Source organism: Rutidosis leptorrhynchoides, chromosome 3 (genome assembly GCF_046630445.1).
Source record: "Rutidosis leptorrhynchoides isolate AG116_Rl617_1_P2 chromosome 3, CSIRO_AGI_Rlap_v1, whole genome shotgun sequence".
NCBI classification, from domain to species: domain Eukaryota; kingdom Viridiplantae; phylum Streptophyta; class Magnoliopsida; order Asterales; family Asteraceae; genus Rutidosis; species Rutidosis leptorrhynchoides.
Window position 1 is genome coordinate 177,284,471 of NC_092335.1, and position 72,089 is coordinate 177,356,559.

The 72,089-nt window shown below is 34.0% G+C and overlaps 1 protein-coding gene and 1 pseudogene across 1 annotated transcript; both read right to left on the reverse strand.

Moving 5' to 3' along the window:
* Positions 1–29,274: 29,274 nt before the first annotated feature.
* LOC139900640 (trans-resveratrol di-O-methyltransferase-like) lies at positions 29,275–30,514 on the reverse strand (annotated as a pseudogene).
* Positions 30,515–32,262: 1,748 nt separating this feature from the next.
* LOC139900641 (uncharacterized) lies at positions 32,263–38,518 on the reverse strand. The gene is made up of 3 exons (XM_071883404.1): positions 38,468–38,518; positions 35,576–37,226; positions 32,263–32,288 (listed from the first exon to the last, which is right to left on the reverse strand). Exons 1-3 carry the CDS (start codon positions 38,516–38,518, stop codon positions 32,263–32,265), a joined length of 1,728 nt encoding a protein of 575 aa, XP_071739505.1.
* Between the last annotated feature and the right edge of the window lie 33,571 nt (positions 38,519–72,089).

Sequence of the window (72,089 nt, forward strand, 5' to 3'; positions counted from 1 at the left end):
TTCGAAACGAGACATATATGTAACGATTATCGTTGTAATAGTATTTTAACATATATATATGATGTTAAGATATATTTATACACCATGTTATTATGATAACATAATAATTTAACATCTTATTTAAGTATTATAACAATGGATTAATTACATTTACCAAGATCGTTAACTTAAAGGTTTCAAAACAACACTTACATGTAACGACTAACAGTGACTTAACGACTCAGTTAAAATGTATATACATGTAGTGTATTAATATGTATAAGTACACTTTTGAAAGACTTCAAGACACATATCAAAGTACTTCTACTTAGCAAAAATGCTTACAATTACATCCTCATTCATTTTCATCAACAATTCTACTCGTATGCACCTGTATTTGTACTCGTACAATACACAGCTTCTAAGATGTATATACTATTTGTATAATCACTTAATCATCAACTCCTTAGCAGCCCATGTGAGTCATTAAACATGTGGAAATTATCATTTGGCAACTAGCATGAAATATCTCCCAAAATTACAAAAAATATTATAAATCATTCATGAATTATTTACATGAAAACAAACTTACACATCCTTTATATCTAATCCATATACCAACGACCAAAAACACCTACAAACACTTTCATTCTTCAATTTTCTTCATCTAATTGATCTCTATCAAGTTCTATCTTCATGTTCTAAGTGTTCTTCATAAATTCTATAAGTTCTAGTTTCATAAAATCAAGAATACTATCAAGTTTGCAAGATTACTTCCAAGCTTTCTAATACAATCCAAGTAATCATCTAAGCTCAAGAAATCTTTCTTATTTACAGTAAGATATCTTTCTAATACAAGTTAATACTCATATTCAAACTTTGATTCAATTTCTATAACTATAACTATCTTATTTCGAGTGGAAATCTTACTTGAACTTGTTTTCGTGTCATGATTCTACTTCAAGAACTTTCAAGCCATCCAAGAATCCTTTGAAGCTAGATCAATTTTTGTTACTTCCAGTAGGTTTACCTACTAAAATTGAGGTAGTAATGATGTTCATAACATCATTCGATTCATATATATATATATAACTATCTTATTCGAAGATTTAAACTTGTAATCACTAGAACATAATTTAGTTAATTCTAAACTTGTTCGCAAATAAAGTTAATCCTTTTAACTTGACTTTTAAAATCAACTAAACACATGTTCTATATCTATATTATATGCTAACTTAATGATTTAAAACCTGAAAACACGAAAAACACCGTAAAACCGGATATACGCCGTCGTAGTAACACCGCGGGTTGTTTTGGGTTAGCTAATTAAAAACTATGATAAACTTTGATTTAAAATTTGTTATTCTGGGAAAATAATTTTTCTTATGAACATGAAACTATATCCAAAAATCATGGTTAAACTCAAAGTGGAAGTATGTTTCTAAAATGGTTATCTAGACGTTGTTCTTTCAACTGAAATGACTACCTTTACAAAAATGACTTGTAACATGTATTTCTGACTATAAACTTATACTTTTTCTTTTTAGATTCATAAACTTAAGTTCAATATAAAACCATAGCAACTTGAATCACTCAAAACGGATTTAAAACGAAGAAGTTATGGGTAAAACAAGATTAGATAATTTTGCTTGTTGTAGCTACGTGAAATTTGTAACAAATCTTTACAAATCATATCCTAGCTAACTTATATTGTATTATACATGTATTCTAATATATTATGTAATCTTAGGATACCATAGACACGTATGCAAATGTTTTGACATATCATATCGACCCATGTATATATATTATTTGGAACAACCATAGACACTCTATATGTAGTAATGATTGAGTTAGATATACAGGGTTGAGGTTGATTCCAAAAATATATATACTTTGAGTTGTGATCTAGCATGAGACGTGTATACACTGGGTCGTGGATTGATTCCAGATAATTTATATCAATTTATTTCTGTACATCTAACTGTGGACAACTAGTTGTAGGTTACTAACGAGGACAGCTGACTTAATAAACTTAAAACATTAAAACGTATTAAAAATGTTGTAAATATATTTTGAACATACTTTGATATATATGTACATATTTTTTATAGGTTCGTGAATCGACCAGTGGCCAAGTCTTACTTCCCGACGAAGTAAAAATCTGTGAAAGTGAGTTATAGTCCCACTTTTAAAGTCTATTATTTTTGGGATGAGAATACATGCAGTTTTATAAATGTTTTACAAAATAGACACAAGTGATCAAAATTACATTCTATGTTGAATTATCGAACCGAATATGCCCCTTTTTAGCTTGGTAGCCTAAGAATTGGTGTTTAATATAATTGCCACCAATTGACGCGAATCCTAAAGATAGATCTATTTGGCCCAACAAGCCTCATCCGAGTTACGGATGCTTTAGTACTTCGATTTATCATGTCCGATGAGAGTCCCGGAATGATGGGGATATTCTATATGCATCCTATTAAGGTCGGTTACCAGGTGTTCATCATATGAATGATTTTTATGCAGATTGCATGCTGTTTATGAGAAATGGAAATATGAAATCTTGTGGTCTATTATTACGATTTGATAAATATATAGGTTAAACCTATAACTCACCAACATTTTTGTTGACGTTTAAAGCATATTTATTCTCAGGTGATTATTAAGAGCTTCCGCTGTTGCATGCTAATTTATGGACAAGAGTTGGAGTCAGCATGCTTGTATAATATTGTTTAAAAACTGCATTCGAAGACTTAAATTGATATGTAATATTATTGTACACCATTATGTAATAATCGTGTGAAAACGCTATATTTTAGATTATCATTATTTGATAATCGTCGTAATATTTTTAAACCTTTATTGATAAAATAAAGGTTATGGTTTGTTTTAAAAATCGAATGCAGTCTTTGAAAAACGTCTCATATAGAGGTCAAAACCTCGCAACGAAATCAATTAATATGGAACGTTTATAAATCGATATGAATGGGATATTCAGTTGGTATCCGAGCGTTGGTCTTAGAGAACTAGAAAATTTGCATTAGTGTGTCTTATCGAGTTTGTTAGGATGCATTAGTGAGTCTGGACTTCGACCGTGTCTTCTTTAAAAATGATTGCTTAATATATTTTTTTTGTTTGGAAACTACAAATTGTAACATGTAAATATTATGTGATAAATTAATCTCTTAACATGTTTGATATTGTGTGATAGATGTCTACCTCTAGTACAAATCCCATCGACTCACCTAATAACAATGAAGAGTCGAATATATATTGGGAAGATTCACAAATTCCCGAAGTAGAACCGGAAGAGGAGGAACCGGAAGAAGAGGAACCGAAAGAGGAGGAACCGGAAGAAGAAGAAGAGGTTCCGGAGGAAGAAATATTGATACCTACAGTAAATCGATTAAATAAAAGAAAATCCTCAACCAACGGACCAAAGTTAAAAATGGTCAATGGTGTTTACGCCAAGGAAGCAAAATATTGGGAAGATTACCAATTTTCCGATGAATCGAATCTCGATAAGGATTTCGATGATGTTATAGAAATTACCTCGACCCAATTTAATAAAGCAAAAGAAAATAATAGGGGAAAAGGTATAAAAATATAGAAACCTGATTCCAACCCCGATGAACTTTATATGTATCGGCAACATCCGTATTTCCTAAAATGTAACAATAACCCGGGAACCTCTAAACCACCAGGTTTTTCTAAACCATTGTGGAAAACAACGGCTCGTATTAGAGGAACACCATATATCCCTAGAAAATTAGGAAAATGAACCAAGTCCGAAGAAGAAGAAACCAGTGATTCAGATTAGAGGGTTGTAATTATGTTGTGTATTATATGTATTGTAGTGTGCTTGTACTTTTATGTTCTATGTAAAAATTATTTGTATTGTTTGTTAATTATCTCTTACGAATCTAATCCTTATCTATTTTACAGTATAAAAACAAAATGGACGTTAAGGGTAGACAACCGAATATTTTAGAAGACCTACCAGAGGATATGATTGAGGAAATCTTGTCTAGAGTCGGTCAGAATTCACCAGCACATTTAGTTATGGCGAAATTAACTTGTCAAACATTTGAAAGACTTTCCAGAAATGCCTTAGTTTATAAAAGGCTTTCCTTTGATAGGTGGGGTATATCACATTGGGGAGACCCTAAGTTACGCTGTGTTTTCTTTAAAGCGTTAGATGCAGGGAACCCAAATGCAATTTTACACTATGGGTTAAGAACCTATTTTGACACAACATATCCCAACATAGGGTTTTGTGAGTTAGAAAGAGCTTCTAACATGCAACATAAAAAACCGTGTTATGCTTACGGGTTAGTGATGTTCGCTTCTCACCAAAGTGAGAAAAAGAACATCGGATTTCAACTTTTAAATAAAACCTTCCCACAAGTGAAGAATTCAGTAGTTGGGGTGAGAAACAAGGTTTTTAGATTATTACGTGGTTGTTGGACATTACGAAACCCTCGTCCCTTCGACAATGTTACAACATGCTGTCTTGTCAACGGCCACAACGGTTATGTTCCACAAGGCCAAGGATGGGAAGTAGTCTTAGTAAAACCAGAATGCATGACTTATTTCTGGACGTATGAATTACGTGTTTTTATTGCCTTTTGCTGAACGACTTGCGTATTAACTAGGATTGTTGTCACAACTGCTTTGTATCAAAGTTTTTATGTGTTACATTTCATGCTATATGTAAAATAGCGGTATTGTAAGTTTGCAAAATATTGTATATAAGTTTGAATGTGAAATATTATTGTAATCAGTTTTTCATATAGAATTGTAGTAGTTGAATTGTATATTAGCTACTAAGTATGAACTTAACGGGTAGGTACTACCCGAATTAAAACTATAAAACGCTAATATGAAGAAAAAGCTTTTATAAATAAGTTCATATTATGCTATGAAATACTATTGACTACTCTTAGTATTCTATACGATTAACTTAATTCTTTTGGCTATTTTTGAAGGAAATGGCACCGACTACTCGTCAGAACTTGAACATGAGCGAGGAAGACTTCCGTGTTTTCCTTGCTGCGAACATAGCTGCGGTGCAAGCCGCAATGCAAAATAACAACAATAACTCTGGTTCTAGCAGTGGAACAAATTCCACAAGAACTCGTGTAGGATGCTCCTACAAAGAATTCACTGCCTGCAAACCTTTGGAATTCGATGGAACCGAGGGTCCAATCGGATTGAAACGGTGGAACGAAAAGGTTGAATCGGTGTTTGCCATAAGTAAATGTATTGAAGAAGACAAAGTAAAGTATGCTATGCATACCTTCATAGGTACTGTGTTAACATGGTGGAACACCTATCTCGAGCAGGTGGGATAAGATGCTACTTATGCACTACCATGGTCAGCATTCAAGCACTTGATGAACGAGCAGTATCGTCCCAGAAACGAGGTCAATAAGCTTAAGATAGAGCTTAGAGGATTACGAACGCAAGGTTTCGACATCACCACGTACGAACGACGATTCACAAAGTTGAGTCTATTGTGTCCAAGAGCGTTCGAAGATGAAGAGGAGAAGATTGACGCATTTGTAAAAGGGTTACCAGAAAGGATTCAAGAGGATGTGAGTTCACACGAGCCTGCCTCCATACAAAAGGCAAGTCGAATGGCTCATAAACTCATAAATCAGATTGAGGGAAGGATTAAAGAACAGGCGGTCGAAGAGGCCAACACGAAACAAGTCAAGAGAAAGTGGGAGGAAAACAGTAACAAGAGTTACCAATACAACAACAACAACAACAACAACAACAACAATCACAACCACAATCGCAACAACTATCCCAACAACCATAACATCAATCGCAACAACAACAATCGCAATCCCAACAACAACTACAACAAGCGTCCCAACAACAATAACTTCACCAAACGTCCCAACAACAATAACAACCACATCAATCCCAATAGCAATCTCAATAACAACAATGATAACAACAATCAGAAATTTCCATGCTATAGGTGTGAAGGATATCATCCGGGTAAATTTTGTGAAGTAGTATGTAACAAATATAATAGGAAGGGTCATGCTACAGCGAAGTGTGAAGCATTCGGACCAGTGACTAAAAGAACAAATACTGCCCACATTATTTATTTCGAATGCCGAAAGAAGGGCCACTACAAAACTACGTTCCCAAACCAGGGAAATAATAATGGGCAAAGCCGTGGGAGAGTTTTTAACATTAATGCGGAAGAAGCGCATGAAGACCCGGAGCTTGTTACGGGTACGTTTCTTATCGATGAAAAACCTGCTTATGTTTTATTTGATTCGGGTGCGGATACAAGCTTTATGAGTAAAGATTTTTGTGCCAAATTAAGTCGTCCATTGACATCTATGAATAATAAATTTTTACTCGAATTAGCAAACGGTAAATTAATTTCGGCAGATAAAATGTGTCGGAATCGAGAAATTAAACTGGTTAGCGAAACGTTCAAGATTGATTTGATACCAGTAGAGTTAGGGAGCTTTGATGTGATAATTGGCATGGAATGGTTGAAAAAAGAGAGAGCAGAGATCGTATGTTACAAAAATGAAATTCACATTGTACGAGAAGAAGAAAAACCCTTAATGGTGTACGGAGAAAAGAGCAACGCGAAGCTAAACCTTATTAGTAACTTGAAGGCGCAAAAGCTAATAAGAAAAGGTTACTATGCTGTGCTAGCACATGTCGAGAAGTACAAACCGAAGAAAAGAACATCAATGATGTTCCCGTTGCAAAAGAATTTCCCGATGTATTTCTGAAAGAATTACCGGGACTACCTCCACACCGATCTATTGAATTTCAAATAGATCTTGTACCAGGAGCTGCACCAATAGCTCGTGCTCCATACAGACTCGCACCCAGCGAAATGAAGGAACTCCAAAGCCAACTACAAGAACTTTTAGAACGTGGTATCATACGACCAAGTACATCACCATGGGGAGCTCCTGTTTTGTTTGTCAAGAAGAAAGATGATACATTCAGGTTGTGTATCGACTACCGAGAGTTGAACAAACTTACCATCAAGAACCGTTACCCACTACCGAGAATCGACGACTTATTTGATCAATTACAAGGTTCTTCAGTTTATTCGAAGATTGATTTACATTCCGGATATCATCAAATGCGGGTGAAAGAGGATGATATTCTGAAGACTGCTTTCAGAACACGTTACGGTCATTACGAGTTTATGGTTATGTCGTTTGGGTTGACTAACGCACCAGCTATGTTCATGGACCTCATGAACCGAGTGTGTGGACCATACCTTGACAAGTTTGTCATTGTTTTCATCGATGACATACTTATTTACTCAAAGAATGATCAAGAGCACGAAGAACATTTGAGAAAAGTGCTAGAGTTGTTGAGGAAAGAAAAAATGTACGCTAAATTTTCAAAGTGTGCATTTTGGTTAGAAGAAGTTCAATTCCTTGGTCACATAGTGAACAAAGAAGGTATTCATGTGGATCCGGCGAAGATTGAAACTGTTAAAAAATGGGAAACTCCGAAAACTCCGAAACATATACGCCAATTTTTAGGATTGGCTGGTTACTACAGAAGATTCATCCAAGATTTTTCCAAAATAGCAAAACCCTTGACTGCATTAACGCATAAAGGGAAGAAATTTGAATGGAAGGATGAGCAGGAGAAAGCGTTTCAATTGTTGAAGAAAAAGTTAACTACGGCACCTATATTGTCATTACCTGAAGGGAGTGATGATTTTGTGATATATTGTGACGCCTCAAAGCAAGGTCTCGGTTGTGTATTAATGCAACGAACGAAGGTAATTGCTTATGCGTCTAGACAATTGAAGATTCACGAGCAGAATTATAGGACGCATGATTTGGAATTAGGCGCAGTTGTTTTGCATTAAAGACTTGGAGGCACTACTTATATGGGGTCAAAAGTATTATATATACTGATCATAAAAGTCTCCAACACATATTTAATCAGAAACAACTAAACATGAGGCAGCGTAGGTGGATTGAGTTATTTAATGATTACAATTTCGAGATTCGTTACCACCCGGGGAAGGCAAATGTGGTAGTCGGCGCCTTGAGCAGAAAGGACAGAGAACCCATTCGAGTAAAAGCTATGAATATAATGATTCACAATAACCTTACTACTCAAATAAAGGAGGCGCAACAAGGAGTTTTAAAAGAGGGAAACTTAAAGGATGAAATACCCAAAGGATCAGAGAAGCATCTTAATATTCGAGAAGACGGAACCCGGTATAGGGCTGAAAGAATTTGGGTACCAAAATTTGGAGATATGAGAGAAATGGTACTTAGAGAAGCTCATAAAACCAGATACTCAATACATCCTGGAACGGGGAAGATGTACAAAGATCTCAATAAATATTTTTGGTGGCCGGGTATGAAAGTCGATGTTGCTAAATACGTACGAGAATGTTTGACGTGTTCTAAGGTCAAAGCGGAGCATCAGAAACCATCAGGTCTACTTCAATAACCCGAAATCCCGGAATGGAAATGGGAAAACATTACCATAGATTTCATCACTAAATTGTCAAAGACTGCAAGTGGTTTTGATACTATTTGGGTAATAGTTGATCGTCACACCAAATCAGTACACTTTCTGCCAATAAGAGAAGATGACAAGATGGAGAAGTTAGCACGACTGTATTTGAAGGAAGTCGTCTCCAGACATGGAATACCAATATCTATTATGTCTGATAGGGATGGCAGATTTATTTCAAGATTCTGGTAGACATTACAGCAAGCATTAGGAACTCGTCTAGACATGAGTACTGCCTATCATCCACAAACTGATGGGCAGAGCGAAAGGACGATACATGAAATGTCCCATTCATATTGATTATAAACGTTCCATATTAATTGATTTCGTTGCGAGGTTTTGACCTCTATATGAGACGTTTTTCAAAAACTGCATTCATTTTTAAAACAACCATAACCTTTATTTTATCAATAACGGTTTCAAAAGCATTACGTAGATTATCAAATAATGATAATCTAAAATATACTGTTTACACACGACCATTACATAATGGTTTACAATAGAAATATATTACATCGACATATGTTTCTTAAATGCAGTTTTTACACAATATCATACAAACATGGACTCCAAATCTTGTCCTTATTTTAGTATGCAACAGCGGAAGCTCTTAGTATTCACCTGAGAATAAACATGCTTTAAACGTCAACAAAAATGTTGGTGAGTTATAGGTTTAACCTATATATATATATATATATATCAAATCGTAACAATAGACCACAAGATTTCATATTTCAATACACATCCCATACATAGAGATAAAAATCATTCATATGGTGAACACATGGTAACCGACATTAACAAGATGCATATATAAGAATATCCCCATCATTCCGGGACACCCTTCGGATATGATATAAATTTTGAAGTACTAAAGCATCCGGTACTTTGGATGGGGCTTGTTGGGCCCAATAGATCTATCTTTAGGATTCGCGTCAATTAGGGTGTCTGTTCCCTAATTCTTAGATTACCAGACTTAATAAAAAGGGGCATATTCGATTTCGATAATTCAACCATAGAATGTAGTTTCACGTACTTGTGTCTATTTTGTAAATCATTTAAAAAACCAGCATGTATTCTCATCCCAAAAATATTAGATTTTAAAAGTGGGACTATAACTCACTTTCACAGATTTTTACTTCGTCGGGAAGTAAGACTTGGCCACTGGTCGATTCACGAACCTACAACAAATATGTACATATATATCAAAGTATATTCAAAATATATTTACAACACTTTTAATACATTTTGATGTTTTAAGTTTATTAAATCAGTTGTCCTCGTTAGTAACCTACAACTAGTTGTCCAACGTTAGATGTACAGAAAAAAATTTATATATATTATCTTGAATCAATCCACGACCCAGTGTATACACGTCTCAGGCTAGATCACAACTCAAAGTATATATATATTTGGAATCAACCTCAACCCTGTATAGCTAACTCCCACATTACTGCATATAGAGTGTCTATGGTTGTTCCAAATAATATATACACATGGGTCGATATGATATGTCAAAACATTTGCATACGTGTCTATGGTATCCCAAGATTACATAATATATTAGAATACATGTATAATACAATATAAGTTAGCTAGGATATGATTAATATAGATTTGTTACCAATTTTCACGTTGCTACAATAAGAAAAATTATCCAATCTTGTTTTACCCATAACTTCTTCATTTTAAATCCGTTTTGAGTGAATCAAATTGCTATGGTTTCATATTGAACTCTATTTTATGAATCTAAACAGAAAATGTATAGGTTTATAGTTGGAAATATAAGTTACAAGTCGTTTTTGTAAAGGTAGTCATTTCAGTCGAAAGAACGACGTCTAGATGACCATTTTAGAAAACATACTTTCACTTTGAGTTTAATCATGATTTTTGGATATAGTTTCATGTTCATAAGAAAAATCATTTTCCCAGAAGAACAACTTTTAAATCAAAGTTTATCATAGTTTTTAATTAACTAACCCAAAACAGCCCGCGGTGTTACTACGACGGCGTATGTCCGGTTTTACAGTGTTCTTCGTGTTTCCAGATTTTAAATCATTAAGTTAGCATATCATATAGATATAGAACATGTGTTTAGTTGATTTTAAAAGTCAAGTTAGAAGGATTAACTTTTGTTTGCGAACAAGTTTAGATTTAACTAAACTATGTTCTAGTGATTACAAGTTTAAACCTTCGAATAAGATAGCTTTATATGTATGAATCGAATGATGTTATGAACATCATTACTACCTCAAGTTTTCTGGATAAAGTTACTGGAAATGAGAAAAATGGATCTAGCTTCAAAGGATCCTTGGATGGCTTGAAAGTTCTTGAAGCAGAATCATGACACGGAAACAAGTTCAAGTAAGATTTTCACTCGAAATAAGATTGTTATAGTTATAGAAATTGAATTAAAGTTTGAATATGAGTATTACCTTGTATTAGAAAGATATCTTACTATAAATAAGAAAGATTTCTTGAGGTTGGATGATCACTCTACAAGATTGGAAGTAAGCTAGCAAACTTGGAAGTATTCTTGATTTTATGAAACTAGAACTTGTAGAATTTATGAAGAACACTTAGAACTTGAAGATAGAACTTGAGAGAGATTAATTAGATGAAGAAAATTGAAGAATGAAAGTGTTTGTAGGTGTTTTTGGTCGTTGGTGTATGGATTAGATATAAAGGATATGTAATTTTGTTTTCATGTAAATAAGTCATGAATGATTACTCATATTTTTGTAATTTTATGAGATATTTCATGCTAGTTGCCAAATGATGGTTCCCACATGTGTTAGGTGACTTACATGGGCTGCTAAGAGCTGATCATTGGAGTATATATACCAATAGTACATACATCTAAAAGCTGTGTATTGTACGAGTACGAATACGGGTGCATACGAGTAGAATTGTTGATGAAACTGAACGAGGATGTAATTCTAAGCATTTTTGTTAAGTAGAAGTATTTTGATAAGTGTCTTGAAGTCTTTCAAAAGTGTATGAATACATATTAAAACACTACATGTATATACATTTTAACTGAGTCGTTAAGTCATCGTTAGTCGTTACATGTAAGTGTTGTTTTGAAACCTTTAGGTTAACGATCTTGTTAAATGTTGTTAACCCATTGTTTATTAAATCAAATGAGATGTTAAATTATTACATTATCATGATATCATGATTTATTAATATATCTTAATATGATATATATACATTAAATGTCGTTACAACGATAATCGTTACATATATGTCTCGTTTCAAAATCATTAAGTTAGTAGTCTTGTTTTTACATAGGTAGTTCATTGCTAATATACTTAATGATATGTTTACTTATCATAATATCATGTTAACTATATATATATATATATATATATATATATATATATATATATATATATATATATATATATATATATATATATATATATATATATATATATATATATATATATATATATATCCATATATATGTCATCATATAGTTTTTACAAGTTTTAACGTTCGTGAATCGCCGGTCAACTTGGGTGGTCAATTGTCTATATGAAACTTATTTCAATTAATCAAGTCTTAATGAGTTTGATTTCTTAACATGTTGGAAACACTTAATCATGTAAATAACAATTTTATTTAATATATATATATATATATATAAACATGGAAAAGTTCGGGTCACTACAGTACCTACCCGTTAAATAAATTTCGTCCCGAAATTTTAAGCAGTTGGAGGTGTTGACGTATCTTCTGGAAATAAATGCGGGTATTTCTTCTTCATCTGATCTTCTCGTTCCCAGGTGAACTCGGGTCCTCTACGAGCATTCCATCGAATCTTAACAATTGGTATCTTGTTTTTCTTAAGTCTTTTAACCTCACGATCCATTATTTCGACGGGTTCTTCAATGAATTGAAGTTTTTCGTTGATTTGGATTTCATCTAACGGAATAGTGAGATCTTCTTTAGCAAAACATTTCTTCAAATTCGAGACGTGGAAAGTGTTATGTACAGCCGTGAGCTGTTGAGGTAACTCAAGTCGGTAAGCTACTGGTCCGACACGATCAATAATCTTGAATGGTCCAATATACCTTGGATTTAATTTCCCTCGTTTACCAAATCGAACAACACCTTTCCAAGGTGCAACCTTAAGCATGACCATCTCTCCAATTTCAAATTCTATATCTTTTCTTTTAATATCGGCGTAGCTCTTTTGTCGACTTTGGGCGGTTTTCAACCGTTGTTGAATTTGGATGATCTTCTCGGTAGTTTCTTGTATTATCTCTGGACCCGTAATCTGTCTATCCCCCACTTCACTCCAACAAATCGGAGACCTGCACTTTCTACCATAAAGTGCTTCAAACGGCGCCATCTCAATGCTTGAATGATAGCTGTTGTTGTAGGAAAATTCTGCTAACGGTAGATATCGATCCCAACTGTTTCCTAAATCAATAACACATGCTCGTAGCATGTCTTCAAGCATTTGTATCGTCCTTTCGCTCTGCCCATCAATTTGTGGATGATAGGCAGTACTCATGTCTAGACGAGTTCCTAATGCTTGCTGTAATGTCTGCCAGAATCTTGAAATAAATCTGCCATCCCTATCAGAGATAATAGAGATTGGTATTCCATGTCTGGAGACGACTTCCTTCAAATACAGTCGTGCTAACTTCTCCATCTTGTCATCTTCTCTTATTGACAGGAAGTGTGCTGATTTGGTGAGACGATCAACTATTACCCAAATAGTATCAAAACCACTTGCAGTCTTTGACAATTTAGTGATGAAATCTATGGTAATGTTTTCCCATTTCCATTCCGGGATTTCGGGTTATTGAAGTAGACCTGATGGTTTCTGATGCTCCGCTTTGACCTTAGAACACATCAAACATTCTCCTATGTATTTAGCAACATCGACTTTCATACCCGGCCACCAAAAATATTTCTTGAGATCTTTGTACATCTTCCCCGTTCCAGGATGTATTGAGTATCTGGTTTTATGAGCTTCTCTAAGTACCATTTCTCTCATATCTCCAAATTTTGGTACCCAAATTCTTTTAGCCCTATACCGGGTTCCGTTTTCCCGAATATTAAGATGCTTCTCCGATCCTTTGGGTATTTCATCCTTTAAATTTCCCTCTTTTAAAACTCCTTGTTGCGCCTCCTTTATTTGAGTAGTAAGGTTAGTGTGAATCATTATATTCATAGATTTTACTCGAATGGGTTCTCTGTCCTTTCTGCTCAAGGCGTCGGCTACCACATTTGCCTTCCCCGGGTGGTAACGAATCTCAAAGTCGTAATCATTCAACAATTCAATCCACCTACGCTGCCTCATATTCAGTTGTTTCTGATTAAATATGTGTTGAAGACTTTTGTGGTCGGTATATATAATACTTTTGACCCCATATAAGTAGTGCCTCCAAGTCTTTAATGCAAAAACAACCGCGCCTAATTCCAAATCATGCGTCGTATAATTTTGTTCGTGAATCTTTAATTGTCTAGACGCATAAGCAATCACCTTCGTTCGTTGCATTAATACACAACCGAGACCTTGCTTTGATGCATCACAATAAATCACAAAATCATTATTCCCTTCAGGCAATGACAATATAGGTGCCGTAGTTAGCTTTTTCTTCAATAATTGAAACGCCTTCTCTTGTTCATCCTTCCATTCAAATTTCTTCCCTTTATGCGTTAATGCAGTCAAGGGTTTTGCTATTTTGGAGAAATCTTGGATGAATCTTCTGTAGTAACCAGCCAATCCTAAAAATTGACGTATATGCTTCGGAGTTTTTGGGGTTTCCCACTTTTCAACGGTTTCGATCTTTGCGGGTCCACCTGGATACCTTCTTTGTTCACTATGTGACCGAGGAATTGAACTTCTTCCAACCAAAATGCACACTTTGAAAACTTAGCGTACAGTTTTTTTTTTCCTCAATACTTCTAGCACTTTTCTCAATGTTCTTCCTGCTCTTGATCATTCTTTGAGTAAATAAGTATGTCATCGATGAAAACAATGACAAACTTGTCAAGATATGGCCCACACACTCGGTTCATAAGGTCCATGAACACAGCTGGTGCATTAGTCAATCCAAACGGCATAACCATAAACTCGTAATGACCATAACGCGTCCTAAAAGCAGTTTTTGGAATATCATCCTCCTTTACTCGCATTTGATGATATCCAGAACGTAAATCGATCTTCGAATAAACCGACGAGCCTTGTAGTTGATCAAATAAGTCGTCAATTCTCGGCAGTGGATAACAGTTTTTGATGGTAAGTTTGTTCAACTCTCTGTAGTCAATACACAACCTAAATGTACCATCCTTCTTCTTGACAAACAAAACAGGAGCTCCCCTTGGTGATGTGCTTGGTCGAATGAAACCACGTTCTAATAGTTCTTGCAGTTGGCTCTGCAGTTCTTTCATCTCACTGGGTGCGAGTCTATAAGGAGCACGAGCTATTGGTGTAGCTCCTGGTACAAGATCTATTTGAAATTCAACATATCGATGTGGAGGTAGTCCCGGTAATTCTTTCGGAAATACATCGGGAAATTCTTTTGCGACGGAAACATCATTGATGCTCTTTTCTTCAGTTTGTACTTTCTCGACGTGTGCTAGAACAGCATAGCAACCTCTTCTTATCAGTTTTTGTGCCTTCAAATTACTAATAAGATGTAGCTTCGTGTTGCCCTTTTCTCCGTACACCATTAAGGGTTCTCCTTCTTCTCGTACAATGCGAATTGTATTTTTATAACATACGATCTCTGCTTTCACCTTCTTCAGCCAGTCCATACCAACTATTACATCAAAACTCCCTAACTCTACTGGTATCAAATCAATCTTAAATATTTCGCTACCCAGTTTAATTTCTCGATTCCGGCATATATAATCTGCTGAAATTAATTTACCGTTTGCTAATTCGAGTAAAAATTTACTATCCAACGGCGTCAATGGATAACTTAATTTAGCACAAAAATCTCTACTCATATAGCTTCTATCCGCACCCGAATCAAATAAAACGTAATCAGATTTATTATTAATAAGAAACGTACCCGTAACAAGCTTCGGGTCTTCCTGTGCCTCTGCCGCATTAATATTGAAAACTCTTCCGCGGCCTTATCCATTCGTGTTCTCCTGGTTCGGGCAATTTCTAATAATGTGGCCTGGTTTTCCATATTTATAACAAACTACATTGGCATAACTTGCTCTGACACTACTTGCTCTGCCATTACTCGTTCCGACACCATTTGTTCCTTTCGTTCTATTAACCCCTGGTCCGTAGACCTCACACTTCGCCACGCTATGACCATTTCTTTTACACTTGTTGCAAAATTTGGTGCAGAACCCCGAGTGATACTTTTCACACCTTTGGCATAGCTGCTTCTGATTGTTGTTGTTGTTGCGGTTGTTATTGTTATTGGGATGATTGTTGTAGTTGTTGTTGTTGTTGTTGGGCCATTTGTTGTAGTTGCGATTGATGTTGCGATTGTTGGGATAGTTGTTGCGATTATTGTTGTAATTGCTGTTGCTGTTGTATTGGTGATTCTTATCACCTTTTTCCTCCCACTTTCTTTTGACTTGCTTCACATTGGCCTCTTCAGCCGTCTATTCTTTAATTCTTTCCTCAATCTGGTTCACTAGTTTGTGAGCCATTCTACATGCCTGTTGTATGGAGGCGGGCTCGTGTGAACTTATATCTTCTTGGATTCTTTTCGGTAATCCTTTCACAAACGCGTCGATCTTCTCTTCCTCATCTTCGAACGCTCTCGGACACAATAGGCACAATTCTGTGAATTGTCTTTCGTACGTGGTAATATCAAATCCTTGGGTTCGTAACCCTCTAAGTTCTATCTTGAGCTTATTGACCTCGGTTCTGGGACGGTACTTCTCATTCATCAAGTGCTTGAATGCTGACCACGGTAGTGCGTAAGCATCATCTTGTCCCACTTGCTCTAGATAGGTATTCCACTATATTAACGCAGTACCTGTGAAGGTATGCGTAGCGTACTTCACTTTGTCCTCTTCAGTACACTTACTTATGGCAAACACCGATTTGACCTTCTCGGTCCACCGTTTCAATCCGATCGGTCCTTCGGTTCCATCAAATTCCAAAGGTTTGCAGGTAGTGAATTCTTTGTAGGTGCATCCTACACAATTTCTTGCGCCGTTAGCTGCATTGCTAGATTCGGAGTTATTGTTGGTATGTAGCGCAGCCTGTACTGCGGCTATGTTTGCAGCAAGAAAGGTACGAAATTCCTCTTTGCTCATATTCATGGTTTGTCGAGTAGTCGGTGCCATTTCCTTCAAATAGTTAAATGAAACAAGTTAATCATACAGAATATTAAGAGTAGTCAATAGTATCTCGTAGCATAATATGAACTCATTTATAAAAGCTTTTTCTTCATATTAGCGTTTTATAAGTTTAAATTCGGGTAGTACCTACCCGTTAAGTTCATACTTAGTAGCTAATATACAATTCAACTACTACAATTCTATATGAAAAACTGATTATAATAATAATATTTCGCGTTCAAACTTTTACACAATATTTTACAAACTTACAATACCGCTTATTTTACATATAGCATGAAATATAGCACACAATAAATTTGATACAAGATAGTTGTGAAGATAATTCTAGCTAATACACAAGTCGTTCAGTAAAGGCAATAAAGACACGTAATTCATACGTCCAGAAACAAGTCATGCATTCTGGTTTTACTAGGACTACTTCCCATCCTTGGTCTTGTGGAACATAACTATGGCCGTTGATAACACAGCGTGTTGTAACGTCGTCAAAGGGACGAGGGTTACGTAATGTCCAATAATCCTGTAACAATCTAAAAACCTCATTTCTTACCCCAATTACTGACTCCGTCACTTGTGGGAATGTTTTGTTTAATAGTTGTAGCCCGATGTTCTTGTTCTCACTTTGGTGAGAAGCGAACATTACTAACCCGTAAGCATAACATGCTTCTTTATGTTGCATATTAGCCGCTTTTTCTAAATCACGAAGTCCTATATTCGGATATATTGAGTCAAAATAATTTCTTAACCCGTTGCGTAAAATAGCATTTGGGTTCCCCGCAATATATGCGTCAAAGTAAACACATCGTAACTTATGGATTTCCCAATGTGATATCCCCTATCTTTCGAACGAAAGCCTTTTATAAACCAAGGCATTCTTGGAACGTTCTTCGAATGTCTTACAAACTGATCTCGCCTTAAATAGTTGTGCCGATGAATTCTGACCGACTCTAGACAAGATTTCATCAATCATGTCTCCGGGTAGGTCTCTTAAAATATTGGGTTGTCTATCCATTTTGTGTTTTTAAACTGTAAAATAGACAAGAGTTAGATTCATAAAAAAATACTTATTAATACAAGCAATTTTTACATATATCATAAAGCATAAGCACACTATATTTCATATATTACACCACACGAATACAACTATCTTATTCCGACTCGCTCATTTCTTCTTCTTCGGTTTTGGTTCGTTTTGCCAAGTTTCTAGGGATATATGATGTTCTCCTAATACGAGCCGTCGTTTTCCACATTGGTTTAGAAAAATCTGGTGGTTTAGAGGTTCCCGGGTTATTGTCACAACTTAAGAAATACGGGTGTTGACGATACATATAAAGTTCATCGGGTTTGGAATCAAATTTCTCTATTTTTATGCCCTTTCCCTTATTGTTCTCTTTTTATTTATTAAATTGTGTTGGGGTAATTCCTATAACATCATCCGAATCCTTGTCGGGATCCGATTCATCGAAGAATTGGTAATCCTCCCAATACTTTGCTTCCTTGGCGGAAACACCATTGACCATAATTAACTTTGGTCGGTTGGTTGAGGATTTTCTTCTACTTAACCGTTTTATTATTTCCCCCACTGGTTCTATTTCTTCTTCCGGTTCCGATTCTTCTTCCGGTTCCGATTCTTCTTTCCGTTCCGACTCTTCTTCCGGTTCCTCTTCGGGAACTTGTGAATCAGTCCACGAATTATTCCAATTGACATTTGACTCTTCATTATTATTAGGTGAGTCAATAGGACTTGTTTTAGAGGTAGACATCTATCATATAATATGAAACACGTTAAGAGAAAAATATATCACATAATATTCACATGTTAAAAATATATAGTTTCCAACAAAATTTGTTAAGCAATCATTTTTCAAGTAAACACGGTCGAAGTCCAGACTCACTAATGCATCCTAACAAACTCGATAAGACACACTAATGCAAAATTCTGGTTCTCTAAGACCAACGCTCGGATACCAACTGAAATATCCCGTTCATATTGATTATAAACGTTCCATATTAATTGATTTCGTTGCGAGGTTTTGACCTCTATATGAGACGTTTTTCAAAGACTGCATTCATTTTTAAAACAACCATAACCTTTATTTTATCAATAAAGGTTTCAAAAGCATTACTAAGATTATCAAATAATGATAATCTAAAATATACTGTTTACACACGACCATTACATAATGGTTTACAATAGAAATATATTACATCGACATATGTTTCTTAAATGCAGTTTTTACACAATATCATACAAACATGGACTCCAAATCTTGTCCTTATTTTAGTATGCAACAGCGGATGCTCTTAGTATTCACCTGAGAATAAACATGCTTTAAACGTCAACAAAAATGTTGGTGAGTTATAGGTTTAACCTATATATATATATATCTATATATATATATATATATATATATATATATCAAATCGTAACAATAGACCACAAGATTTCATATTTCAATACACATCCCATACATAGAGATAAAAATCATTCATATGGTGAACACCTGGTAACCGACATTAACAAGATGCATATATAAGAATATCCCCATCATTCCGGGACACCCTTCGGATATGATATAAATTTTGAAGTACTAAAGCATCCGGTACTTTGGATGGGGCTTGTTGGGCCCAATAGATCTATCTTTAGGATTCGCGTCAATTAGGGTGTCTGTTCCCTAATTCTTAGATTACCAGACTTAATAAAAAGGGACATATTCGATTTCGATAATTCAACCATAGAATGTAGTTTCACGTACTTGTGTCTATTTTGTAAATCATTTATAAAACCTGCATGTATTCTCATCCCAAAAATATTAGATTTTAAAAGTGGGACTATAACTCACTTTCACAGATTTTTACTTCGTCGGGAAGTAAGACTTGGCCACTGGTCAATTCACGAACCTATAACAAATATGTACATATATATCAAAGTATATTCAAAATATATTTACAACACTTTTAATACATTTTGATATTTTAAGTTTATTAAGTCAGCTGTCCTCATTAGTAACCAACAACTAGTTGTCCAACGTTAGATGTACAGAAAAAAATTGATATATATTATCTTGAATCAATCCACGACCCAGTGTATACACGTCTCAGGCTATATCACAACTCAAAGTATATATATTTTTGGAATCAACCTCAACCCTGTATAGCTAACTCCCACATTACTGCATATAGAGTGTCTATGGTTGTTCCAAATAATATATACACATGGGTCGATATGATATGTCAAAACATTTGTATACGTGTCTATGGTATCCCAAGATTACATAATATATTAGAATACATGTATAATACAATATAAGTTAGCTAGGATATGATTAATATAGATTTGTTACCAATTTTCACGTTGCTACAACAAGAAAAATTATCCAATCTTGTTTTACCCATAACTTCTTCATTTTAAATCCGTTTTGAGTGAATCAAATTGCTATGGTTTCATATTGAACTCTATTTTATGAATCTAAACAGAAAAAGTATAGGTTTATAGTCGGAAATATAAGTTACAAGTCGTTTTTGTAAAGGTAGTAATTTCAGTCAAAAGAACGACGTCTAGATGACCATTTTAGAAAACATACTTCCACTTTGAGTTTAATCATGATTTTTGGATATAGTTTCATGTTCATAAGAAAAATCATTTTTCCAAAAGAACAACTTTTAAATCAAAGTTTATCATAGTTTTTAATTAACTAACCCAAAACAGCCCGCGGTGTTACTACGACGGCGTATGTCCGGTTTTATAGTGTTCTTCGTGTTTCCAGGTTTTAAATCATTAAGTTAGCATATCATATAGATATAGAACATGTGTTTAGTTGATTTTAAAAGTCAAGTTAGAAGGATTAACTTTTGTTTGCGAACAAGTTTAGAATTAACTAAACTATGTTCTAGTGATTACAAGTTTAAACCTTCGAATAAGATAGCTTTATATGTATGAATCGAATGATGTTATGAACATCATTACTACCTCAAGTTTTCTGGATAAAGCTACTGGAAATGAGAAAAATGGATCTAGCTTCAAAGGATCCTTGGATGGCTTGAAAGTTCTTGAAGCAGAATCATGACACGAAAACAAGTTCAAGTAAGATTTCCACTCGAAATAAGATTGTTATAGTTATAGAAATTGAATCAAAGTTTGAATATGAGTATTACCTTGTATTAGAAAGACATCTTACTGTAAATAATAAAGATTTCTTGAGGTTGGATGATCACTCTACAAGATTGGAAGTAAGCTAGCAAACTTGGAAGTATTCTTGATTTTATGAAACTAGAACTTGTAGAATTTATGAAGAACACTTAGAACTTGAAGATAGAACTTGAGAGAGATCAATTAGATGAAGAAAATTGAAGAATTAAAGTATTTGTAGGTGTTTTTGGTCGTTGGTGTATGGATTAGATATAAAGGATATGTAATTTTGTTTTCATGTTAATAAGTCATGAATGATTACTCATATTTTTGTAATTTTATGAGATATTTCATGCTAGTTGCCAAATGATGGTTCCCACATGTGTTAGGTGACTCACATAGGCTGCTAAGAGCTGATCATTGGAGTGTATATACCAATAGTACATACATCTAAAAGCTGTGTATTGTACGAGTACGAATACGGGTGCATACGAGTAGAATTGTTGATGAAACTGAACGAGGATGTAATTGTAAGCATTTTTGTTAAGTAGAAGTATTTTGATAAGTGTCTTGAAGTCTTTCAAAAGTGTATGAATACATATTAAAACACTACATGTATATACATTTTAACTGAGTCGTTAAGTCATCGTTAGTCGTTACATGTAAGTGTTGTTTTGAAACCTTTAGGTTAACGATCTTGTTAAATGTTGTTAACTCATTGTTTATTAAATCAAATGAGATGTTAAATTATTACATTATCATGATATCATGATTTATTAATATATCTTAATATGATATATATACATTAAATGTCGTTACAACGATAATCGTTACATATATGTCTCGTTTCAAAATCATTAAGTTAGTAGTCTTGTTTTTACATATGTAGTTCATTGTTAATATACTTAATGATATGTTTACTTATCATAATATCATATTAACTATATATATATCCATATATATGTCATCATATAGTTTTTACAAGTTTTAACGTTCGTGAATCGCCGGTCAACTTGGGTGGTCAATTGTCTATATGAAACCTATTTCAATTAATCAAGTCTTAACAAGTTTGATTGCTTAACATGTGGGAAACACTTAATCATGTAAATAACAATTTCATTTAATATATATATAAACATGGAAAAGTTCGGGTCACTACAATACAAACGCTTGAAGACATGCTACGAGCATGTGTTATTGATTTCGGAAACACTTGGGATCGACATCTATCGTTAGCAGAATTTTCCTACAACAACAGTTACCATTCAGGCATTGAGATGGCGCCATTTGAAGTGCTTTATGGTAGAAAGTGTAGGTTTCCGATTTATTGGAGTGAAGTGGGGGATAGACAAATTACGGGCCCGAAGATAATACAAGAAACTACCGAGAAGATCATTCAAATTCAACAACGGTTGAAAACCGCCCAAAGTCGACAAAAGAGCTACGCTGACATTAAAAGAAAAGATATAGAATTTGAAATTGGAGAGATGGTCATGCTTAAAGTTGCACCTTGGAAAGGCGTTGTTCGATTTGGTAAACGAGGGAAATTAAATCCAAGGTATATTGGACCATTCAAGATTATTGATCGTGTCGGACCAGTAGCTTACCGACTTGAGTTACCTCAACAACTCGCGGCTGTACATAACACCTTCCATGTCTCAAATTTTAAGAAACGTTTTGCTAAAGAAGATCTCACTATTCCGTTAGACGAAATCCAAATCAACGAAAAACTTCAATTCATCGAAGAACCCGTCGAAATAATAGATCGTGAGGTTAAAAGACTTAAGCAAAACAAGATACCAATTATTAAGGTTTGATGGAATGCCCGTAGAGGACCCGAGTTCACCTGGGAGCGTGAAGATCAGATGAAGAAGAAATACCCGCACCTATTTCCAGAAGATTCGTCAACACCTTCAACAGCTTAAAATTTCGGGACGAAATTTATTTAACGGGTAGGTACTGTAGTGACCCGAACTTTTCCATGTTTATATATTAAATGATATTGATATTTACATGATTAAATGTTTCCAACATGATGAGCAATCAAACTTGTTGAGACTTGATTATTTGAAATGAGTTTCATATAGACAATTGACCACCCAAGTTGACTGGCGATTCACGAACGTTAAAAACTTGTAAAAACTACATGGTGTTATATAAATGGATATATATATATATATGGTTAATATGAGATTATGATAAGTAAGTATCTCCGTAAATATGTTAACAATGAGTTATATACAAACAAATGAGATTATTGATTTAAGAAACTCGAAAATGATATATATAACGATTATCGTTATAACAACGTCTTACTAAATACATATGTATCATATTAAGATATTGTTACACTATATTTAACATGGTAAAATTATAATTAAGTAAATCATTAAGTTTGTTAACAATGAACTACATATGTAAAAACAAGACTACTAACTTAAGGATTTTGAAACGAAACATATATGTAACGATTATCGTTGTAATAGTATTTTAACATATATATATGATGTTAAGATATATTTATACACCATGTTATTATGATAACATAACAATTTAACATCTTATTTAAGTATTATAACAATGGATTAATTACATTTACCAAGATCGTTAACTTAAAGGTTTCAAAACAACACTTACATGTAACGACTAACGGTGACTTAACGACTCAGTTAAAATGTATATACATGTAGTGTATTAATATGTATTAGTACACTTTTGAAAGACTTCAAGACACATATCAAAGTACTTCTACTTAGCAAAAATTCTTACAATTACATCCTCATTCATTTTCATCAACAATTCTACTAATATGCACATGTATTCGTACTCGTACAATACACAGCTTCTAAGATGTATATACTATTGGTATATATACTCAATCATCAGCTCCTTAGCAGCCCATGTGAGTCATTAAACATGTGGGAACCATCATTTGGCAACTAGCATGAAATATCTCCCAAAATTACAAAAAATATTATAAATCATTCATGAATTATTTACATGAAAACAAACTTACACATCCTTTATATCTAATCCATATACCAACGACCAAAAACACCTACAAACACTTTCATTCTTCAATTTTCTTCATCTAATTGATCTCTCTCAAGTTCTATCTTCATGTTCTAAGTGTTCTTCATAAATTCTATAAGTTCTAGTTTCATAAAATCAAGAATACTATCAAGTTTGCAAGATTACTTCCAAGCTTTCTAATACAATCCAAGTAATCATCTAAGCTCAAGAAATCTTTCTTATTTATAGTAAGATATCTTTCTAATACAAGGTAATACTCATATTCAAACTTTAATTCAATTTCTATAACTATAACTATCTTATTTCGAGTGGAAATCTTACTTGAACTTGTTTTCGTGTCATGATTCTACTTCAAGAACTTTCAAGCCATCCAAGAATCCTTTGAAGCTAGATCAATTTTTTGTACTTTTAGTAAGTTTACCTACTAAACTTGAGGGAGTAATGATGTTCATAACATCATTCGATTCATATATATATATATATATATATATATATATATATATATATATATATATATATATATATATATATATATATATATATATATATATATATATATATATATATATATATATAACTATCTTATAAGATTTAAACTTGTAATCACTAGAACATAGTTTAGTTAATTCTAAACTTGTTCGCAAATAAAGTTAATCCTTCTAACTTGACTTTTAAAATCAACTAAACACATGTTCTATATCTATATGATATGCTAACTTAATGATTTAAAACCTGAAAACACGAAAAACACCGTAAAACCAGATATACGCCGTCGTAGTAACACCGCGGGCTGTTTTGGGTTAGCTAATTAAAAACTATGATAAACTTTGATTTAAAAGTTGTTCTTCTGTGAAAATGATTTTTCTTATGAACATGAAACTATATCCAAAAATCATGGTTAAACTCAAAGTGGAAGTATGTTTTCCAAAATGATCATCTAGACGTCGTTCTTTCGATTGAAATGACTACCTTTACAAAAATGACTTGTAACCTGTATTTCTGACTATAAACTTATACTTTTTCTGTTTAGATTCATAAACTTAAGTTCAATATAAAACCATAGCAACTTGAATCACTCAAAACGGATTTAAAAAGAAGAAGTTATGGGTAAAACAAGATTGGATAATTTTGCTTGTTGTAGCTACGTGAAATTTGTAACAAATCTATACAAATCATATCCTAGCTAACTTATATTGTATTATACATGTATTCTAATATATTATGTAATCTTGGGATACCATAGACACGTATGCAAATGTTTTGACATATCATATCGACCCATGTATATATATTATTTGGAACAATCATAGACACTCTATATGCAGTAATGATTGAGCTAGCTATACAGGGTTGAGGTTAATTCCAAAAATATATATACTTCGAGTTGTGATCTAGCCTGAGACGTGTATACACTGGGTCGTGGATTGATTCAAGATAATTTATATCAATTTATTTTTGTACATCTAACTGTGGACAACTAGTTGTAGGTTACTAACGAGGACAACTGACTTAATAAACTTAAAACATTAAAATGTATTAAAAATGTTGTAAATATATTTTGAACATACTTTGATATATATGTACATATTTGTTATAGGTTCGTGAATCGACCAGTGGCCAAGTCTTACTTCCCGACGAAGTAAAAAATCTGTGAAAGTGAGTTATAGTCCCACTTTTAAAATCTATTATTTTTGGGATGAGAATACATGCAGTTTTATAAATGTTTTACAAAATAGACACAAGTGATCAAAATTACATTCTATGTTGAATTATCGAACCGAATATGCCCCTTTTAGCTTGGTAGCCTAAGAATTGGTGTTTATTATAATTGCCACCAATTGACGCGAATCCTAAAGATAGATCTATTTGGTCCAACAAGCCTCATCCGAGTTACGGATGCTTTAGTACTTCGATTTATCATGTCCGATGAGATTCCCGGAATGATGGGGATATTCTATATGCATCCTGTTAAGGTCGGTTACCAGGTGTTCATTATATGAATGATTTTTATGCAGATTGCATGCTGTTTATGAGAAATGGAAATATGAAATCTTGTGGTCTATTATTACGATTTGATAAATATATAGGTTAAACCTATAACTCACCAACATTTTTGTTGACGTTTAAAGCATGTTTATTCTCAGGTGATTATTAAGAGCTTCCGCTGTTACATGCTAATTTATGGACAAGAGTTGGAGTCAGCATGCTTGTATAATATTGTTTAAAAACTGCATTCGAAGACTTAAATTGATGTGTAATATTATTATACACTATTATGTAATAATCGTGTGAAAACGCTATATTTTAGATTATCATTATTTGATAATCGTCGTAATATTTTTAAACCTTTATCGATAAAATAAAGGTTATGGTTTGTTTTAAAAATCGAATACAGTCTTTGAAAAACGTCTCATATAGAGGTCAAAATCTCGCAACGAAATCAATTAATATGGAACGTTTATAAATCGATATGAACGGGACATTTCATGTTGTTTGTGTACTGATTCAACAGGAAGGACTATCAGTAGATACTAGCCTGATCAGCTAAGGTCGTGTGCCTGTACAAGCCGTCGATCCTCATATTGTCTTTACTTGTATGCTAATTGGTTGTTAGCATGTTTGTGGTGTTGTTTGCATGTATGATGCTTAAGCCTTGTCTGTTAGATGGGTTCTATTTACTTAGCGTTATGCTAATCCACCACATTTTCACCCTTGCAGGTTTCAGTACTGCAATTTGGTTGGGTGTTGGAGATTGAAGACATGTTTGACTAGTGAATTCTGATGTAGACTTTTGTAACTAATGTTTGTGATAAAGTAACACCGTTTTGTAAACCTAAACTTAATTACGTGGATTTATGTAATAATGTAATTAATGTGGTGTTTAATATATTAAAGTCTTCCGTTGTGTCTTTAAAAAAGGCTGGTGTTACAGTAATGATCCTGGTTGACATGCTTTAGTACTTGTGTCAAGTGGTTGTTTGTAATTTGAGCCAAATTACATCTTTTTTATTTAATGGTCGGCTAATACCTAAGATTGTAAACACTACTTTCTTGTGTGTGAAAGTGTTGGTTGATGTAATTTTTGGAGTCAAAACATGTTGTATTGAATGGTAAGTATTTGGTGGTCATTGGGTAAATTGTAAATGGTCAACATATTAAAAAGCGCTAAAAGTCTGGAGCAATGATTTTGCGCGTCGTGCACTTAGTTTTGGCGCTGTGCAAAAAAGCTTGAAACGCGGATAGTTCTGAACCTGTTGTAGTGCAAGCCGCACATGTGTATTCAGTTTATATATATACATATAATTAAAAATTGTCTTCTTTCTGAAAATGTGTTTAGGTTCGTTTCAATATAGTTTGTTGTTATTGATTTTTATGCTTATACTCCGTATATACATTATTAAGTTTTTAAATTAAATTTTTTATCTAACTAAATTGTAAGGTTCATATTACTGTATAATCTATTTATTACTTGTATCTTTTTAACTTTTTTGCTCCGTTAGTCCACCTCAATTTGCTAACAACGTCCCTCGGTTTCTAATTTGGCTTTGCGCGTCCTTTATTTATCAAAAATTTGCAATCAGCGTCACTCCGTCTAAATTCCGTTAAAAAAAGTCCGTTAACCCTTGATATGTGCATTGCATGTGAGGGTAAATTCGTCTTTTTACTCTTCTTCGTAAAAAACGAGGGACCACCGGTACAAAAAATCTTATAATTTATATATTATTAATTTATAAATCTATAAAAATAAAAATAAATATCTATTTTCATATCAGATTCCACTATAAAGACAATTTTGAACAAAAATTCGTAGCTATTTGTACTTCACAAATCCTTTCGGATCCCATTATAAAGATGATGAACCTTGACATGTGTATCTTATTACTATTTCATTCAAGATGTACCTTTGAAATATTTGTTAACTATGATCGATAAAACAACCATTTTATCTATAGATTTGTGTTTGCTTCAGCTTAGTTATCATCATATTTTTGCAAAACATCATCTACTGTTGCTGTTGCTAAACACACTCATTGTACACTTTGAATATCACTGTATCGATCTTGAAATCTGATTTAGAACACTAATCGAAGCAAGAAAATTGCACTTACAAATTGCACAAATCGATCCATAGCTTCGTTTTCGTGGTAAAAATCCGAGTTTCAACCCGTTTTATTGGGTTTTGTTTTAAAACTCGAAGTTTGATTTTGGTTGTTTTTGATTGAGTATGTTTTACCAAATTCTGAAAATATTCTGAAAATATAGAAAGTTCACTTATCATCTCTTGATCATTTCTTCAAACTTTTAGATATTAATTCGTTCATTTGATAAGGTAACAAGCTAGATTTTTGTTCGAAAAAACCGTATTCTAAATCGACTTGTTTAACTGATACTTCACCGTGAACCGCAACCAAGACACCGGATCTGATACTTCATCATTTTCAGGACATTCGTGCGAAGTAAAACGTGATTTTTGCGACTGAACAAGAGTACAAACGAACGAGCTTGCTTAATTCGTACCTATAACATACCAATTTTGTGAATTTAAGTGAATGAGATTGATGGGTCATGCGTACAACTTTTGGGAAGAAGAAAACCTTTTGCTTTTAATTTGTTTTTTTTAATTTGCTTTTAATTTGTTGGATTTAATTTTAGTATAGGCGTGGAAAATTCAAGGAGCTCTAAAAGATTTTGGGTTTCTTTAATCATCTCTGTATTGAAAATAGATTTTTATTTTTATAGATTTATAAATTAATAATATATAAATTATAAATTTTTTGCATTGGTGGTCCCTCATTTTTTATGAAGAAGAGTAAAAAGACGAATTTACCTTCATATGCAAAGCAAATTAAAAACCGTTAGCAAATTGGAGTATAACTGAGGGATTAATGGAGCAAAAAAGTTATCTTTTTTATAGACGTATACATTATAAGCCTTGTAACACGCTAAAAAATTAAAATAATTTGATCTTCTTAATACAATTTATCATTTTGACCCACCAAAATAGTTCAAGCTCCTTTCCCTGTACCCACAAGTTCTGGGTGCCAGTATGTCACCATGGTAACTTTTCTTATATGCAATTATATTATGTATCATGTATATATAAAACCAAAAATTATGCTTCAAAACAAATCATATACGTATTCAATTTGTAAAAAATACGCATTGTTAATCATGACTTGAATAACCAATTAACCATACATCAATGAACGACAATGCGATAACAAAGACAACAACATTGAATGGAAGAAAGAAGTTGTTACGATATACTCTAGTAGCTTCTTCGATCGGCTTTTATTTTGAGAGGAAGTAAGTAATAATATTCGTGGTTTAGTTAAGCAGCTAGGGGTAAACTTCAATGAGAGACCTAACTCCTAAAGTGGGAGTAATCTTATTCTCGCTAAAGCCAGAATCATCAAGTAAAAGTCGTGCCCAATCCTTCTCACTTCTCTCCCTTCCTGTTAGAGTTGTCATCATAAGCATATCGAAATAAAGTTAAGTCTTATGTGAATCACTATCCCCTTTATTGTCCTCCACCACCATGTATATGATGATTAGTTTCCCTCCATTTTCTTTGTTCGAAATAGCCTCTTTGCATCGCTTCAATATCTTTATGCATTCTTCGTCACTCCAATCATGTAGTATCCACTAGAAATTAAAACCATCATAGTAGGACAGCATAATAGTAGTTCATTGATGTATTTAACAAAAACTATGTTAGCAAACATATTACCTATATAAAGCGGATAATATAATAGCAACAGTAAAAAATAAAAAAATACCTTAAGCAAAACGGCATCCGCTTTGAGAATGGCTTTGAACATATCACCACCAACATAGCTTAAATTCTTATTTCCGACCAAACCATCAACAACATGAGGAAGATCAAAACATATGCAACTAAGCTCTGAAAACGCTTCGGCTATAGTTGTGGCAACTGTCCCGGTACCACCTCCAACATCAACGATAGATCTTAACCCTTTTAATACCTGTCCACATTCCTTAAGAACTATGCTTGTAACAATCTTTGCGTCACTAGCCATAGCTTCATTGAAGAGATGGTTCAACTTTGGCTCATGGCCTGCGTAATCCCATAACGTCCTTCCATGAGTCGCTTTCAAAAGGAGTGACATCATCATTTTTGAACCATTCAGTCAACTCTTGCCACGGATCCATTATTATTGGATCCAACATGGCTAGCAAAAAGGGTCTTATTCTTAGTGGTTCTTCCTTAAGAAGTACGCGAGAAGCATAAGCTAGTAAATAACCTTCATCTTCTTCCACGAAGAAACCTGAGTGAACTAGGATGCGCATAAGTCGATAGACAAAATGAGATCGCTCTTTTTTTTTGGAAAGGGCTTCGACTAACTCAGAGAGCGCCATTGGTGCACCATGACGATTGATGATATCTGGTATTTGTAGCTGAATAGCACATTTGAGTGACACTGAGTTTATAAAGCTAAAAATGTGGTTCCATATGTGATCTTGAGAATGAAGTAAGTCTCTAGATGATGTTTGGTTTGCCATGTATTTTTACTTGTAATCTATAAGTGATACTCGATCTATTTTGCATGCTTTAAGGTTAAAGACTGCCAATATATAGGAAAAAATAATAATATATACTTATGCTAGCATTTAAAGTGTGATGTATTAAGTAAAAGACCACAAGTGGATAATATATAATATTTAAAACTTGGACTTATCTATTCTCTTTTCTAGATAAATGCCAAACACGTTTCTTATATTTTCTCCTAGATACGCGCTATAAGACTATTCATGACTGTGACGTTAAAAGTAAATAATGTACTTTTTGGTGAAATTATAGGTTTCTGACTATGACAGTATTTGACCGTTATTAACCCAAAAGGTTAAATTATTATATCAAATATTTGTAAGGTGATGCGGTAAAATCTGATTGAAAATTGGATGATAAAATAAATAAATTATTAACCATAATATTATAATTCAGATGTAAGTTAAATTAGAACCTTTGATCATTCAAATTTTGAGTCATTTAGCGTTTATCATCTTGTTTTATCAAAACACTGACAGATGCAAGTACCTCAATCTTGAGTACGATCGATGGGTCTCATGTCCCCTATCCTCGTTGGCGAATGTTTTTTTTTTTTTTTTGAAATGCAAGCCCCCCAAAGTTAGGTCACAAGATTTTCTGGAAAACATCGTAAGAAAAGTATACAGTATCATGAGCACTTGATTATAAAGCTTTAACCTTTGCGTATAGCCGAGCCACACGTCTTCAGTTTACCCTATCTTAGCGATACACCGATCAAGTGTACGACTAACAACAAAATAAGCACCAGTTATGTTGCGGTGAGGTTTGTCAAACCTAACGGTACCGTCCCTACAAGTCGAGCTTACAAAGTAACTAATATAATCAAGCTAAGGGATTTTTTTATCTGAACTCATATGTATATTCTGGTAAGTTACTCGTGCCTAATATGTAAATTTGTAAAAAGCATGCATCTCATCCCTGTAAAAATGTAGTAGGGACTGTAGACTCACCTTAGCAAAAGCACTTGTAAATATCTTAGCAAAACGTACGGTTGTCGAACAATCTCGACTGAACAACGCAACCTAAACAAGTAAATCATCTTAAGTATACACTTATAGGTCAAACTATGTCAACCCATAGTGTACGCAAAGTCCTAGTGCTCAGACTGACTCAACAAACAAGTAAAAGTCAACTAATCCAAGCAAGTCAACCAAAGTCAAACCAAAAGTCAACTCGGTCAAAGTGGTCAACTAAAGTCAAACATCTCAGTAGGTCATGCAACCATGGTCAACATGTCAAACCTAGGTCAAGTATCACTTTACAAGTCATAGTTAATTAAATCACACATTCGCAGTTTAAAGCATGCCTTCAAAAAACGTACATCGTAGAAAGATTAAACTATAGCTCATAGCACACAAATCATTAAATTATGAACAACTCCAAATCATAGCTACACTTAAAATAGATTCAAAAAAGTCTGGCCAAAGCCTCATACGATATATAAAAGTTAGAAGTCAGAAGGGGTCTAGTTACGGTTACTAAATCAGTTTCAGCACGCGCATCAGTTTTGAAATATTTCTCAGAAAATATAGAAAATAGATTTTGACGAACGGCCAATTGGAGTCATCTCAAAACATTCCAAAATATTAGTGGCAAAATAATCAAAGACATCTCTATAGCCAATTCATACAGTTTAATCAATCTTTACAGACCTTCCAGTTTTGTTCATCAAACAGACATATCACTTAGACGAGCATATATCTCATGGCAATTCACGTTTTTGCAAGTCTGTATACAAATGAAATATGTCAAGTAACATATAAAATAACATATTACAGAAGATAAAAGTTTCAATCAACTCCTAGTTCACTCTAGCAATTTTTATGTAACTTTGAAAACTGATTCAGCTCACTTAAAGAACCAAATCTTCGTTTTGACATAACGGGAGCATTACATAACCTTTTAATGCAAATATTAAGTCCAAATTGCATAAATTTTCATAAGGAATACATTAGTACACTTTTTATAAACTAAAACACAAAGCAGACAACTCAGAAAATTCGGATTACGAACAAAACCTAGTCAAATCTTCGCTTAAGCATATCTTAAGCATACGATAACGAAATCACGCAAAATCAGAGTCTAAAATTAATAACTTTTAGATATCTATCCATCTAAACATATTACAAGTTCAGTTATCATGTCAATTTTATCAGATATACAAGAAAAAATTCGTTTTCCATGCAAACAACGTTAATCAAGCAATCAAACGATAAATTACAACTCTAGACACCACTAATTGAGCATTAGACTCGAATACACCATGAAATTGAACAAAATTCAGATTTAGAAAAACTAGGGTTAGTGTTTATACCTCAAACGATTAAATTGCTTATACTATCGTGTAGAGAATGATGCGTAGAACAACGTTCGTGTTTAAGACTTGATCTAATTTTGAGTTTTGGTGATGATGGTGGTGTGGTGGTGATCGACGGCCAAAGGGGGTAGGGGAAGAGAGCAAAAGTCGACTAGAACTTGTGGGGAATGAGGGTTCTTTCTCTAATGTTTCCTTTTATATCCCATTAGGCCCTAAATCTCACACTAATGTCCCAACAAGCCAAGCTTAAGTCCACTAAGGGAATGGGGAGGGGGGCTCGGCCGAATGGCCCTTTAATGGTTGTTCGGGCTCGTTTGTGCTTAATTGCTTGTACGCGCGTGGTTCGTTTCGAGTGCCGTTAACCGTATCGGGTCTCCGGAACGTTAACTAGTCGTTGAATCAAAATCACCGGATTTAATTCATTAAATAAATAATAAATTAAATAAGTTTTTCTTAAAGTCAATAATTACAACAACAACAACAACAACACAACAACAACAACAATACCCAATCCAACGAAAGTGGGGTATAGGGGAGGTGAGTGTAGACAATCATTCCTCGTACCCTAGATTAGAAGGAAGTCACTACTCCACCCGCGGGTATAGAACCCGCGCCTAGATAAGGTCGTCCCTCCCTCTACTCTAGCGCAAAAGAGATTGCTTCCTAAAGGGCCTCCGGCCCGAAGAGCTCATAAGAACAAAATAGAGAGGGCAAATGATACGTACCTGTACGAGTAATGAGCGCCTAGCAAGAAGCAACCATACACAGTAACCATAAAGGGGACACATATAGCAGTAATGCACAACAGTAGGGCAAAGAGCATGAATAAAATAGTGCACATAACCATTTAATTTCAGGTAGACATACAGACAAACAAAATATATATACATATATATATATATATATATATATATATATATATATATATATATATATATATATATATATATATATATATACGCACCCACACAGACACACACATCGATATATATATACCACACGAAAGCATGAAAAAAAAAAAACTCATGCTTAAACATAAATACATATAGATACATTCGTAGATATATATACCTAGGTACAGATACAAGACAGACAAACCTACATACACCAATACATGCACTTAGATACATAGATACATATATATAGATACAAACATATACATCGGTACATATATATATAGCCTAAAAACATATACATAGATACAAAGGCATATAAACTATGTAGAGGGGTATAAATAGTGTGGTTATTGAATATCTGGTTATAGTTATATATGTAGTTGTATAATAAAAGTAACTAACACAATGATGAAAAAAAAAAAAAAAAAAAACCTACTCAATAATTCTAATTCTACTCCTCCACAGGCTCCTATCAGAAGTCATGTCCTCCGTCAGTAGGAGCTCTTTCATGTCAAGCTTCAATCTATCCTCCATCCTACGTCTAGGTCTACCCATTCTCCTTACGCCGCCAACGGCGAGGGTCTCGACTCTCCTAACTGGGGCTAAAAGTGGGCGCCTCCTAACATGCCCAAACCATCTAAGTCGTCCTTCCCTAAGTTTGTTGATGATGTTCCCAACTTCCAATTTCTCCCTAAAAACTCCATTTGGTATCATATCTAGCATGGTCTTACCACATGTCCATCTAAGCATCCTCATTTCTGCCACCTCCATCCTCCTCTCTTGGGCCTTCGTCATTGGCCAACACTCTGATCCATACAACATGGCTGGTCTAATTGCCACCTTAAAGAATTTACCTTTCAGTTTAAGTGGGACCTTCTTGTCGCACAACACCCCTTTCACAGCCCTCCACTTCAACCATCCTACTCGTATACGATGCGTCACATCCTTATCTATCCGTCCCGAAATGTGAAGCATCGAGCCTAAATATCTAAAGGACTCTTGAGGGGGTAGAATCTGATCCCCAATTCTGATATCCACTATATCATCGTGTTCCTCTTCGCCTCCCTTGAAATCGCATCTAAGGTACTCCGATTTAAGTCTGCTAATCCGTAGGCCATTTGATTCTAAGGCGATCCTCCATTGCTCTAGCCTCCTGTTAAGCTCATCCTGAGAATCCGAAACTAATACAATATCGTCGGCGAAAATCAGGCACCATGGGATGTTGTCTTGTATCCTATGAGTCAACTCGTCTAGGATCAAAGCGAAAAGATAAGGGCTAAGGGCAGATCCCTGATGTAAACCAACCTCTACCGGGAAAAACTCTGTGTTTCCTACCGTCGTACGTACACGAGCCTTCGCCCCCTCGTACATATCTCTAATAGATCTTATATATCTACTTGGGACTCCCCTAGCATTAAGAGTCTTCCAAATCAGCTCACGCGGGACACAGTCATAAGCTTTTTCCAAGTCTAAGAACGCCATGTGTAGGTTCTTTTGCTTTTCCCTATACTTCTCCATAAGGCTTCTAACTATGTGAATCGCTTCCATCGACGAGCGTCCTGGCATGAAGCCGAATTGGTTCTCTGAAACCTTTGTCTCGCGTCTGAGCCTCGTCTCGATCACTCTTTCCCAAAGCTTCATAGTATGACTGAGTAACTTTATGCCTCTATATTTACTACATAATTACGCATCTCCCTTGTTCTTGTAAATGGGAATAACCTCACTGAGTCTCCATTCCATAGGCATATTTGCGCTTCTAAACGTCGTGTTGAAAAGGTTTGTCAACCATCTAACCCCGTCACCTCCTAGGCACTTCCACGCCTCAATCGGAATTTGGTCTGGTCCTACTGCTTTGTTTCTCCCCATCTTTTGTAGGGCCAATCTAACTTCCTCCTGATTAATCCTCGTGCAGAAACAGTTGTTTTGAAACTCCTGAACCTCGTGGGGTTCACCGTTCCGCTCTAGTCTTCCCCTACCGAAAAGGGATGCAAAATATTCTTCCCATCTTTTCCTAATAAGGTCTTCTCTCACTATACTTTGCCCTGCTACATCCTTGATATATTTGATGTTACCTAAGTCCCTCCTTCCTCGCTCCCTAGCTTTGGCTATCCTATATATGTCATTAGCTCCTTCTTTAGAGTCTAGCTTTCTATACAAGTCTTCATATGCTTTGTCTTTTGCAATTGCTACGGCCTTCTTAGCTTCTCTTTTAGCTTCTTTATATCTTTCTTCTACCCTAGTTCTCTCTTCAGGTGTCCCTTCTCCAAGAGTAATGAGCTCCTTAAACCTCGTCTGCATTAACGCGACTTTCGATTGGACATCGTCACTAAGCCACCACGACTCTCTTCTACTTTTATGGGCTCTCAATGTCCCTATAGCCACTCCTAAGGTCTCTTTTGCCACATCTCTGATAGTGGACTCCATGCGATTCCATATCTGGTCTGCGTCCGTAGGGGCAACGTAATCCTCTTCTACACTCAATCTATTAACAACAATCGCTCTAAAAGTCTCCGCATTCGCTCCATAGAGGTTCTTCCAAAGGATTCTGGGTTGTACAGCCCTAGCCCTCCTGCCAACTCTTCCCCTAGTGACTAGGTCCATGACCAGCAATCTGTGCTGGGAGGAGCACGTCAAAGCTGGAAGGACCTTACAGTCCTTACATGTCCTAAGTTCCCCTTTACGAAGAAGCAAAAAGTCAATCTGGGTGTTGCGACCCCCGCTATGGAATGTGGCTAACTGAGCATCCCTCTTCTTGAAGAAAGAGTTTGCTACCACCAACTCGTGGGCAATGGCAAACTCAAGAATTGAGCGCCCCTCTTCATTTCTAGGACCAAACCCAAAGCCACCATGGGCTCCCTCATAACCTTCTGCCTCCACTCCTATATGTCCATTCAGATCACCACCTATAATCAGTCGATGGTCGGCTGGGCACCCCCTCACCACCTCATCTAACAATTCCCAAAAACTCTTCTTTTTCGCATCACCTAAACCCGCATGAGGTGCGTATGCACTAATGACCGTGAAAGTCTCCTCCTTAATAATTAAACTAACCGACATAATCCTATCGCTAAACCTGCCCACGTCAGCAACGTTATCTTTATGTAGTTTTCCTAAAAAGATACCTACCCCATTTCGTGCTATCCTAGAACCCGAGTACCACAACTTATAGTCCTGAATCTCTATCGCCTCTTCACCCTTCCATCTAGTCTCTTGAACACACACTATGTCTACCTTACTCTTAAGAAAGGTATCAACGAGCTCAATCCTCTTACCAGTCAAGATTCCTATATTCCAACTACCCACTCTAATCCTACCAACGATGGCTACCCTACAACCTCCTCTAACCCCTCTAGGCCTACCCGCCCCTAAAATAGGAGAACATGACCTCAAGTGACCATAACTATGCGAAGGATCTATATTACTTTGTGCACTAAAAAGATGACCAAGTACAAGCTAAACAATATGAATAAGATAAATTCGTATAAATTGTAAATTATAATATTTAGAACTAAAAAAGGATATATAAATGTAAGTTATACTATAATATAAATTACAACTAGGCGGTATATCAATAAAAGAATAATATATAATCCAATATAGTCAAATAGGAGAGAAAGAAAGGAAAAAAATATATATATGTATATATAAGAAGAATTTATACCCAATGGAAAATACTTAATAAATTTATAAAAAAAATCTATTAGATGGAAACTTAATATACTATAGCTACAAAAATATTACTCTTAATTCGGGGAAAGCACAGGTTGTAAAAAAAAAAAAAAAAAAAAGACAAACAGCATAAAAGTTTAAGTTATGAAAACCAAATAGAAATTGTACAGTAAGGTTGGCTACAGAAAAGTTAGGTTATGGGGAAGAGAAATTTAAAGGTCAGAGAAAACAAACACAGCCTTATGAGGATGAAGGAGTTCCGGCAGCAGCGGCTCCCGACGGCAAAGAGGTAGCAGCAAACAGCGACTTAGCTAGATTTCTGGATCGCGAGGACTTTTGTTACAGGCTCCGTTATATTACCTGCGAGAAAAAAAAAGACCGGGAACTATTCCGGCGACCTGAGAGGCGGTGCGTGGTGGCGCGTTGCGAGAGGTTTGCCGGCGAAAGTTATACTCTCAGGTTCGGAAAATTGCTGCGATTTTGATGGTGCCGGTGACGGCTTCTAATTTGATCCAAGCTAAGAGCAATTTAAGTTTAAATGTAATAGGTGGTTGTTTGCTTTTTGGGGTGGAGCTAGGCAGAGAGAAAGAGACAGAATAATTTAATTTAAAGTCAATAATTATTGAAAATAATTATTTCGTCATTTTTCTGAATTCCGTAAACTAAAAAACCTTCTAGGCGATTTTTTTTAATCGTAACGTTTCTTAGTTATTTCGCTATCCGTAATAAGTTCATAAATTAATATAACATATTAATTCAAGAATCTCTCTAATAAGCATGTATTTAATTCTATTAAACATACAAGTCTAAGTAAACACCGTTAAATACTTAACGGACAAGTAACGAAAGTAAACGGAAAAAGTTGGGTTGTTACATTACCCACCTGTTATGAAAAATTTCGTCCCGAAATTTTAGTGCTCATCCGCCGTAGTAGTCTCCTCGGGAAATAGATGTGGATACTTAAGTCTCATCTGATCTTCACGTTCCCACGTGAATTCTGGTCCTCTACGGGCATTTCATCTAACCTTAACGATCGGAATTCTGCTTTTCTTTAGTTGCTTAACCTCGTAACCCATAATCTCAACAGGTTCTTCAATGAAATTAAGCTTAGGATCAACTTGCACTTCGTCTAAGGGAATTACCAAGCTTTCGTTTGATAAACATTTCTTCAAATTGGAAACATGAAAGTATCGTGAATCTCACTAAGTTCCTGCGGTAATTTCAGTCTATAAGCTACCGGTCCAATTCTCTCGGTAATCTCAAACGGTCCAATATACCTTGGACTTAACTTTCCTCTTTTGCCAAAATGCACTACACCCTTCCAGGGTGACACCTTGAGCATAACTTTGTCTCCAACCTGAAATTCCAAATCTTTCCTTCTAATATCGGCATAACTCTTTTGATGATCTCGCGTTATTTTCATTCTCTCTCGTATCATCGCGATCTTCTCTGTCGTTTCGTGTACAATCTCAGGACCAGTTAACTGACTATCTCCTAATCAGTCCAACATATAGGTGATCTGCACTTTCTGCTATACAGTGCTTCAAAAGGTGCTGCCTTTATACTTGTGATATTGCTCATAATGAACATATCTCTAGTCCCGATATCTCTCTGAAATAATAGGTTTTTATACGTATTGTATTATATTTCTATTGTAATTGTGTAAATAAATAAAAATGAAGATGGAGTCTAAAAATGGAAAACTAACTAAAAAGACAGTCGAAAATGATCAACGTACAACTTATACTCCAAAAGGTACAAGCAACAGTGCAAGAGGTACAAGAAAAGAAGTGAAGTGTACAAGGGATTTGTGACGATCCTTCCAAATCCCTTTGGACGAATACATCATTCATTGATTTCATAGTGAGATTTTGACCTCTATATGATACGTTTTGTAAACATTGCATTCTTTTAAAAAGGCACACCATAAATGAATATATAAATCCAAGGTTTTCAACGTCTGATAATTTCCACGTATAGACAATTACCGTATATAATAGTTTACAATACTACATCTGTTGACAAAGCAGTCAAAATAAGATACACGGTGATGATTTTGTGAATGCAAAATTTTCTTGAATAAAGTATGTATGACTCCATGCACATAGCTTGTATAACGTATAAGCAAACAACAGAAGACTTCTAGGAACCTGAGAATAAACATGTTTAAAAGTGTCAACACAAAGGTTGGTGAGTTCATAGTTTTAATGTTGCGCATAATCTGTATATAAAGGTGGATCACAAGATTTCAGTTGTTTCATCCAGAAACGTTTATCAAAAGATTCTACGTAACAGGGTACCCTGGTAACTAAACTTTAACGTCTATATAATAAGTAACCTTTGTATAATAATCTTAATAATACACGCAAACCAACGTATACGCTTCTCAAATAGCATACGTCCATTAAAAGGCTAGTGCTCTAGCTCGGACGGGGATGTCAAGCCCTATGGATCCATATACTACTACTCGCGCCCACCAGTTCTTATAACTGGCAGTTACTAGTTACCAAAGCTAAGGGATTTTCGGTTTAAACTCAGTGTAGAATTTAGTATGTACTTGTATCCATTGCGTTTAAATATATTGCATGTATTCTCAGCCCAAACATATAGATTGCAAAAGTAATTAAAAAGGGAGCAAATGAAACTCACCTTAGCAGCACATAAGGTCATTCACCAAAAAGTGACCGAAACTCGGAATGAAAAATTAACCATAGATCTCAACCTAGAGAACATATGTTGGTCAATACATGTCTAATAAACTAGGTTGGGTTATAGTGTATCACAATCCTAATGCTCGAGATCGACATACAAAAGTTATCAAAAGTCATTTCAAAAAGTCAATTTTGACAATTGTTCAACAAAACAAGACGTGCCTTATATAAGGATTCATTTACTTGGCTAGTAGTATTTTATCAATCTCATAAACAGGTTGTTTAAATATTAATTGCGGATTCAAAAGTAATTCCAATTAACGTCGATTATAATTCAGTTGACCATATCTTTTGATTCGTTCATCGAAATTGAGCGATTTCTAAATGAAAAGTTATTGATTTTTCGCTAGCTTTCCGAAAACATGCATATCATATACCTTTTACCAGTAATATATGTATTTAATTCGTGATTCATTGTAAACTGTTTAACGACGAAATTTAGCATACAAGCATGTATAAATATATACTCGAGCACTAGACATGTATACACTATTAATATATAAAAGATAAGATATGAATGCTCACGTATCAATATTGAGATTCAATATTGCAGGAAAGTACGTAGACGCAACAGAGATGATAAATACTAGGTTTGACTTGTGAACAATACCCTCGAACAATACCCATAACCTCCTTAGTAATAACCCATAGTTTCCTTAGCTCTATCCTGTTTGAAAACCCATTTTGAAAGTGACACGCTCATGACCTCGTCGTAGTATTTTAAGTGATATAATTAATAATAATAATAATAATAATAATACTAATAATAATAAAATAAATAATAATAATCTTAATAATAATAATAATAATAATAATAATAATAATAATAATAATAATAATAATAATAATAATAATAATAATAATAATAATAATAATATAAATAATAATACAGAGAGAGTAGAAGATATTTGTGTAAAACAAATCGAGCAGAAACTGGCCTTTTATAGGCATAATTCCTGATTCTGATGCCCATACGAGTGCATGGGATTTTAGTGCAAATCTCATGCACTTGCATGAGCTCATGCACTCGCATGGGTTTTATGCTTATTTCCCATGCGATCGCATGGCCGTCAGATTCAGCTCACATATTTTTTGTTTTCTTGTTTGTCGACATAATTAAATATAATATATATAATATATATAATTTAAATAATTAATTATATATTATATTAAATTCATTTGCATAGTTGACTTGTAATTTTCGTTCCGATGACTCGTATGTTGTCACTCGACTTATGTCCCGGTTCCGGTTTCTCGAACGCATTTTCGTACGCTTAGAAAACTCGAAATTTACGTTTTGTGACTCGTACCTTTGTCAAAATATAGTCTTAAATTATCAATAAACAATATCATTCAAAGTGTATCTTAAACTTTCGAGTGTTTTGGTCATTTACTTCTATAAATCATTGTCTCGCTATTTGTTGATATATATATATATATATATATATATATATATATATATATATATATATATATATATATATATATATATATATATATATATATATATATATATATATATATATATATATATATATATATATATAATAACAAATCGTTTTATGACCAAGTTAATATATATTTTCAACATTCATAAACACGTTTTAAATATACGTCGCAAGTTATTCATACAATTTCAACTTATCATATATATTCAAATAAATATTTAAACCAATAAGTTTAATGTACGGTATCAAACAATTAATACATTGTTACGTTTTCAAGTTATAGTATATATATATATATATATATATATATATATATATATATATATATATATATATATATATATATATATATATATATATATATATATATATATATATGTATCTATATACATATAATTGTTCACGAAACATCGAGAATAACCGAAAGGTATTTGAATAGTTCAAAAATTTTGAGATTCAGTTTTACAGACTTTGCTTATCGTGTCAGAAATGTTAATCATACAAAGATTAAGTTTAAATTTGGTCAGAAATTTCCGGGTCATCACAGTACCTACCCGTTAAAGAAATTTGGTCCCGAAATTTGAGTGAGGTCGTCATGACTAATAATAAAAATGTTTTCATGCCGTATATGTGTTGATAAATAGAGTTTTATCACCGTTAAATAATATGGATAAAACAATCCGATTATTCGAAGCGTATAAGAGAAGTTATCGTAAAAGAGTGAAATGAAGAATAGAGATTCGTCTTAACTCTTGATGTATTAACGATTGATTTTCGTAATTTAAGGAATAGAAAATTTTCATAATCTAAATAAGATTTGATTCTTCGAAATTTAAGGAAATTAAGATTTCTTTTGATTAAATGCGTAATTTGCCTCGATTGCTATGTTTGATATTTCGCTATAAATTGACCTCTTCCGTTTCATTATTTTCATCACTCTTACATCTTCTTCCTCATTTCCTATTTTCAAAAGATTGTAAAAAAATGCTTCATCCAGTTCTGATTCTTGATATACTCATAACTTTCATATCTGTCATTCTTCTTTTTCATCTACCACCGGAGAAATCTGCTTACTTCTACTTTGCCCTTGGGGTTATAGTGCTTTTAATTCTCCCGTGTCTTTATGTTGCGATAAACATTGATATACACGGGTTGTAATTTATGTGTTGTTATCGGGCTTTATATTCTCCCTTATATTTCAAAGTTCCTGCTTCTGTCTTCTATAATTATTGTCATCCCCAGTTAATGCTTTCTTTTATTTGCTGCGATTTATACCCCCATTTCTATTTCGGAGTTTTGTCCCTTTGTTTCTTCTTCTTGTGACTAAGCATTGCTTGTAATGGTCCAGAATTCGTAGATATGAATTTCAGAATGAACATTGTTAATGTTCTAAGAAGAAAATGGTAATGGCACGATCTTGATTTGTTAAATTACCAGAATACCCTGGAAAAGACAGAATCATCAAGAAATATTTTCTTGATATTTTAGTGATTAACTAGAATACAAGAGTCGTATGACATAGCACATGATGATGTTTTGATCTGTGAATCATCACGTTCCATTTAGAAACTCAGCATGACTTACTGTAATATAATCACGTTGATCAAGTGTCATTATATTATACTAACTCATGCTTCAGCTCCCAACACCACTTCAAAAATATTCATATTTTGAACTCGAAGGTTTCAGAATTTAGAAACTAAAATAGTTTCTTTTATGATGAAACACATATATCATAAGGAAAAAATTGATTTTAGATAAGAATGATTATGGAATTATCTCCAGAAATATGGAGGATATTTATAATGAAATATACGATGATATCTTAGAATTTCTAATATCAGAGGATGATGAAGAATATTGTCCGCAAGGGTTTAGATTCGGAAGCAAGGTATTCGTTAATGGCTTCAGCAAATACTGAATCATTTGGATTCTTTGAAGGCAGGTTTAGTCTTTGTGATTTATCCACAGCCTCCTTCATACTTTGCTCAATCCATTTTTCAGTACCAAAATTTTTCTGAGCTTTGCCAACACACCATTCTTTATCATTAAACTTTTGACTGTTAAAGTCGTTTACAGTTTTTGATGCTTCATCAGCTTTTTCAACATTCAGAGTATTGATTCGTAGACTGGTTGCTTTTCAGAATTTCAGAATGAAAGCTCATAATTCTAAGAGATGAATGTTATATGTATACATATGATGTTCTATTACAGTTTTGAATTCAAAGTATGACATTTGAAAGGTGTAAGAATCTAAGAGTGATGTTTTCTGTTAAATCTTGGCTTGGATTCTGATTTTTCAAAATCAGAATATGTAATCAAATTTGGATGCGGATGGTTGTTTCAATTTTTACAAAAGAATATATATATTGTTATGAAAGTAGTGAGTATAGTTGATGATTTGTTGAATCAGAATTGAAGAATGTAACATATTAATTGTGAATTTATATATATCTCGGGTATTACCTACCCGTTAAAATATTCTCACCATTAACAGTTTGTACAAAAGAATTTTCTTAATTACAATTTTATGAAAATATACCTACATATATATTTTCTTTATATGTAATCATGGATTTAATGAGTTAACATAATATTAATCTCATCTGGTTTTCGACTAGGACTAGAATATAAAATCTCTAAAACTTTTAGAAACTACATATTCTCTGCAGAATATTTCTTCGATGAAGTTATGAATCAATACTTCATCGTTTGTTGTTGTTGGTATTTCTTGGTATCTATGGTGCGTATGATGTTGATGTTCGAGGTACAGATTGTGATGTTGAGGTGTGGGATGCCGATGTTGTTGTTGGTGGTAGTAATGATACTGTTGGTGTTGATGATGGTGGTACTGGTTATGCTGCTGATGCTGCTGGTGGTGTTTGTAATCTTTGCAGCATATTCTCCAAAGCCACTACCCGAGCGCGAAGCTCGTGACTTCTTCTATTATACTGGGATGATCGATGGTTTGGACGATCGGATAAATAAGATTTAGAATATGGGATAGTATATAATCATGACAAGATACTAGGGAAATGAGAGAGAAAATGGTGTTTCGAATAGGTTCGCCGGTAAGTGCTTCAGGTTCTTCGCCAAGAGGTGAATGTGGTGGATGGAAGGGATCACCTTCTTCTTGTCTCTAATGATTGAGGAGGCTACAAACCCATCCCCAATTCATCCAGAATAGGTGATGGCTAATTGGTTGATTCATTCCGGTTACACTGTCTTCGGAGTTCAGATGAATATCCATATCAGAATAGCTGTCGGAGTTTAAGGAATTTGAACAAGATACGGGATCCATCTTGTATAATTAGAGAGATGATTTTTGATATGAAATAGATTATAGAATTTAGATTGGTACTCTTCAATACATAATTTACATATGTATATATAATACCAAAATTCCATAAATCACGGAGAAATTTTCGGAAGATGTCAAGTAAAGTTTACAGTAACAGATACGCTAAGATATGAATTTTGTCGATACACTATCTGTGCAGTAAATGCAGGAAAATGTGTCTAAATAAGCATGTAATTTCTTGACAAGAATTGATAAGCAAAACTCGGTAAAAATAGATACGGTCATAGTCCAGACTCACTAATGCATCCTAACAATTACCAGTTAAACACACTAATGCAAATTCTGGTTCCCTATGACTTCAAGCTGTGATACCAACTGTGACGATCCTTCCAAATCCCTTTGGACGAATACATCATTCATTGATTTCATAGTGAGATTTTGACCTCTATATGATACATTTTGTAAACATTGCATTCTTTTAAAAAGGCACACCATAAATGAATATATAAATCCAAGGTTTTCAACGTCTGATAATTTCCACATATAGACAATTACCGTATATAATAGTTTACAATACTACATCCGTTGACAAAGCAGTCAAAATAAGATACACGGTGATGATTTTGTGAATGCAAAGTTTTCTTGAATAAAGCATGTATGACTCCATGCACATAGCTTGTATAACGTATAAGCAAACAGCGAAATACTTCTAGGAACCTGAGAATAAACATGTTTAAAAGTGTCAACACAAAGGTTGGTAGTTCATAGTTTTAATGTTGCGCATAATCTGTATATAAAGGTGGATCACAAGATTTCAGTTGTTTCATCCAGAAACGTTTATCAAAAGATTCTACGTAACAGAGCACCCTGGTAACTAAACTTTAATGTCTATATAATAAGTACCCTTTGTATAATAATCTTAATAATACACGCAAACCAACGTATACGCTTCTCAAATAGCATACGTCCGTTAAAAGGCTAGTGCTCTAGCTCGGACGGGGATGTCAAGCCCTATGGATCCATATACTACTACTCGCGCCCACCAGTTCTTATAACTGGCAGTTACTAGTTACCAAAGCTAAGGGATTTTCGGTTTAAACTCAGTGTAGAATTTAGTATGTACTTGTATCCATTGTGTTTAAATATATTGCATTTTTTCTCAGCCTAAAAATATAGATTGCAAAAACAATTAAAAAGGGAGCAAATGAAACTCACCTTAGCAGCACATAAGGTCATTCACCAAAAAGTGACCGAAACTCGGAATGCAAAATTAACCGTAGATCTCAATCTAGAGAACATATGTTGGTCAATACATGTCTAATAAACTAGGTTGGGTTATAGTGTATCACAATCCTAATGCTCGAGATCGACATACAAAAGTTATCAAAAGTCATTTCAAAAAGTCAATTTTGACAATTGTTCAACAAAATGAGACGTGCCTTATATAAGGATTCATTTACTTGGCTAGTAGTATTTTATCAATCTCATAAACAGGTTGTTTAAATATTAATTGCGGATTCAAAAGCAATTCCAATTAACGTCAATTATAATTCAGTTGATCATATCTTTTGATTCGTTCATCGAAATTACGCGATTTCTAAATGAAAAGTTATTGATTTTTCGCCAGCTTTCCGAAAACATGTATATCATATACCTTTTACCAGTAATATATGTATTTAATTCGTGATTCATTATAAACTATTTAACGACGAAATTTAGCATACAAGCATGTATAAATATATACTCGAGCACTAGACATGTATACACTATTAATATATAAAAGATAAGATATGAATGCTCACGTATCAATATTGAGATTCAATATTGCAGGAAAGTACGTAGACGCAACAGAGATGATAAATACCAGGTTTGACTTGCGAACAATACCCTCGAACAATACCCATAACCTCCTTAGTAATAACCCATAGTTTCCTTAGCTCTATCCCGTTTGAAAACCCATTTTGAAAGTGACACGCTCATGACCTCATCGTAGTATTTTAAGTGATATAATTAATAATAATAATAATAATAATACTAATAATAATAAAATAAATAATAATAATCTTAATAATAATAATAATAATAATAATAATAATAATAATAATAATAATAATAATAATAATAATATAAATAATAATACAGAGAGAGAAGAAGATATTTGTGTAAAACAAATCGAGCAGAAACTGGCCTTTTATAGGCATAATTCCTGATTCTGATGCTCATGCGAGTGCATGGGATTTTAGTGCAAATCTCATGCACTTGCATGAGTTCATGCACTCGCATGGGTTTTATACTTATTTCTCATGCGATCGCATGGCCGTCAGATCCAGCTCACATATTTTTTGTTTTTTTGTTTGTCGACATAATTAAATATAATATATATAATATATATAATTTAAATAATTAATTATATATTATATTAAATTCATGTGCATAGTTGACTTGTAATTTTTGTTCCGATGACTCGTATGTTGTCACTCGACTTATGTCCCGGTTCCGGTTTCTCGAACGCATTTTCGTACGCTTAGAAAACTCGCAATTTACGTTTTGTGACTCGTACCTTTGTTAAAATATAGTCTTAAATTATCAATAAACTATATCATTCAAAGTGTATCTTAAACTTTCGAGTGTTTTGGTCATTTACTTCTATAAATCATTGTCTTGCTATTTGTTGATATATATATAATAGCAAATCGTTTTATGACCAAGTTAATATATATTTTCAACATTCATAAACACGTTTTAAATATACGTCACAAGTTATTCATACAATTTCAACTTATCATATATATTCAAATAAATATTTAAACCAATAAGCTTAATGTACGGTATCAAACAATTAATACATTATTACGTTTTCAAGTTATAGTATATATATATATATATATATATATATATATATATATATATATATATATATATATATATATATATATATATATATATATATATATATATATATATATATATATATATATATATATATATATATATATATATATATGTATCTATATACATATAATTGTTCGTGAATCGTCGAGAATAACCGAAAGGTATTTGAATAGTTCAAAAATTTTGAGATTCAGTTTTACAGACTTTGCTTATCGTGTCAGAAATGTTAATCATACAAAGATTAAGTTTAAATTTGGTCAGAAATTTCCGGGTCATCACAGGATTTGAGCTGAAATCTAAATCATTTGTCGAAGTACAAGTCAACAAGCACCCAATCCTTGGACACCTTAAGCTCATTTTAAACGAGCCCATTTCCTTTAAATTCTCATTTTAGCGAGGTCAAAAAGAATCCGGACAGAATTATTTCTTGTGATCATTTGTGCACTATGGATTTAAATAATATCATGATATGAAGGTTGGTCGCGGTCTACAAATAGAATATTTTGGATGGCTGCTTTTATGATTTAAACAATGCAAAAGTAAAATAGCATTGCAAGAAATAAGGATGTGGGCAAAATGATCGATGCGCATATGGAGTTTTAATATTAAATTATAGAATGATGAGTTTGGCAATAAATTCAAACTGAGTATTTATATTTGAGAAACAGAACAAGGTGGCTACTTTAACAATTTAATATGCAAAAGAATTCAAGTAGTGATGAAGGTTGGTCATATTTTGGGTCTCTTCATAATCAAATACGGAGTAATATAAACTGACTCTCTGATCAGTTTTTGGGAGACGGGAGAGAGACCGAGTACAAAAGTCAAATTGTAATACTCCATAGTAGTAATATTTAGAAGTTTATTATTTACTCCATAGTACAAAGGGTGAAGGTTTCAAATTATATTCAAGTATTGTACGGGTGTTGAATTTGAAGTTTTCTACCGCGTTGAATTAATGGAAGCTAAGAACTTTTGTGTAAGTTTTATTTATTTTTCTACCATGTTTAGTAGCTAAATTAATATTATGCTTATTTAACTCAAGTAGTTATGATATTTGACTAAAAATAGGAAATGAGTTAATTTAATTTGTACAACGGTTAATATTTAAATAAAGAACGACCTTAAGGGTAATTGGGATTTTGACTATTAATGGGTGTGGTAAATAATTAAGTGACAACTTGTTAAATTACCATTACTTATAACTTTTTATATATATAAATAATCACATACGTTGACCGGACACAGAAGACGGATTATTTATATATAGAGAGAGCGTTATTCATTGAAACGGACACGTGAATGGATTAACGGTTAAAAGACTAGTTAAAATTAAGGTGGATTACATACAGTGACAACTGGTGTAATTATTGACATACGTGACAACCGCATCAAACCATCTAAATAGTAATTAGTTAGAAAATTTACCTGTGGTTACAAGATAGAAAGATGAGGACACTCGCATTTGATTCTTGTAGTTATAGGACTGCGCTGGACAACTCCAGGTGGACATATTAAATATTCTACGGGTACAAAGGAAAATTAACCCAGGGTAAAAAGTAAAAGTCAAACATCGTAACTACGGAAGTTAAATAAGCATAATACCTTTTTATTGTATTTTATCTCGTTTAGTTAAAGTAATATTTATTTACCGCAGTAATTTTTATTTACTTTATTGCTACAATCTAGTTTAAATTTACTGTCTTGTTGTTTGATTAAAAAGAAAAGCCAAAAAGACAAACCGGTCGTTAAACGGTAAATCCCCCAAAGCTACCTATAATTACTATATATTACTAAATCTATTTTAACTACTTAATTAACTAATTTAACCTAGTAGAACACCCGATAATAGTGTCCACGGATCGACCTCCCGGACTTTACCTTAGCTATATTACTATACGATAGGTATACTTACCTATTGTGTTTTAGTTTAATTTAGGTAATTTTCTGTAGTAAATAATATAAATCTGATAACCGTTTCATACACCCTAGAAAACACATCAAGTTTTTGGCGCCGCTGCCGGGGACGCTTTTAGTGTCTTAACGGGTGTATTTTAGTTAATTAATTAGTTTAGTTAATTTGTGTATAATATATTAACTTTAGGTAGTATTGTATGGTAAGTATTCCCGCCCGGGTCTTGTTTTATAGCTTTAAATTAATACAAAAAAAAGCGTTTTGTAAAACATTATTTTAGTTTAATTGAACATCAAAAGTCACATTATTCTCTGTGTCTTGTCATTTTGTAAGTAATTTAAAGTTAAAATAATATACTACAACGACATGCACTAGTGGTAAATATTTTTTTTTATTAGTAATTAGTAATTAATAAGTAAAACATGTTATTTTAGTTTTATTGATAGATTTTGTAAAAAATATAAAGTTTATATAATTATAGTTAGTAATTAGGTAATCAAGTAGTTAAGTTATAGTGTGTAGATAAAACTAAGTCAAGTGTATATTTATACTACTCGATAGCCTAAATGACTCACAATTCAACAGAGAAAGAATAAACGCACATGCACATACTTTTGGTGACCTTAAATAATACTATTAATTTACTACTAGAAATTTGGACGTAAGTCTTGTGTGCATGTGACTAGTCAGAGTCTTTTGACTCTTGATATGTGTGTCTCTATTCCGTATCTAAGAGTTGTAAATGTAAATGTAAATTAAAATTTAAATTATACGAGTAATTTTAATTTTGAAAGTTTATCTTTGACTAACAAAAAGCAACAGAGAGAAGAAGGCAAGAAACCAGAGTAGTTCCCACCATCAAAATAAGGGTGTGTGTAACTTTTGTGTTAAAAAAAAAATTTCATTCTTACTAGAAATTCGATTATTTTCCTAAAAACTCTATCAAACATCATATACGTAGATACCGTTTTTTTTTTGTAGTTATAACTTTAGTTTCATTTTACCTTAGTTTAAGTTTTAGAATTTTACGACGCCACTTTAGAATTTAGTTTTTTTATAGATTTTAGTGCCAATTTAAGTAATTGCCGTTATTCCTTTAGAATTGCATTATAAGTTTTATTACCTTTAGACCTTTAGTCGCAACTTATAGTTTTAAGATTTTTCGACGCTAAGCTTTAGACGTAAAACTTTAGTTTTTTTGTTTTTCTACGCGCTTTTTCTATTTTTCATTCTACACGCTAGTTTTTAGAACATAGAATTTTTTTAAAAAAAAAAAAAAAAACTTTATATTTCGACGAAAAATTATTTTAAGCGGTTAAATTGATAGACATTCAAATTTTCTGGTTCGTAGTAATAGTTGGATTTGTTAGTGGCGAGTTGTGAATTTCCGATTTAAAGGGTCCTAGCTACCTCCCGTATCTATTGGCTATTCGAAACGTGGGCAAAATCAAAAAAGTCTATTAATTTGATAACTTTAATAATTTTTATCTTTATAACTAATAGGATATTCAGTGAATGCACCGAGCAAAACGTTCACCACCTTTCATACGTTCACCTCCTGTAACTCGATCAAGACATCTAGCCAATATTGTCGCCGTTGATTTTTTTTTAGAATCATCATCTAGTCGAAAGAGTACTCCAATTCAAATATCCAATAATCCATTTTTTGAACCCGACCTCACAATTGAGAATCCGGAGGATATTCAAGGACAATTCAGAGATCCTGAACCACTAATTATTCCTCCTGAACCACCAATCATTCAACCAGAGGTTGTCGAGGAAGAAACCATTAAATCAGAATCCTCTAGTGATTCAGATTTAACAAATTCAATATAGAAAATCAGGAACCTCTAAGTATGAAAGATCGAATGAGAGCCACACGCACTGGCCAAGGTCACGCCATTACCCAATCAGACATTAATGTACCAGATTATGAAATCAAAGGATAAATCCTACACATGGTAACTAATCAATGCCAATTTAGTGGTACGCCAAAAGAAGATCCAAACGAACATCTTTGAACCTTTAATAGGATCTGTACTCTATTTAAAATCAGAGAAGTTGAGGATGAACAGATCTATCTCATGTTGTTTCCCTGGACTTTAAAGGGAGAAGCCAAAGATTGGTTAGAATCGTTACCCGAAGGAGCGATTGATACATGGGATGTTTTAGTTGAGAAATTTCTTAAAAGATTCTTTCCGGCATCTAAAGCCGTGAGACTTCAAGGAGAAATTGTTACGTTCGCGCAAAAGCCAAATGAAACATTATATGAGGCGTGGACAAGATTCGGAAAGTTGTTGAGAGGATGTCCTCAACACGGTTTAGACACTTATCAAATAGTACAAATATTCTACCAAGGTGTCGACGTCGCTACACGGAAGGACATCGACACAGCAGCTGGTGGTTCCATCATGAAAAAACCGCTACCGAAGCTCACAAGATTATTGATAACACAGCCTCCCACTCACATGAGTGGCATCAGGAAAAAGAAATTTTTCGTTCATCTAAAGCGGCTAGAGCCGATTCTAGCCATGACCTCGATTCTATTTCCGCAAAGATAGATGCTTTCGGGAGACAAATGGAAAAGGTGACTAAAGATATTCACGCAATACAAATCAGTTGTAAGCAGTGTGGGGGACCACATTTGACGAAATATTGTTTCGGTGTTGAGCAAACAATGGAACAACGTGAGAATGTTTCCTACATGAACCAAAGGTCGGAAAATAATTATCAAAATAATTATCAACCGCCAAGGAATAATTTCAACCGACCTTACAATACCCCTTACAATCCAAATGGGCCCAACAATAACTCGTATAACCAACAAGGTCCTAGCAATCAGCAAAGACCTGGTTTTCTTAATAAGCCACCACAAACCGATGAGAAAAAGCCAAACCTGGAGGAAATGATGACAAAGCTCATGGAATCCCAAGCACAGTTTGTTGCATCTCAAAAACAAACTAATGAACAAAACTCGCAATCATTCAGACACCAACAAGCTTCTATCCAAAACTTGGAACAAGAAGTAAGTAACCTAGAAAGGTTAATTGGTGAAAGAAAGCCAGGGAGTTTACCGAGCGACACGAATACCAACCCTCGTAATGAAGCAGCCAAAGCAATTACCACCCGAAGTGGTTTGATGCTTACGCTACCTGTTATACCAGTCATTTCTGATTATCCTATTCCACCACCACAACCAGAACCAGAGAAGGCTACAGAACCAGTAGTTGAGAAAGCCAATGAGTAACAAGCTGAAATTCCAGAAGGTTCAGTACGACCTAAACCATACGTTAAACCATATCAACCACCGCTTCCTTACCCGAGCAAACAAAGAAAAGAAAGACTCGAAGCCGAACATTCAAAATTTCTTGAAATGTTCAAACAAATAAACGTCAATCTTCCTTTCATCGATGTAATTTCAGGTATGCCAAGATATGCGAAGTTTTTGAAAGACCTGATCACAAACAGAAAGAAAATGGAAGAACTTTCAGCTGTCACAATGAATGATGCATGTTCGGCAGTATTATTGAACAAGATACCCGAAAAACTCTCCGACCCCGAAAGTTTCACAATTCCATGTTTAATGGGTAGTCTTGATTCAATAAGAGCATTAGCAGACTTAGGTGCTAGTATTAACTTAATGCCTTATTCATTATACGTTAAACTCGGCCTTGAAGAGTTAAAACTAACACGAATGAGCATACAACTAGCTGATCGATCAATCAAATATCCTAGAGGGATAATGGAGAATATGCTAGTTAAAGTTGGTACTTTAGGATTCCCAACAGATTTTGTGATTCTGGATATCGAAGAAGATTCCCGAGTTCCACTTATCTTAGGAAGACCATTCTTAAACACGGCTAGAGCAATAATAGACGTGTTTGGTAACAAATTGACCCTAAGTATAGATGACGAGAGTGTGCCCTTTTCTGTTGATAAGGCCATGTAACAACCTCAATCTGCAGATGATGCGTGCTATTATATGCAAACTATAGATGAACATAAAGAATTGTTACAAGAATTTCCAGAATTACAAGGAATAGGTGAATGTTCTTTAGGAGAAGGAACAGAACCAATTGATAAAGCTGAATTATTAGCTACACTCATGGCTAATGAATACGAACCAACAACAGAAGAACTTCAAGTTCTAAAAGAGGAAGACAGATACAGGTACAAATCATCGATTGAAGAACCAACAACATTGGAATTAAAGCCACTTCCAAACCATTTGGAATATGCATATTTGCATGGTGAATCTCAATTACCTGTAATCATCTCATCCTCCCTTTCTGAAAACGAAAAATCTCGATTGATTTCCGTGTTAAAATCCCACAAACCAGCTATTGCATGGAAGATCCAAGATATCAAGGGTATAAGTCCTTCATATTGTACACACAAGATTCTCATGGAAGATTATTTTAAACCTTGTGTGCAACGTCAAGGAAGACTAAACCCTAACATGCAAGATGTGGTGAAGAAAGAGATAATTAAACTACTTGATGCAGGTTTAATTTATCCCATCTCTGATAGTCCATAGGTAAGCCCGGTGCAATGCGTACCTAAGAAAGGTGGCATTACCGTGATCACAAACGAAAAACATGAGCTTATTCCTACTCGGACTATAACTGGATGGCTTGTTTGCATTGATTATATATAGAAAATTAAATGACGTCACCAGAAAAGATCATTTTCCCTTACCTTTCATCGATCAAATGTTAGAAAGGTTAGCAAGAAACAGTTACTATTGTTTCCTTGATGGTTTTTCAGGGTATTTTCAAATCCCAATCACACCCGAAGACCAAGAGAAAACCACCTTCACATGCCCATATGGCACTTTTGCATACAAACGCATGCCATTCGGACTTTGCAATACCCCTGCAACCTTTCAAAGGTGCATGATGGCAATTTTCCATGATATGATAGAAGAATGCATGGAAGTTTTCATGGATGACTTTTCAGTCTTCGGTGACTCTTTTGAGTCGTGTCTTTTAAATCTTGAACGAATGCTTATTAGATGCGAGAAATCAAATCTAGTGCTTAACTGGGAGAAATGCCATTTCATGGTTAAAGAAGGCATCGTTCTAGGTCATAAAATCTCAAGTGAAGGAATTGAAGTGGATAAAGTAAAAGTTGATATAATTGCTAAACTTCCACATCCTACCAATGTCAAAGGATTTAGGAGTTTTCTAGGGCATGCTGGTTTTTTTACCGACGATTCATTAAAGATTTTTCTAAAATTGCCACTCCAATGAACAAACTCCTCGAAAAATATAATCCATTTGTCTTCTTGGATGAATGTATTAAATCATTCAACATTCTCAAAGGAAAGCTCACCAATGCACCAATCATGATAGCTCCAAACTGGGCCCTTCCATTTGAGCTCATGTGCGATGCAAGTGATTTTGCAATAGGAGCCGTTTTAGGTCAAAGGATAGAAAAATGATTTAAACCCATTTACTATGCTAGTAAGACTTTACAAGGAGCACAAACGAACTACACAACCACTGAAAAAGAACTCCTTGCTATAGTCTTTTCTTTTGAAAAATTTTGATCATATCTTGTTCTAGCAAAAACGGTTGTCTATACCGATCATTCTGCTCTTAAGTACTTATTTTCAAAACAAGATGCTAAACCACGCTTAATTCGTTGAATCTTGCTCCTGCAAGAGTTTGACATCGAAATCCGAGATAAAAAGGGAGCAGAAAATCTTGCCGCCGATCATCTTTCATGCCTTGAGAACCCTGAGCTAGGAACTCTCGATGAATCCGCGATACATGATGACTTTCCTGACGAACATCTCATGAAGATCGAGAGTGATGAAATACCATGGTTCGCACCAATTGCGAACTATTTGGTATGTGGATTTCTTGAAAAGGGAATGTCGTATCAAAAATGAAAGAAATTCTTTAGCGACATTAAATACTACTTTTGGGAAGATCCACATCTGTTTAAAAATTGTCTCGATGAAGTAATACGCAGGTACATATTCGGGAATGAAGCTAGACAAATCTTACTCCATTGTCACACAGGACCTACATGAGGGCATTACGGACCTCAACTCACGGGAAGAAAGGTCTACGATGCTGGATTTTATTGGCCTTCTATTTTCAAGGATGCCCATCTTCTCTGTAAATCCTATGGTGCATGTCAAAGGGTCAGGAGAATCAGTCAACGAGATGAGATGCCACAAAATGTCATTCAAGTTTGCAAAGTTTTCGACATTTGGGGCATTTACTTCATGGGCCCTTTTCCAAAATCTCATAATAATCTCTACATACTCGTTGCTATTGATTATGTGTCTAAATGGGCGGAAGCGCTAGCTCTCCCAACAAATGATGCACGAGTTGTAGTCAACTTTTTGAAACGTCTTTTTGCACAGTTCGGAACACCGAAAGCTTTGATAAGTGATCGGGGTACACATTTTTGCGATGCTCAACTTGATAAAGTTCTTAAAAGATATGAGGTAACTCATAAGATATCGACAGCTTATCATCCATAAACAAGTGGACAAGTTGAGAATACTAACCGAGCATTAAAACGTATTCTGGAGAAAACTGTAGGTGCAAATCCGAAGGAGTGGTCAATGAAATTGGAGGATGCTCTTTGGGCCTTTCGAACGGCCTATAAAACTCCAATTGGAACCACACCTTTTCGACTCGTTTACGGAAAAACATGTCATCTTCCAGTTGAGATTGAGCATAAAGCATTTTGGGCTCTTAAGACATGCAATCTTGATTTGCATAAAGCAGGACGATTACGTTTAAGCCAGCTGAACGAATTAGATGAGTTAAGGCATGATACATATGAAAACACACTCATCTACAAAGAAAAAACAAAGAAATGGCACGATAAACGTTTAAACAAAAAAGTGTTTCATTAAGGAGACCGTGTCCTTCTATTCAACTCTAGATTTAAACTATTTCCTGGAAAGTTAAAATCTAGGTGGTCAGGACCGTTCATAGTTACAAGAGTTTTACCTTATGGAACGGTCGAATTTGTGGACTCAAATGATAAACCATTCAAAGTAAATGGACACAGGCTGAAATACTATTTTGTTGGACCACGAGAGATTGATATGATCTTAATCATAAGTTCGACACCACAGCTAACTAAATGTGGGGAGAGTCGAATTTTCCAAGAGAGAGAAAGATCTCATGTTTGATATTCTATTCTTGTTTAGTTTTTCAAGAATGGAATCCGATTGGTCTTTCCCTAGCAGACCCTAAAGAACAAGTCTTCTCCCCCCATTCTAAATGTTTACTTTTCTTTTGTGTATTTTATTTTTGTTTCTATTTGTTTTCAGATGCATAAGTCGTGCACTTCGGTCGATCAAAACCATTCTCTTCTCATATACACACTGATCTACACCTTACCAATTGATATAGTGTTGGAGATCAGGGAGAAAATGACTGCTATTAGAAAAGAGAAAAGGGCAGAACATAACAAAGTTAATTTCGCACAAGGTACATCTAAATCTGCTGCAAAACGAAGGGCAAAACAACTCAAGAAATGTTACAAGTGCGAAAAATGGTCCCACGAAGGGAAATTCCCCAAGAATCAAACTTATTCTAATTTCGAGTTTGTAACTTTATGCCGAGAAGGGCCAGTCAAGTGTTTCCAAGAAAAATTACTAAACCCGAGAGGGTACGCATATGAAGCTATGGAAAATAAACTTAGTCGACTTGCTTTTAAAGCAATTCGCTGAGGTCATTTTCAAGATGATAATTCTGTGAGATTCTAAAATTCTCACAAGTGTGCGAGTGTGCGAGTGTGCAAGTGTGCAAGTGTGCAAGTTTGATGTGTGATTTATTTTAGTATGCTATTGTGTGATAAACAAGTATGTCTGTTTGAAAAGACAAATGTATTTGTAATTTAAGTTTGTTTGTTTCTTTAAATGCATTTAATCTTCGGCTTTCAAGCGATAAATCTTCTAATTTAAGTGTTTAAATTGGTAATCGGTAAAATTAGGTACCTAAAACTGAAATTACTGTTATCAAATAAAAGTTTAAATTTTGAATTAGGGAATATCGTTTATTGAGAAGATATAAATATCTTAAGTCAAATACTTAATATAACGATTTCAAAATATTCATGAGTGAAATTAAGTTCCTGCTGAAATCACGCTAGAACGGAAAATTTTGTTATTATTATTAAAGATAATTTGACGTAAGTGGGATAAAAATTTACTTTTAATTAATAACTTTAAATTGGTCGCGAGTTAAGATTAAGTGTTTACACTGAAATTACTTTACCCAAGGGTAGGGCGAGAATTTTGTTATCGTTATTTTATCCTTATTAATTTAAAGTATACCAAAAATAAATTTAATTCTTTTGTGTGATTTTATTTTCTAGGTATCGACTTGAAATGATAATTATAACAATTTGTCGCGGGTAAGAATAGGTGATAAAACCGAAATTACCCTACCCAAGGACGGGGCACAAATTTTATTATTATTGCAAGTTATTAATTTTAAGTATTGTAAAATAATAAAAAAAAATTAAATGTGTGTCTTTGTGTACATGTTTGTTTGTTTTGTTTGTTGTGTGAAAATTGGTAAAACAAGGCATGTTCATAGACTGATAGTAAGTTTAGCAAAAGTAAACAATTTTTGATGAAACATGTGAACAAGAGACGATAAATTGGTAATAAAGAACAATTCAACAAAAAAAATAGCGCAAGTTAGGGCTTTCTGGCTCTAAGAGGTTTTAACTCCCTTTCTATACTATTTGCCCTCGTGAATTCTAATTTTTATCTGATTTCATTGCAAATGAGGGCATTGCATGATCTCAAGTATGGGGAGGGGTTATAATTCTCTCGGTTTATACACTTGGCTTATTCTTTAAATTTTGTGAAAAATTTAAAAATTTCTAGCTAAATAAATTCAAATCATGTTTATATATATTTATGAACGGTAAAATTAAGTAAAATTTACTGAAACTATCGTCACATAAAATGGACATAAATTGAGAAACAACACAAATGTTGAATTTATTTAATAGAATAGAGGAGAATAAAAAGGCAAAGAAAAAGCCAAGTGTTGGGAGATTTACCAATCTATTTATTTAAAATTGCATATCACATGTTTGTGCAAGTTTTTGCAGGTGCTTTTGTTGTAATCCATAAAGAATGGGGATTAAACAGCATGATTGAAACCGGGACATGGGCCAATTGGAGAACTAAAAGGGCGATCTACACTATAAGGGATAGTGTTGCACCCAACTGACCCTTCGTACAAAATGTTTTTAAAAGATCAAAATGTGTTCATAAAATCTTATTTTCCTTAAGAAAAACGTTAATCTTTTAATACAAGAGGTCTTCAGGATGAATCAATTCCATCATAGAGGAAGTAAAGTCTTCCGAAAAAGAAACGCGCTTCTTGATTTAGGTCAAAAAGTTGTCGTCCAGACCGGCTGTAGAGTCTACGAAAAACCTTGTAAAGTTTTCTCGAAAATCAGCTGGATATCCACGGACCTCAGCATCAAACAGGGTCGCCAAGTGGTCAGACTTATCATATCCATGAGAGGATCTGTCTCATAAAATGGGGAGGACGCCTTGCAAATCAGCTGGATAAGACTGATGAACCAGATCTCCAGAAAGGATAATCTCCTTAAAGATTAAAAATCGACTTTTAAGCCTGATATTACTCAATCCTTAAGATTGACATTAAAGATTGAGAATTATAAACTCATAGAATTCGATAATATCTATACTCGAACTTGATCGAGAAAATGTTTTGAAAAAATATAAAACCGATTTGTTTTCAAAGAACTTATTTTCAGTACGTTCATTACTGTTGAACGTAAAATCCTAGGAATTCACCAGAATTCATTAGGTCACCTGAACCAAATCGGGTGTCAACCGTATGAATGGTGGTCTCATAGCATGGTCGAAGACAGGACCTTATGCCAGACCAAAAAATTCTAGGGTGATCTTTACTATTTCTCCTACAAAGGATAGTAATTGCATCCGACACGATGTTGACCATGATTTTATGCAATGTCTTAAAAGACATCGCCTTAACAGTTTCTTGTTCATCGCTCTCCTTTACAATCGGATGGTAGTTTGCCGTAAGGTAATATACGGAACAAGTAAACTGGATGTGTGCTTTCCAAACACAGGGATAGCAAGTGGGTACACAAAACCAAAAATTGTTAGCTTAAAATCAAAAGAAAATACGAAACCCACAGCCCACAAAAATGTTTATGAAAACTTACACCGGTGATGGGTTAATCCGAAAAACGTGTCTAGTGTAAAAACTAGCATGCATTTTCAAAAAAAACACAAAAAGTTTTCATCAGGTTCCTATTTTCTCTAAGGATCCAAATTTTTCTAAGTCACGTAGGACTTTAACTACGACCCTTAAGTTTCATTAACTTGAAACTTGATCGTTGTTATGAATTGAATTAACGGAAAACGCTTCTAGATTAATATCTAGAGGTAGTATGAAATTTGTACCGTGACCTGGAAAAAAAAATTTATCATCGATGTATATAGTGTGAAAAATAGAGTGCGAAAAATAAAGGAGTAAATTGTGTGATGTGTGATTTCTATTACTTCGGAGTATTTCTAGTTCTGTATTGCTTGAGGACAAGTGATATTGCTCAATTACATCATATATATATCTCGCAATATCGTGTACAATACTCTCGAATCAAGGATAGTTAAGGCGGTTTCTACAAGTAATACACAAAGGTATGAAAAGTGTATCGGAAAGTGGTTTATAAAGAGTTTTGGTGAATTATGACCATTCTATAAGTTGTGATTTCATCATAGTTGATTCCGATACAAGTTATGGTCAAATTAGCGCTCTAAAATGATAAAACAAGGCTTCAGGTAAGTTGGACGCCATCTAAAATGATTGGGACGCCATCCAAATGAAGGGAGATTTGGAAAAAACGAGACAGTGAAATTCAGCACAACTGGAGACCGTCCAGATTTCTGGACGCCGTCCAGCCCTTCACAACTGGACGTCGTCCAGAAATCTATACGCCGTCCAGGCCTTTACAACTGGACGCCGTCCAGAAATCTGGACGCCGTCCAGAAGTAGGTTTCAGCTTACTTTTTGCTTTTGACCAACTTTCACCACTTTAAAAAAGAGAGATATGATCAGATACGAACTGTTACGAAACAAAGGAGTTCCAAGACGATTTTATGAGCAAAATTGGAGAATTCCAAGCTCTTGGAAGAGGCTTAACATCCAAGAATCAAGATTCAACACCTTCTCCATTCAAGATTCATTCTCTATTAGGTTGATTTCTTGTTCTTCACAATGAATTCTACTTATCAATTGATTGTTATTTTGTTTATTAATATGATTGTTGGCTAAACTCTATAATGTTTGTCTAGATTAATAACTAAGGTATTGGATGTAATCTTATCGATTGAATGTATTATGTGTGATAGTTTAAAGCTTGAATTAAAGAACCATGCTTATTGATGTTAAATCATTTGTATCTAGTTAATTGATATGTTGTTGATAAAGAGAACTCTTGTTGATGTATCATATTGATTTACAATCAACTTGTCTTAGATTGATTGTTTACTAAACCGGACCAAGGGGGTAAATTAGATCAAAATGATTAGACGATATAGGAATGAATTGTGTAGAGCGAACACAAAAGACAATTGTTATTCGAGTCTTTGATCTAGCTAATCAACTAGTCACAAATGAAAAAGTCTAGGTGATAGGAAACCCTCCACTTAGTAATTCTAGTTTGAGTATTTGCTAAAGAGAACTCTTGGCAAGTCGATTTGGGTGATTAGCATATATATCATAGTTATTTGGTTACAAACACGAGAACTATAGAGAAAAGGGAAACCTTGATCTTGTAATCGATTTTGCGTGTTTACTAAAGAGAACTCTTGGTAAATCTATTAGGTAACTTACACACATAGTCATTCAATCGGGTCTTAACAATATAACTTACATCCAATACCGAGGGTAAAATATCTAGATGAACATTTCGTATCTTTGATTTTAATCAAACTATCTTATTTGTTTTCTTTGCACTTGTTTTCATTATATAAACTTAAAAGACCAAAAATATTGTTTTTACTTTTAATCTTCTCTGATTTGGCTAAATCGTTAAATAGCCACAAAAACATAATATCTTGTACCTTTAAGTTTCATTTACTTAGTTAATCATAATATAGTTCCTAATTCTAGTTTGACTAATACAACTATCCTTAGAACGATACACGAAACTAAACCATTACTTATACTACTACACGATCGGGTACACTGCCCGTTAGTGTGTAACAATCTTTAATTGGTATTTTTCCATATTATTTCATACATTAATTCATATACCACGTTTTGCACATCAAGTTTTTGGCGCCGCTGCCGGGGACAGTTTTGTGTCAAAATAGAATTGTTAACTAATTTGTGATTAAGTAGTTTCTTAATTATTTTAAATTATTAATAGTCTTTGATTTTAATTTTGTAGAATCGGTGCATTTAATAGTTTTGTTAGTTGTGTGATTGACAGATTTTAGGTTGCATATGCTATATGCCCGAAGTTCAGATTCTCCATTACTTACACCGCTTACAGAACCTGATAGAAAGCTTGGTAGGACCCCAAAAGAAGTACTTGAACTTTTTGAATCTTCATCAAAGCAGGAAACTTTTGATTCAGAATCAAGTACAACCAAGCCGAAATATTCTGAATTTGGTGAGCCCGTTCCTCCTCCAAAATTTGAAATGGAAGGAGAAGCAAGACCGGTGGTACCAAGACAATCAATGGCGGCCAAGATGAAGGCAAACCGAACCAGACAAGGTATTGCCATTACTCCACCCACTGGTGAGGTAAATTTTGAAATAAAAGGACATATTCTCCAAATGATTAACAACAGGTGTCAATTTGGTGGTGGTCCGAATGAAGATGCAAACGAACATATTCGTCTTTTTCAAGAGATATGTCTTCTTTTCAAACTTAAACCAGACACTGACCAGGCCATATTTTTAAGACTTTTCCCATGGACACTCCATGGGGAAGCACGAAGTTGGTTAGATTCATTGGCCGAGGCTACGATAGAAACTTGGGATGGTATGTTGGAAATTTTTTTTAAGAAATATTTTCCAGCTTCTAAGTCCGCGAGACTCCAACACGAAATTACCCAATTCTGTCAAAAGCTGATGGAAACCTTGTACGAAGCATGGAATCGATTTTCCAAAATGCTAAGAGGTTATCCAAACCATGGTTTGGATACCTTCCAAAAAGTCCAAATCTTTTTCAAGGGTTGTGATGTTGCAACCCGAATTTCCATTGATCAAGCGGCCGGAGGTTCACTTATGGACAAAACCGAGCAAGAGGCTTATGAGATAATCGAGAAGCTAGCCGATTATTCTCATGAGTGGCATCAAGAATGACCAATTACTCGTAATGCTCAAGTCCAAAGCGCCGGTGCTTATGATGACCTTAGTTCCCTAAGTGTGAAAATAGACGGTGTTGCTCAAAACATGGACAAAATCACCAAGGAAATTCATAGTATGAAAGTAGGTTGTGAATACTGTGGTGGTCTCCATTTAGGAAAAGATTGTGATGTCGGTTTAACAATGGCTCAAAAAGAAGAAGTGGCTTTCATAAGCCAAAGAAATAATAATCAATTTCAAGGAAGAGCCCAGTTTAACCGGAACTTCAAAAACCCCTACAACCCTCAAGGTCAAAATTCCAATTACCAACAAGGGTCAAGTAGTGGGTTCCAACAACAAACTCTGGGTTTTTATCAAAAACCCCAACAAGAAGATAAAAAGCCAAATTTGGAGTATGTTGGAAAAGTTGATTGCATCACAAACTCAGCTTGTTACAAACATAAACCAAACAAACGAGAAAAATGAACACCAGTTTAGAAACCAACAAGCCTCAATTCAGAATTTGGAGAAGCAAATGAGCGGTTTAGCTAGTTTACTTAGTGAAAGAAAACCAGGGAGTTTACCGGGCGATACCAATAAGAACCCCCGAAATGAGCACGCCAATGTTATCACTACACGGAGTGGTTTAGCATACGAAGCTCCAAGAATGCCCAAAAATTCTAATTTCATTGTTCCGTTGAACAAAAATGATGAACCGGTTAAGGAGCCGGAACAAGTGGTTGAAAAGGAAGAATGGGAGAAACCCGTAGTGAAGCCATATCAACCACCGCTCCCATACCTAAGGAAGCAACAACAAGAAAGGCTAGAAGCTGAAAGGTCAAAATTTCTAGATATGTTTAAACAAATTAACATAAATATGCCTTTTATTGATGTGATCTCAGGTATGCCAAAGTATGCTAAGTTTTTAAAAGACTTACTTACTAATCGGAAGAAAATAGAGGAACTTTCATCCATCACCATGAATGCTAATTGTTCAGCGATTTTGATGAACAAAATTCCCAAGAAGTTAGTAGATCCTGGGAGTTTTACCATACCATGTCTCCTAGGAGATTTGGAATGCATTAAAGCATTAGCAGATTTAGGGGCTAGCATAAATTTAATGCCTTATTCATTATATGTTAAGCTAAACCCCGGGGTACTAAAACCAACCCGAATGGCAATTCAACTAGCAGACCGCTCTGTTAAATTCTCTCGTGGAATTTTAGAGAATATGTTAGTAAAAGTGGGTACCCTAGTATTTCCGGCCGATTTTGTAATTTTGGACATGGAAGAGGACACACGTGTGCCTCTTATATTGGGTCGACCTTTCTTCAATACCGCTAGAGCTATGATAGATGTTCATGGGTAGAAATTGACCCTTAGTATTGAGGATGTTAAGGTTACCTTTTTCATTGACCATGCCTTGCAATACCCTGAGAGTACTGATGACCAATGTTATTATTTGCAAACCGTAGATGCATATTCGGAGTTGTTGCAGGAATTTCCAGAATTGCAAGGTTCGGGAGAATGCATTTTGGTAGAAGGTGATAAAGAAAACATGGTGGAAGAAGTGGAGATGTTAACCACCTTGATGGCTAACGGTTATGAGCCAAATGATGAAGCATACAGAAAGTTGGATTTAAAAAATGAGTACCGATCTAAAACATTGATTGAAGAACCTCCCATTTTGGAATTCAAGCCACTTTCAAGTCACTTGGAATATGCTTACTTTCAAGAGGATTCTACTCTCCCGGTTATCATTTCATCCGAACTCTCTGTAAGTGAAAAGTCTAAACTTGTTTCCATGTTAAACGCCCATAAACCGGCTCTAGCATGGAAAATTCATGACATCAAGGGTATAAGTCCCTCTTATTGTACACATAAGATATTAATGGAAGATAACTATAAGCCATGTGTACAAAGACAAAGGCGACTGAACCCTAATATGAAAAAGGGGTCGTTAAAAAGGAGATTGTCAAACTCCTAGATGCAGGTCTTACTTACCCAATTTCGGATAGTCCTTGGGTGAGTCCAGTCCAATGTGTACCCAAAAAGGGTGGCATGACCGTTATCACCAATGAAAATGATCAATTAATTTCCACTAGGACTATCACGGGTTGGAGGGTATGTATTGATTATAGAAAATTAAATGATGCTACCTTAAAAGACCACTTTCCCCTTCCTTACATTGATCAAATGTTGGAAAGGTTAGCAGGAAAGAACTTTTATTGTTTTCTTAGCGGTTTCTCGGGATATTTCCAAATCCCTATAGCACCCGAGGACCAAGAGAAAACTACCTTTACATGCTCTTATGGTACTTTCTCCTATCGACGTATGCCCTTTGGCTTATGCAATGCTCCTGCTACCTTTCAAATGTGTATGGTAGCTATTTTTCATGATATCATTGAAGACTTTATGGAAGTATTCATGGATGACTTTTCAGTCTTCGGTGATTCTTTTGATTCATGTCTTCATAATCTTGAGCGTATGTTGATTAGGTGTGAAGAATCTAATCTTGTACTTAACTGGGAAAAATGCCATTTTATGGTAAGAGAGGGCATTGTTTTAGGTCATAAAATTTCCTCTGCGGGACTGGAGGTGGATAGAGCTAAAGTGGAAGTCATAGCCAAATTACCACCACCGTCAAATGTGAAAGGTGTAAGAAGTTTTCTGGGGCACGTCGGTTTCTACCGTCGGTTCATTAAAGATTTTTTTAAAATTGCAACCCCGATGAACAAACTTCTTGAGAAAGACGCTCCATTTGTCTTTACGGAAGAGTGTCTTAATGCCTTTAACCTCCTTAAAGCAAAACTCACACAATCACCCATTCTCATATCACCGAATTGGTCAATTCTATTCGAACTTATGTGTGATGCTAGTGACTTTTCTATTGGTGCCGTCTTGGGGCAAAGAATTGAAAAACATTTCCAGCCCATTTATTATGCTAGTAAGACATTGCAAGGAGCCCAACTTAATTACACTACCACCGAGAAGGAACTCCTGGCAATTGTCTTTTCGTTTGATAAATTCCGATCCTATTTGGTACTAGCAAAGACGGTTGTCTATACAGACCATTCAGCATTAAAGTACTTGCTTGCTAAGCAAGATGCTAAACCCCGGTTAATACGTTGGGTCTTGCTTTTGCAAGAATTTGACATTGATATTAAAGACAGAAAGGGGGCCGAAAACCTAGCTGCCGATCACCTTTCTCGACTTGACAACCCGAATCTTGAGGTTCTCCATGAGACTGTTATCCAAGATAACTTTCTGGACGAAAATCTCATGAAAATTGAGAAAATTGATGATCCTTGGTTTGTTGACATAGCCAACTATCTTGTTGGAGGGTACTTAGAAACGGTTGGTCACATCAGAAAAGAAAAAAATTCTTTAGTGACCTGAAATACTACTTCTGGGAAGACCCTTATCTTTTTAGGCATTGCACGGATGGTATGATTCGGAGGTGCGTTTCGGAAAAGGAATGCATTCAAATTCTTCTTGATTGTCACCGTGGTCCAACGGGTGGGCACTTTGGTCCCCAAATTACGGGGAGGAAAGTTTACGAGGCCGGTTTTTATTGGCCTACAATATTCAAAGATGCCTACGCCATTTGTAAGGCTTGTGATGCATGCCAACGGGCCGGTCAAATCACTAAACGGGATGAAATGCCTCAACAAAGCATCCAAGTATGCGAGGTGTTCGATGTTTGGGGAATTGACTTTATGGGGCCCTTTCCAAAATCTCATTCTTATCTCTACATACTCGTAGCCATTGATTATGTTTCCAAATGGGCGGAGGCAAAACCTCTCCCCACAAATGATGGCCGAGTTGTAGTAACCTTTTTAATGTAACTTTTCTCAAGGTTGGCACGCCTAAAGCCCTTATCAGTGACCGGGGCACCCACTTTTGAAATAAGCAATTAGAAAAGGTGTTGAAAATATATGGAGTGATCCATAAAATTTCAACATCTTATCACCCTCAAACAAGTGGGCAGGTAGAGAATACCAATCGATCTCTAAAACGCATACTTGAAAAGACCGTTGGTGCAAATCTAAAAGAGTGGTCTGTTAAGTTAAACGATGCATTGTGGGCCTTTTGCACGGCCTACAAAACACCTATTGGAACCACTCCTTTTCGAATGGTATACGGAAAAGCATGCCATCTCCCTTTGGAGATTGAACACAAAGCGCATTGGGCGCTAAGGGCATGTAATTTTGATTACCAAGAGGCGGGTCGGTTACATTTGACCCAGTTGAATGAATTAGACGAGTTGAGGCTTGAATCCTATGACAACTCTCTAATTTATAAGGAAAAGACCAAACAATGGCACGACAAGAGATTGAAAAATCCAAAGGAATTCATGGAAGGAGATCGTGTCCTTGTTTACAATGCTCGTTTCAAGTTATCACCAGAAAAGCTTAAGTCCCGATGGTCGGGACCATTTGTCGTTAGAAAGGTGTACCCTTATGATACAATTGAAGTGGTGAACTGGAAGGGCGATATTTTTAAAGTGAATGGCCACCGGGTCAAACACTATGTCGATGGTCCCCTGGAAATCGAAGATGAGGTTAGCCTCAACTTCGAGAACAAAGCCTAAATCAAAATGGGGACGAGTTAGGTGAACGACTCGTTAAAGAAATTTCACGCGTGTAAATAGTGTGAATCGAGTGTTTTATGATTGGTTTGATTGTTTTTAATGTACAAAATGACCTATGATGATGATATGAGCTTTTATGTGTTGAAAATGGGAATTTTTATGAGTTTTATGAAGATTTTGAGCCACCAGACCATTGGGACGCCGTCCAAAAAGCCTTGGACTCCGTCCAAATTCAAAGGATTTTCGAAAAAAGAAGTCAGTAAGTTTTAGTGTAACTGGACGCTGTGATGACCCGGGAATTTCTGACCAAATCTAAACTTTAATCTTTATATGTTTCCGACGCGATAAATAAAGTCTGTAATGTTGAGTCTCGAAAACTTTGAAATCTATATTCATGTCATCAATGACCCTTTGACTAATCCCGACGATTCACGAACAATTGTGTGTAAATAAAAAAAATGTAAATAAATATATATATGAATATAGATATAAGTGTATATATTAATTTGAATTAATATAATATCATTTAATCACTTGAATTAAATATGTAGTGTAATATACAAAATAAGTAAGATGTTATCAAAATAAATATATAAATATGCATATGAATTCTGTACACAACTATATATGTATATATATATGTATATATATATATATATATATATATATATATATATATATATATATATATATATATATATATATATATATATATATATATATATATATATATATATATATATATATATATATATCGCTCAGGTCAGCGAGGACTCACTCACCTACTCCTTATCTAATACTTTCTTCTATCTACTGAATTAAAAAGGCGACCCACCGCGACGGGCTATAAGATAAGATACAGCTGTTGTACTACTTGACTGGTGAGGCAGAATGGATAGAAGAAGAAGCTATTCTTCTTTTTTCTGCATCAGCTACTAATCACACGTTTGGAATTGATCTAGCTGCTTAGCTGATTAGTGGTGAATACTCTTGTATACTAGCCGTCTCACAGGTTCTCGTTAGCAAGGGTGTATATATATATATATATATATATATATATATATACTAAATATTTAAAATGTTATTATATAATAAAAGTATCACATAATTAATGAAATGTAATATTAATATATTAAATTTAATTACAAGTTTAATTATAGATACTATATTAGCATTAACAATAATATTAGTGTTAGTAATATTATTAAAGTTATAATACTGAAATTCTACAGTTGATTTGTAAATATCAATATCATTATAACTAGAAGTAAAGTTATAATTTTGGTTATATGATTAATATTAGTAATATTATTGATTATTATTATTACCATTTTCATTAAAGAATTATTATTTTTATAAATTATTATTAATATCATTATTGTAATTGTGATTATTAACAAATAATACTTTTATTATTATGAACATCATGTAATATGATTATTATCAGTTTTATTATTATTTGTATTATCATTATCATTATTATTTTTTTATTATTATTAATATAATTACTAATACATTTATTAATTATTAATATTTATTATATAATATATAAATCAAGAAAATGGTACAAATCAGTTCCTTGTTGCTATCAACTGTGTGAAATTTTTGTTCTATCTCTAGAATCAGTACCACTCATGAAAGTAAGATCACAATACGTCCAAATTCTGTTGAAGGTCCCCATCGATTTTTTATTTATTTATTTCATTTGTATCTGATGAAGAATATTGGTCAATCGCTTAATGCCATAAAACAATCGAATTGTGCAATTGTATGGAGTACCTCTTTCTCCTTTTTCATTACCATTATCAATTAATATAATTACATTCGTTTTCTGATTTAATTAAAACTGAAACAGAAAGGAAACAAGCCTGTAACTCTGTTCTTGATACTTTTTTTTGCAAAACCTCGAATTCAATCCCATTTCAAAATCAACAAATGCAAAGTTGTTTTAAATCCTTCGTTTAAACTTTCTGTAAAGTTTCAAATGCCAAATCATAGTATCAAATTCGAATTTCTAAGTCAAAGTTGAAATTGTAAAAAGTTAATTTTTGTTCTTCAATTAAATTCGATTTTTTTTGTTATGTTCCGAGTCAAAATTGATGATTTGTAGAGTTTATACGAATGATATGCAAGATATTTCATGTTTTAACAATCATCCAAAACGTTCTCTAAATGGGAATCAATTTTTTTTTAAACCTTACGACAGCAGCAGGTGTTGATCTTTTTTTTTTTTTTTTTTTTTTTTTTTTTTTTGTTTTCGATATGAACTGATATAGGCCGATTATTTATTGAGTGAGAGTCCTAAAACTAATTTGGAAATTCATTGGAGCTTGATTTGAACTGAGTTGAATCGTGTGAGTTGTTGAAGAAGATGAGAAAGGGAAACAATTGAATTACGGGATATAGAAATTTAAAAGGGGTTATAAATCAGAAAATGGGCTTCAGCCCAGACGGTTTAAGGAGTTTACGGGTATCGAGAGGTCTTGGGTTCCAGTCCCTCTTGAGGCAGTTTCTTTTTAGGATTTTCTTCCCTTGAAGGTAGTTCATCTAATTTTAGTTTTATTCATTTTAATTAATATTATTATTATTATTATTATTATTAATTATTATGAATATTATTATTATTATTACTATCATTAAGTACAAAAATTATAATTATTATTAGTAATACTACGATTATGTATTACGAACATTAGTTATTAGAATTATCATCATTACTAATACAAGTATTAGTAACATTTATAAATTTTATTATTATTATTAACAAAAGTATTATTGATTAAGATTACCACTAGTAATAAGATTGTTATAATAATTATTATTATTATCAGGTATTAGGTATTATTCTAAAAATTGTTATTTTCATTACCATTACTATTAAATTATTTATTTCATGAAAAACTGCTAATATTATCATTATTGTGAGATTCATTATAAAAACTATTGTTAATATTATCATTCTTAATATTATTATTATTATTAAATATTAGTACTATCATTATTATTATTGTTATCACTTAAAATATTATCTTAAAATACTACTTTAATGGATGAATTATATTTATATAAATATATCTAATACATATCACATAACAAAGATTTCAATATCTTTTTATGTACAAAATGAATATATGAAACATATATAAATATATATTTAATATAAAAAGGATATAAATAATAAAATTATAAATATATTTGTTCGATTACGATTATACGTTTTAATATATATACAAATAATATAGGTTCATGAATCCGAGGCCAACCTTGCATTGTTTAGTTGCTCAATGTCGTTATATGTATTTTTACTACAAAATACAATACGGTGAGTTTCATTTGCTCCCTTTTTACATCATTACATTTTTGGGCTGAGAATACATGCAAATGCTTTATTAACTGTTTTACAATATTTATATGCGTGAGTTTCATTTGCCTTTTTACCCTTTATATTTTTGGGCTGAGAATACATGCGCAATTTTTATAAATGTTTTACGAAATAGACACAAGTAATTGAAACTACATTATATGGTTGAATTATCGAAATCGAATACGCCCTTTTATATCATGTTCGAAGGAGGATCCCAGAATGATGGGGATATTCTTATATGCATATTGTGAATGTTGGTTACCAGGTGTTCAATCCATATGAATGATTTTTGTCTCTATGCATGGGACGTATATTTATGAGAACTGGAAATGAAAATCTTGTGATCTATTAAAATGATGGAAATGATTATTTATGTTAAACTAATGAACTCACCAACCTTTTGGTTGACACTTGAAAGCATGTTTATTCTCAGGTACGAAAGAAATCTTCCGCTGTGCATTTGCTCATTTTATAGATTTTACTTGGAGTCATTCATGGCATATTTCAAAAGACGTTGCATTCGAGTCGTCGAGTTCATCAAGATTGTTATCAAGTAAATTATAGTTGGATATATTATGAATTGGTATGCATGTCTGTCAACTTTCGATGTAATGAAAGATTGTTTTTTTTCAAAAACGAATGCAATGTTTGTAAAAATGTATCATATAGAGGTCAGGTACCTCGCGATGTAATCAACTGTTGTGAATCGTTTATAATCGATATGGACTTCATCCGGATGGATTAGGACGGGTCTCTACAGACGTCGTCCAGATTTTTGGACATCGTCCAGCTCTTCAATACTGGACGCCGTCCAGATTTCTGGATGTCATAACCCGACCTTAACCATAAGGACGATTACAATAACATATGATTTCATCGCGAGGTATTGACCTCTATATGCGACATTTTTCAAAAACTGCATTCGTTTTTACAATACAAACCATAGCTTTTATTACAAATACAAGGTTTAAACAACTTAATAATGATTATCATTTAGCGATAATCTTAGACTTACAAACTTTACATGTGATAATAACAATACGACTTCCAACATATTTTACATTACAAAT

Excerpts from the sequence above, each read along its gene's own strand:
- LOC139900641 (XM_071883404.1), bottom strand. The coding sequence starts at position 38,518 with ATGGGTTACGAGGTTAAGCAACTAAAGAAAAGCAGAATTCCGATCGTT. Across the intron at positions 37,227-38,467 it reads GCAGAATTCCGATCGTTAAG|CTTGTACTTGGTCATCTTTT; the intron begins GTTAGATGAAAT and ends CATATTGTTTAG. Across the intron at positions 32,289-35,575 it reads GGCGTGGAAGTGCCTAGGAG|ACTTGCAAAAACGTGAATTG; the intron begins GTGACGGGGTTA and ends ATTTGTATACAG.